The following is a 72,089-nucleotide window of genomic DNA, read 5'->3' as shown; positions in this document are numbered from 1 at the left end:
GTATTACCCTGTATTGAATAATTCATAATTGTGATGTAATTTCTTTAGGTAAAAAAAAAACCCATTAAAAATAATTAATTTAATGGAAGTATTTCAACATGTGAATTATAGAAAAATATACATTATATTACATAGGATAGACAGGGAATGTTCAGCTAGTATTTCTGTTATTCCACGAGTTGCTTACGGCTATTCTGAGTGACATTACCACAGAACTCCAAGAACATTCATGGAATATTCTTTTTTATAACAAATACAATGTATGGAGAAAGATGTTTTACCTAAATTAAACAGCTGAATTCGAAGAATTACTTAAAATCAAGCTCTGCATCTGCTTAGCATTGCAGCATAATTCACCCATTCATTCTGTATATGTATATGTGTGTGTATATATACAGCATATATATAAAATGTAACTTGCTGCTAGCTTACGTTTAAAAATGCACTAGAGGGGTCTCCCGAGTGGCGCATCCAGTAAAAGCACTCGCTAGAGTGCAGGATGTGCTCTATAGCCTGGACGTCGCCGGTTCGAGTCCAGGCTATTCCACAGCCGAACGTGGACGGGAGCTCCCAGGGGGCGGCGCTCAATTGGCCAAGCATCGTCCGTGGGGAGGGAGGGTTAGGTTGGCCAGGGTGTCCTCGGCTCACCGCGCACCAGCGACCCCTGTAGTCTGGCCGGGCGCCTGCAGGCTTGCCTGTAAGCTGCCCAGAGCTGCGTTGTCCTCCGACGCTGTAGCTCTGAGGCGGCTGCACGGTGAGTCTGCAGAGTGTAAAGAAGCGGGCGGCTGATGGCACACGCTTCGGAGGACAGCGTGTGTTCATCTTCGCCCCTCCTGAGTCAGCGCAGGGGTGGCAGCAGTGAGCTGAGCCTAAAAATAATTGGGCATTTCAAATTGGGGAGAAAATAATAAAAACTGATTGGCAACGACTAAATTAAAAAAAAAAAATGCACTAGATAGCATTTAGATTTCAAGACCACATCACTTTACATACTTTGCATTAAATATCTGATGTTGTTAAGGCAGGAGAAAGGCAGACAAAAATCAAGCACGTCCTATCAACTGAATTTGCTAAGTTTAAATATTTATATACTGTTCTGTGCATATGAAACGTATCTATTTAACTGATATACAGATGGCTTCCTACCTACATTCATGCATATCTGGTTATGGCTCAGCTGCTTAGCATAGCATAGGTCACTTGGAATTACAATTCAGGCATATCTGGGTTAATATAGATTTTACGCTGCATATTATTCACTTTTATTTCTCAGTAAAAATGCAGTTCTTGAAATGCAATGTGGCTGAAACAACAAAAAATAAAAATGCTAACAAACAAAAAACAAATGAAAGTCATTTTAATGTTAATGATACTTCCGAAAAATATGAATTACCAGTATCCTGTTTCTAAAAATCTTTTGTCCATTCATGAGTAAAAGAGCTGCAGGGCCTAGCTTTAGGATTCACGGAAGGAAGAGGCAGATGCCTTTGATGCCATTTTTAGATACAGAGGCAGACTGCAAGTATGCTTTTAAACAGCTACAAATTATAGTTTTGGTGGGCCCATTTGGGAGTGGAGGCAAACGCACTGCCTTGAGCTTTCTATCTTGAATTTGTGACTTCTGCCTTCTAACCATGAGCCTGACCATTGTACCTTGGTATGCAGTGTGCTTGTGTGCCTTAACATTTAGCCCTCAGCTTGAAGAGGCTGTATTATAGTTTTTAAACCACACCCAAAGCTCTGCCAGCCCTCTTTTTAAAAGTATACAATGGTGGTTGTTAAGTCCACACTCTTGTATTTTATGACAACAATGCTTGCCATTGCATTGGTCTGCACAGTACAATAATTCTATCTAGACATATTAAAGTATCTCACAAAGCATTTTCAACTTAAGATGAAAATATGACTTTGGTGTCAGTTTATTATATTCTTCCATAATTTAACCTTTTGTGCATTTTCTTCATCAGATAGCAAACCTTGCTATGTTTCAGTTTATTTTGAATGTTGGGAAACATCCTTGAAACTGACTTTCATGTTGTTCTTGAAGCCAAACAGTTACTTGACTGCTATGACAGCAATGTTTTTTTCCCTTGTTAAATTGTTGTTCTGCTAACATTGCACAGAAAAAAACAACGGTTCTCATAAACGGTTATTGGTACATAACCCTAGTATTGGTATCAGTTTTTCGACTACAGTAGAACACAACTACTTTTGTTGCAAAAGTGTGTTTGTTATAGAAGTGATGAAAGTATGAGATCACTGGCACTGGGAAACCTGAAGTCCTTTACTTATCCACACAGCCAGGACAGCACAAACAGAAGCAAAGCAAGCGTCTCAAATCTGCCCCAGCAATGTGCCTCAAAACTGCTTTGGGGGCCACCCTGTGAGGAATCCCCCTGAGAAAGCAGTTCAGGTTCCGTGAACGTAATATTGTTGGCCTCTCTGACAGACTGACAACCATTTATACTAATTGGGATGATGTTTTTTGTGATGTGAACAACATTCCTCTCAAACGGACTGAGACAGCCAGCCCTTTTGTTACATAACACATGTACATGCCGAACTTTGTGGAGTTTTGTAAAATTATCTATTAATCACAAATACAACCGCAATTTGCAGGATATTTAAATGCAATGGCGTACAAATGTGTTTGCTTGCGCTCTTTATTGTACTCAGTTCAAATGCATTTTCAATAACATACAGATGCTCCATTGAATTTATGAGAAACAAATATGTTTCCCACTAAAATTCGTTTTGCTCTGGTGCTATTGCTTTGCAGGTGTGCAGAGGAACGCTAAACAGTCAGCATGTTTGATTATATCCCCTAGTGAAGGAATGTTTAGAACCAGACTCTGGTGCAAAGTTGTTGCAGATTTTCTTTCTGTTACTCTGCCACTTATTTAAACTGATCTGGTCAATACTTTGTTCTGGTGACTAATGTCCTGTCAGGGAGGGTCGAGCATATTATACTGTCATGCAGTGCAGGTGGCTCTGCCTTCTATCTCAGAGTTCCCAGATTGCAAAATTTGCTTTAGGCAATGATTTCTAAAGGACTCCTCTGGGATTAAACCAGTCTTAATGCAAATTCAACTTGTTAAATGGCTAAACGTGTGCTCTTGTTAACATTTTCATTGCAGTGCTGGTATGCTTGGCTTAGCTTCTGCATATATCATCAGTGTGTGTGAAATACATAGACACAGTAAATTGTGCTACATGAAAAGGATCTTGCCAATAGATGTATTAACTTGCCAGTTACTGCCATGAAATTGTGTTATATGTACACAATAAAAGCTCTCTTAGCATAGCCAATTGGAAGTCAAAATAAATGGTTCAGTAAAACACATCATGCTCCATTGGACTTTTTCTGTAACTTTCTGGTTCTCCCTTGTCACGTGTATATAACATTTTATAAGGTGGCAAAGAAAAACAGCCATTATGGTACTTTCCAAACCCCTTGATGAAAATGTGTTTTTATTTATTACATTTTACAGGTACAAAGGGGTTCTTGTTTCTCTTCACCCAGCTCCCACACTCTCTCTAACAGGAAAACTGCGGAAATGTGTTTATTTCTGAAGCTCCCCACAACTGCCTTATTAACAAGTAATTTATGAGGGTCATTTACAGGTGCTTATTTATTCATTAACATGTTTAATTTTGGAGTCAAACTACTACAACTATAAAAACATCATTATAAGGCGTTTAAGGTTATTTTGTTGTATGTTTTTGCCGCAAAGTGCAGTTAAAGTATTCAGGTATTTCCTCTGCATCTGAAGCAATACATTAAGAACTGCTCTGTGACTTTTTCCAATCTCTGGCTGACACTAGTCTCAAGTGTCTGTTATTTTCTCAGCCATTGTCTGGCCACTTACAAAGGCCTTGTCTTGCAAAATGAGAAACAAGCAACAAAGCTGAATTGTTTTATATGTGTGAAATAAAATATTATTATTTATTGTGACCTACTGCTCACAATTCACATTACCATAATGCTTGTTGCCAGTGTTCCTGTCTTTTTCCTGTTCTATTCCTGGCATATATGTCTCTTGTGAGGTGCATTATGATAGACGTGTTTGAATTTTAGAGCTATCACTCAAATTTTTACTTTCTCACAGATATTACATTGTTCATTACACTCATGTAAATGGCATATTCAGAAATGTGAACAGTATTTGTAATATCAGTATTCCAAATAGTGCATATTCAATATTCCCCAACTATTCCAAATTAATATTAGAGCATTGGGTTCATTTACCATGTATACTTTTTGTGAATACTTGATTTTTCTGATCTCTGAGTTTTTGGAATACCTGCAAATAGAACAAGAAGAAAGCATCAAACAGTGGCTCTTTCACCTGTGTGTTTAAATGTGAGGTTACACCCTAAGTAATTGTCATTTAAAATTCTTCCGTCTTCATGTAAATGTGTGGAAAGTGTGAATTCTGTTGGAGATTCTCATGTGCACTAAAGCATTCCCCATGTAAACGAAGTAATGGAAAGGTATTGTCTGTTGATATTTTTTGACTACTGTACGAAACTATTGAATGCACATTTCCAAACCTAAATAATCCTGGAATATTTGTTTAGAGACATAAATAAAAGCAAAATTAATTGTGCGTGTTGGACTTTTCAATATTAAAAAAAAAAAAAAAGTTATAATGAAATCTTATAATGAAAATCCCACATAAACATAAGAAAATCATATTCTCCTCAATTTGCAAATTGCTCGATGTTGTTTTGTGGCTGCAATTTCTGTTACACTGAAAGATTCCGTAGATTTATTTTGAAAAAGTGTTCCAGTGCTCCCCTCTTGTAATGTACAGTTCTATTACCTGTGTGTATAGGTTGTCACTCATGTTAAAGTACCTCTGGCTTTTACAAGACTGAAAGAGACATGTGAAAGAAATTACCTGGAGGTGAAGCACAGCTTATTATGTTTAAGGGGTTTGCAATACTCATTAACAGCTTCCAACCACAACCTCTGGCAGCGCTGACCTGCCTCAGCGGTGACTGGCCACTCTTTCAATTGCATTTCTGTTTCCTCGTTTTGAATATAGGCCAACCTCGTAACCATAGCAGCATGAAAAGCTGAAATAATAATAATAAGAAGAAGAAAAGTATGTTTCTTTCCTTGAAAATTGGAACCTCCTATTTATTATTATTTTTTTTTTATTAAACAAAAAACTTTAACAGCTACATTGGGGCCGTATTGTATTTTCAAAGCATTCCAGTTTCTCTAAAAAGAAATAAAAACATGTGACAAAGCACAAAACAAATAAGTCAGGATGATGTTCATTTAAGAGGTCCTGCATACACCTGTAATTGTTTCTTGCTAGTTCAGTAGCATTACTACACCAGTAAACTCTATTGACAAACTTTTAAACTAGAAGGCTTTATAACCGTCTTCATATGAAATATGTCAAATAATTCTACTACTTCTTTTAATTATTCTACATATCTTACAATATGTGTTATAGTTATGAATTAAGTTTTGTAACCTTAGCTGTTGGCATTTGATTTGTGAATAATATGACTCATAATATATATATATCTTTTTTCTTGAAGCATGTGATTGTTCTTTAATCTGTACATTTAACAACAGTATAGAAGAAAAAGGTAAAGCCACTTGTGAGTAACAGCTGCTATGTGCTGACATTGTCCAGATCCCCACTGGCTACCCTTATTCCCTGAGAGTAGGTACTTCGAATTTGCACCACCTGGGCATGTTGCTTCTGCTTACTAAATAATTTAATGTATTACTTTTATGGACGATTTGTCATTGGACAGTCAGAATGCATATTAAATAAAAATGCCTCCAAACCAATCGAACAGGCTAAAAGCTGCTGGAAGACAGATTTAATGATTTTGTTGCTTCCATTATGGATATAAAATAATATGGAATTCACGGAACAGGAGCAGTAGGAATTATGTGCTTGTGACTTTAGGGAGATTACATGCTTTCCCCTTGGCTCGTGGAGAGCTGACCTCACAGAGGTGAAACTGAACTGATTGGCTTCCAAGGCTGGGAAGCAAGCATTACTGCCTCCAAGGGGAAAGGATAGAGGATATATTTGAGAAGACTAGAAGTTGTCCCGACTAACAAGGAATACCTACGCTTCGGGAGATCGGCACGGCTGACCTTCGAGACAGAGCCACATGGGGCGACAGGAATTCTGAAAGAGAAAATGAAATGAACATGCAAAGGGGACAGAGAGAACACTGGCATAGATGAAAGCAAGTTGTTAGTAAGGAATACAGGGTTTCCCCCTGGCTCAGGGAGAGCATGTATGCTGGCCCCAGGGGGAACAATTGACAGAAAATGGAGATTTGAGAAGAGTGCAGGGTTGTCCCCTGGCTCAGGGAGATGCCGCCCTCTCAGAGGTGAGACCGAACTGATCGGCCTCCAAAGAAGGGGAGCATATGCTTCCCCCAGGGGGAACCTGGAATGATAGAGAGATTGATAAGATAGATTTGGCCAGGGGTCCCCTCTGGGGAAAAAGCTCGGGTGGGCCTAAGGTTGGGAAATGATTGTCACTTGCCCCCAGAGGGAGACCGTTGCAAAGGTGGCAATGTGTTTTGGAGTAGGAGGGGAGGAAGGTGGAAAACAAAAAACAGACAGAGAATAAGTGTTAAATAGGGAGGTTAATTGATAGATTGCTTGATTAACTAGGGAGAAGCTCCTGCACCTGCTCCCTGTACAACACCCAATGGATACAATAAAATGGGCTTGGTATCTTGATTATCTCTCACCCAAAAAAATTAAAAATCTAACTTTTTTTTCTAAGATGTTGGTTAATTGTGGACCAAGCTTTTAGTAAGTGCATGAGCCTCCAGCCCTCTGCACAGCAGTCCATTTCCAGAATGGCTGAGAAACTCTTGTCCTTAATAACTTCTTATGTAAAATGAAATTTGTAATTCAGAAAGCAAAATTAACAAACTTTTTAGTTCTGTTAATTCAATGGTTATCATCTAATTTTCAAGTACAGGATTAACAATGTTTTTATCTACCACAATTTTTAGTGTATGAAACTGAGCAGTACCCCTTCTTTAAATATCATTACCTCCTCCCAGTGAGCATAAACTAGCCTGTCCCATGGTAACCCATGGCACCAAATCTTTTTTTTCTGTGTGGGTCCAGGGAGCAGACCCAAGTAATTGTAAGAAGTAGTTAAAACTATACATGTTTTATTCCTCTTAGGCTTGCCTTTGCACTTGCTTAAACAGAGAAAAGCCTAGGCACGTTGAGAATGAGTCATGGATTTTGTCAGAAAGTAGTCAGGTTTTGTTTTAATATTTCTATATTTTCTTTTTACCAATGCAAAGAAAAAAAAAATCTGAAAAAAGAAAATTCAGTATCCAATGCAAATTAAAATACAATACAATGCCACCAAGCCGAGCCAATGCAACAATCCCTGTGGAATCCCCAGCAAAGATTGGCTAATTCACACTGGTATGACTACTCTAATGACTGACTCTGCCCCCCACATGAGCATACTTTTACCAGGTGAGCCACTCGGGGACCCCTCGATAGTTGTACAATTAACAGGTGTTTTTCTCTTTTCGCTGATGACACTTTGGAGTAAAAGGCTTTGCAAATTTCCTCCAATAATTACTTTTCTTTAGTCTTGACGCAGACATAAAAGTGACATATGAGTTGGCTGTCGTGTTTTGTTTAAGTTGTAAGTATTGCTACCTGGCAAAACTGCTACATTGATGTTTGTCCTTGTTATTTTTATTGAACGTCTTTCTTCCTGTTGGCATTCATATCTAAGTATTTTCTTTTCTTGTCTTTCTCAGTTGCACAATACAGGCACAAATAATTTCTTAACTCTGTGTCCTGCTGGTGTTTTTCCCCCCAAGAGTGATCTATTGATCTATGTAGTATCATTATTAATAAATATAGAGAGAAATGAGGTCCTCAAAAAATCAACTTCATTCATTTTAGGACGGCATTAAAATCTGTCACTTTTTAGACCCAGTTTTACTATAAAACTGTGGGCTAGATTGTCAAAAATAAACAACTCAAACATTTAATGTAAGGGGTTTTTAAGTAGTATTGAGCTGTTTCTTGTATGTTTTAGAATTGCAGATGGTGTTTTTTCCTCATAAATAACTTTGAGTAAAACAACTTCGGTCTCCTCCACCTTTGTGGCATGACAGCACTCAAAACACATTCCTTGAGTGCAGTGTGAGCGTAAATGCACTTTTCATTTCTAATCTTCTTGAACATATCTTTCAACCCTCTTGCTAGCAAATGAGTAAAAGTACATTTAAGCGAATATTTCTAGGTGTGGAAGTTTAACAAATCAGATCTTACCTTCATTTGTTTAATATTCCCATTACTTTGAATAATTTCATTAGGCTCGTATATGCAATTTTAACACAACAATCATTTTAAGCATCTCTCCTCAGAAAATGTAAAATAAAATATCCCCATCAAGCATGGCTGTGCAGTGTTTCTTCCTGTGACGTCATGTTTGCCTGACCTCAAGCACAGCCATGGTGGTCACGTGCAAATGGAACTCTTAGCGATCAGGTGGGCATGCACAAAACCGAACGAATTCTGGAGTGTGCTACTTAATTGTTCAAATGTACTCCTAAATGTTATTAATTGCTGCAGTTTGATATGGTACAAACCTCCACAGTCCAACACTATCTCCACAGTCCAACAATGTTTTTCTTTCATTTTAAAGGTTATCGGTACATACTGATGGTATAATTTTAAGTGCCAATCACTAAAACTTTCAACTATAATTTAATGCACCCATTCTTTCACTGTCTGATATTTTTTTACTTTTTCTAAGTTCTCCATCTAGTACACACACTCTATACCTCTTTTTCAAAACAGCTATATATATATATATATATATATATATATATATATATATATATATATATATATATATATACACAATACATGATTCAATTTGAGAGGCGGCTCTTCCGCTTTATATACCAGTATGCTAGAACCTATATGAAATTGTATTTACATATGCATTTACATAACTTTTGTTTTATGATTCGGTCTGTACATGAAGAAAATTGATGACACTTCGTATCACAAAGACACGTTGTTCCTTCTATAAAGACTCGCAACAAGATTCAGATTTTAACTGGATGGAGTGAAAAATGTGAAGACCTAGTCATTCTGGTATTAGACTTATGCAAATACAAAGAATTAGATAGCTCCTATATTTCTGTATTTGTAAATTAGGCTAACTTCTTTGTGCATATGATACACAATAAATACCAGATTTCTTTATGTGCTGTAGGCTACAGACTAAGTGCAGTATAAAATGATGACATTGTATAATTACTGCACAGGCAAGTTGCTTAACATTAACATTTACCAAAGCCCTGGTAGGCCTCACCGTCAAATTATTTATTTAAACATCCCAAACAATTAAAAGTTGCACGCCACCTAATCGCTAAGGGGTCAATTTGCACATGACCACTGTGACTCTGCTTGAAGTCAGGAAAACATTAAGAAACATGCACAGCTATGTTTGATGGGGGTATTTTATTCACAATTGTCATGCTAAAATTGTATATACGAAGTGGCTCACCTGGTATGAGCACAGCCGCATGGTGCACCGGGTGAGTCATACAGTGCAGGTTCGTGTCTTGGCTGTGCCAATTTGCTGGTCTTCGCTGGGGACTCTGAAGGGAGCGTCTCATTGGCTGTGGCGCTCCCGTGGTTAGAAGATGAGTAACTGACTAAAATAAACATTAGGGATTAGTAGGTACAAGAGACTTTACAGAACATTGTTGTGTCATGTCTATTGGATTGAACTATATTTGTTACACTGTCCTGTGCTTATATCTTGAAAAAGACCTAGGAGTTTATGTTGACTCAGAAATGTCTTCATTTAGACTTCCCAATGTGGGGAAGCTATAAAAAAAAAGGCCAACAAAATGCTCGGATATATAGTGAAAAGTGTTGAATTTAAATCAAGGGAAGTAATGTTAAAACTTTACAATGCATTAGTAAGACCTCATCTAGAATATTGTGTTCAGTTCTGATCACCTTTTTACAAAAATGATATTGCTGCTCTAGAAAGAGTGCAAAGAAGAGCGACCAGAATTATCCTGGGTTTAAAGGCATGTTGTATGCAGACAGCCTAAAAGAATTTAATCTATTCAGTCTTGAACAAAGAACACTACGCGGTGATCTGATTCAACCATTCAAAATTCTAAAAGGTATTGACAGTGTTGACCCAGGGGACTTTTTCGACCTGAAAAAAGAAACAAGGACCAGGGGTCACAAATGGAGAATAGATAAAGGGGCATTCAGAACAGAAAATAGGAGGCACTTTTTTACACAGAGAATTGTGAGGGTCTGGAATCTACTCCTCAGTAAATGCTGTTGAAGCTGACACCCTGTGATCCTTCAAGAAGCTGCTTGATGAGATTCTGGGATCAATAAGCTACTAACAACCAAACGAGCAACATGGGCTGAATGGCCTCCTCTCGTTTGTAAACTTTCTTATGTTCTTATCTTCTGAGGACTTGTTTGTGCCTGAAATACACTCTCATATTTTTTCTGGAATAGATCATGGTAATTAATCTACACAATAAAAACAACAGAGTAGTGCCTGTTGCATTAAAAATCAGAGTGGTATTTTAGACGCTATTCTGCTTTGTTTGACTTATAATTCTTTGTGTCATTGTTTCATAGCACAGTTGGTTTTATTTATACTATTTTTATATAGCATCATCCTTTTTTTAGGACATCTTGAGACAAAACTCAAGCAGTTACTGCATAGTTTAATATACTAATTATTTAAGTTTTAACTTAAGTGTTATATTACAGAACATGAGTGATAGATGCAGCTTCTTTGTTTATGGTGCAGTGGTTATATTTTATCAGCAATTTGATAAGGCTTATTTTGTATTCATAAATGTATCATGTACCGATATCTATAAAATGTTTATTCATTGTCACTCAGATAGTCTAAATTTTGTAATGTTTACACCCAGCTGCGCATTTGAAAACCTGCACGTTTTTGGTTGAGAATTTCATACTGAATAGACTACAAAATAAATCAAGTCTGTAAATCTTGCTTTGGGTGCAATATTCAAATTCTTTGTAATGGGCGAATTATGCAAAAATGTTTCTTCCAGAATTTGCATCTTAATGTCAGTGGGTTAAAAGGAAATCATAAAAATCCACTACCTAATAAAAATGCTGATTAAAAATGTGAAAGCTGAGAGGTGTTAGTCAAGTCAAAAACAAAACAAGAAGTCTGCGTCTAATTAAGTTTTATGAGTTATAATATAATTGACTTGTTTAGTTTCTCAATTTATTCCAATATTAAGACTAGCGGGAGGAGTCGCCAAACAAAACTATTTGCTGATGGTAGCATTGCTCAATGGAGACATTGAGGATTGGAAACTTCACTCTGATTAAAAACCTTTTGTTTTGTCAATAATTGTAACTAGGATTTATAAAACAATTCTCACTTGGCAATGAGGGATTTATGAAGACTGTTAAACCTTATTAAAGTAAGTAAGTAAAAAGTATAGCAGGCTTATTGGATCTGCTAGCCCATTAAAAGGTAGTTTAATTTCCAATAATGCTTTTGCAATTTGTATACTGCATATATATATATATATATATATATATATATATATATATATATATATATATATATATATATATTGTAAAGTAGCGGGTTATGAGAAACAGCAGGGAGGGGGTTAAAACCTCCCTGCTATAGAAATGCACTGTTTTGATTTGTGTTGCTTTATTGTTTTGTTTAATTGTTTAATTGTTTTATTATTAATTATCATCCGCACCTGGGCGTTATTGGAAATTAGGCCCAGGTGCGGGGTTTAAAAGGAGAACAGGCAGTCTGCTCGAGGCTGCTGAATGGAAGGAGGCAGAAAGGAGTGCTCTGCTTCCTGGCAGTCCCGAGAAAAAGGTACAGTGCAAACCTGTGTGGTTAAGTTTTGTGGAACAGGGAAACGGCTTAGCCGTCCTGTGATAGTTAGGTTCCTGCGTGTGTAGTTAGTGCTCAGAAAGAGCTAGGTGTTTATTTTGTGTACTTTCTTGTGGGTCCGACTGAAGTGTATTTTCGGTCGTTATGATCCCACCGCTGCCACCATATGTAAAAGATTCACCCACTTGGGTTCGTTGCCCCTTTAAAAATACGACCCAGGACACTCAAATTGATTTTTTTCAGTGCGGTTGCGCTATTTTTTTAATAAACACAAAAGTAAAACAAAGTACACAAAATAAACACCTAGCTCTTTCTGAGCACTAACTACACACGCAGGAACCTAACTATCACAGGACGGCTAAGCCGTTTCCCTGTTCCACAAAACTTAACCACACAGGTTTGCACTGTACCTTTTTCTCGGGACTGCCAGGAAGCAGAGCACTCCTTTCTGCCTCCTTCCATTCAGCAGCCTCGAGCAGACTGCCTGTTCTCCTTTTAAACCCCGCACCTGGGCCTAATTTCCAATAACGCCCAGGTGCGGATGATAATTAATAATAAAACAATTAAACAATTAAACAAAACAATAAAGCAACACAAATCAAAACAGTGCATTTCTATAGCAGGGAGGTTTTAACCCCCTCCCTGCTGTTTCTCATAACCCGCTACTTTACACAATATATATATATATATATATATATATATATATATATATATATATATATATATGTGTGTGTGTGTGTGTGTGTGTGTGTGTGTAGTTGTAGTCAAAAGTTTACATACCCCAGTGGAAATTTATAATTTCTAGACATTTCGCAAACAAAGAATATTCGGAAAAATCTTTTGTAGCAAATGTTTTGCTTTTGTGAATGAGGAAAAAAAGTTACAAGAAATAGATGTCTACAATTATTTATTATAGCAATTGTTTTGCAAAACTCAAAAAATGCTAATTCAAAAGTATACTCTGACAAGGAAAATGAAATTAATAGCTAGTTGAGGCACCCTCTTTTAAACGATTAGGATATTTGTCAATGAGCTTTTAGAATGATTCTTTAGTGATTTTTGACCATTCTTCAACGCAAAATTTTTCCAGTTCATTCAAATTCCGAGGACTTCTCTTCTTCAACTCATACCAACGATTCTCAATTGGATTTAGATCGGGACTTTGACTAGGCCATTCCAGAACCTTGATTTTATTCTTCTTTAACCATTCTGAAGTAGATTTTCATGTGCTCTTTGGATCGTTGTTGTGTTGGAACGCCCAGTTCTGCTTTAAACCAAGATTTGTAGCGGGAGGGTTTCAGATGATTGGCCAATATCATTTGGTATGCTATGGAATGTATTTTACCATGTATTGGAACTAAATTTCCTGTGCCATTAGAGAAAAAAACAGAAGGTATGGTGTTCTTTTCTTTCTACGCCTCACCAGAATTTCTCCAAACAAAACGACAATCAGCGTGACCAAAATAGCTTGATTTTTGTTTCAACACTCCACAAAACCTTTGACCAGAACTCATATCCATCATTCAAATGCCGTTTTGCAAACTTTCCTAAGAATCACTTTTTCCTTGGCCTGCGACCATTGAGACCTTCACCATGCAATACTCGACCTATGGTTGAAATGGAAACCCCAGTCCCACTTGCAGCCAATTCACTTTGAATATCTTTGGCAGACAATCTCGGATTGTTATTAACCTTCCTCACAATTCTTCGACTTGTTCTTGGTGAAAGAACCTTCTTTCTTCCAGACCGAGGGAGCATTGTGACAGTACTTGTACTTCTTGATAATAGAAACAATAGTTGAAATTGGGATTTCCAGCTTTAACCCTTTGCAGTCCATTTATTAAGTGCGTGTCAGGCGCGTCAGGTCCAATTTATTTTCACACGCGCAGTTAATTTTAGACGCACTGTTTAAAAGTATTTTTTTTCCACAGTCAAACGGGTTTAAAAGGCCCTGCATATCAACAAAGCACTCACTAGGCATCTCCAGCCCCGCCCCACCCTTTCGTTCACTATAGCTTTCACATATGCTAAGAAATAAATAATAATAATAATAATAGTCGTACATACCGATCAATCATCTCCTGATCACTCGTTTTATCACCAAACGCCTCAATAATGCGATCCAAGTCATTATTTTATTACTATAACATCTGAAAAAAGCTCTGCAAATGTCCGTGATATTCTCTGAGCGCTGATGCAGTCACAGCCAGCTTGTTTCCTTATGGCCTCCATTATCAGATGCCAGGGGCAAGTATATTCATGAGATACGCACTTTTTTTCAGCTTGTCTCGGCTCCTGTCGCTCCCACTTGGCCATTGAATGGTTTTCTCGGCTTTTCCGGAGAAAAAACGACTAGAAACCCGTTTTTTGCGTCTTTTTGATGATGTCGGACAGGGTCCGACATTGGACCGGATAGGAATAATTGCAATGTCGGACCAGGTTAAGACAATAAATCATTTTCTGCCTAAGGTCTTCAGATAGCTCTTTACTTTTTCCCATATTGACTTATTGGTAATGACAGCAATCATCATATGCCCAACCCTTTTATACTCTCTAAGAATGTTCACCTACAATCCAGTATGTTCTAGACTTTTCTAGAATTAGGTTCTGCATTATTTCTATCACCTGAAATTTCTAGCACCTTGTAGACAGTACTATCATAGTATCAGAGGGTATGAATACTTTTGAATTAGTATTTTTGGAGTTTTGCAAAAAAGAAAATGCTGAAATAAATAATTGTAGACCTCTGTTTCTTCCACATCCACAAAAACAAAACTTTTGTTACAAAAGATTTTCCCTAAAATTCTTTGTTTTCAAAAAATCTCTAGAAATTATAAACTTTTGACTACAACTGTGTGTGGTTGTGTGTGTGTGTGTGTGTGTATATATATATATATATATATATATATATATATATATACACACACATACACATACATGTAGGGTTAGAAACTCACACTCGCCCATCACACTCGGCGAATTAAATCTGATGAGGACTAGTTGATGTCTGGGTCTCAGTAGTCCTCTGGGCGAGTACTTAAAAAAAATGCAGATATACTCTCACGTTCACAGGCTTGCTTTAAAAAATGCAGGAAAAGTCAATTTTCTAACAGAGTGTAGCAGTGGTGAATAACCCTGCAATGCTTAAAAAACAGTCACACTATGGTAATCAGAATGAATATTTCATTTGTATGGTAATGCATGATATAAATGAGGCACCCAGCTCTGAATAATGAGATGAGCTTTATTCACACCATATTTACTAAAGGGTGATAATCATAGTGTGCTCCTTAGTGAGCGATAATTAGTTCGTTTGGAAACCAGGCTTTAATCACTGATAATAATAGGTGCATAGGCAACAACTCCATGAGAGCTCAGGGCCTAAGCACCAAAGGGGGAAAATAAGGTCCTGCTCAGTGCAAATAAATCACCTGTTCTGTCAAATTGTAGTGTGGGTGCTTCTCAATCAGAACTTGTGGCAGGGCATTATTTTGTGTTAATTTGAAACAAGTGATTGTTGTTATTGTTTTACAGCATGGATGGAGTGAAAATTCCTCATCCAGCTAAAAGCGTGCATAATGTGGCCATCTGCAAATTATTTAAATGATTACCAATTTGGAGATGGCCACGAATATATAAAAAGCACATCAGCTGCTCATGAGTGAAAGGTATGAGAGTGGAAAGCAGGAACAAGAGAGCGGTGAGAAAGTAAGAGAGAGACAAAGTTTAAAAACAATTGCTATGTGTGCTGGGTTAAGACCAGCACAATACTTGTTTTGCTTTGGTTGAACTGTTATTTTGCTCTGTGAGCTTTCTTATTTTGTATAATTTTGTTTAATAAATAAAGAAAAGAGCGCATAGGCGACTCACCCAGAGTACTTGTGTGTGTCAACAACGACCGATCCGAACAAGCCATTTTCTATGACTGATGACACAGAAGCGTATCTTTTGGCATTCAAGAAGACGGCGGAATGAGAGTCCTGGCCACCAGCACAGTGGGCTGGTATTCTTACCCCATTTTCAAGTGGGGAAGCGCAAAAAGTGTATTTAGACCTGTAGCCAGCGGAAGCTGCAGATTACCTCCTGTTAATCGTGGAGATTTTGGTCTGCGCTGGCATGGCTGTCACGAGGGTACAACGGTTTCATGCCTGGAGGTATGAAGAGGGGAAAGTCCTCCACACCTACTAGGTAGTCAGCTGGATCGTTGGGAGGATTTACAAATATCCTACAGCAATCTATAGAAGAAACAGGTGGAGGACAGTAACCTCCAGTATGCAGGTTGTTGAGGTTGATGACGCATACTGAGACAATATGACTGGTCCCCATTTTATAACCAAGAAGGATTTGCTGTATTGGGTGGTTTGAACCAAAGGGGGAGAATGGGTAGAACAGCTATTGGTCCCAGGAAAATTAAAAAGGTGGTCTTACAGTAGGCACATAGCCATTTGCTGGGGGGCCATTTATGGGTGCACAAGAAGGCTGTTTTTTGGCCATGCGTGTATAAAGACGTGAAGCAGTTTTGTGCAGTCTGCCAGGGGTGCCAGCTGGTCTCTGGGCAGAAACCCCCACGAGAGCCTCTGGTTCCCTTACTGGTAATCGATAGGATAGGAATGGACTTAGTGGGACCCCTAGAGAAGTCTAAAACTGAATATCACTATATATTGGTCATAGTAGACTATGCCACGCAATATCCCAAAACCATAGCTTTAAGAAACACCAATGCAAAGATTATTGTGCAGGCACTAGTACAAGTGTTCACAAGGGTCGGATTCCCAAAGGAAATCCTTGCTTACCAAGGAACACCATTTATGTCCACAGTGATGAACCATTGGCCCAACTGTGTAAAATTAAGAGGATTAAAACTTTGGTTTATCACCCCCAAACAGATGGGCTAGTAGAGAGGTTCAACAAAATGCTGAAACATATGCTCAAGGTAATACAGGTTGATGGGAAGGATTGGGATAGTTTCCTACCTTACCTCATGTTTGCCATTAGGGAGGTTCCACAGGCCTCAACAGGGTTCTCCCAGTTCACACTATGTTATGGGAGAAAGTCGAGGGGAATCCTTCACATTGTTAAAGAGACATGGGGATAACATTATTGAATACATTTTAAAAATAAGAAATAGAATGGAGAAAGTTAATCGCCTGGTAAAAGAAAGCTTGTTGAAAAGCCGGGAACAGCAGAAGAAATGTGCTGGTGTTGCTTCCCTCCCACATGCACAAGTTTTTAACTAAATGACAGTGAAGTTAATTATGAAGTGTTTCAACCATGGAAAAGGAAGACATATCAGGTCTACCATATTAATCTTTTAAAACCCTGGTAAGAAAGGGAAACACTGGTGGCTGCAGTACAGCCGGAAGAATTGGATCAGGGTCCATAGGCTATGGAATATGAGAGTTCCGGGGCATTCAGCAGTCTTATGGCTACGTCCTTTCCCAAAGATGGCTGACTTCCAGTTCTGTCCTACCATCGAGTTGGCCCATCCCTGGGATGGTGTACCACCAACCCTACTTAGGACCCTTCCTGGTCGGGAGGTAGATTTTCAGCTTAGATTCCTTTTCTCCTGTTCACATATCCCACTCTCAGAGTGGAGCTAAAGGAACACTCGGCTAAGCCTAGCTCCCCAGATTGTCCCTGTCCCTGTCCACCCCCCCCCCCCCCCGAGAAAAAAAATCTGCATTTTGGTGCTCTTTGCCCGCATGATGCTTCACTCGGAATTTGAAGGGTCACAGCTCCAGATACCACAAAGTTATCCTGGTGTTCATGTCCCTCATTGTATTTAACCACTTATGAGGGGTGTGGTCTGTAACGAGGAGGAAGGAATGTCCCAATAAGTAATATCAAAGAGTGTGCGTAGCCCATTTAATGGCCAAACATTCTTTCTCGATGACGGAGTAGTTTCTCTCGATGGGAGCCATTTTCTTGCTCATATATAAAATGGGATGTTCTACTCCATCTACCTCTTGGGACAGGACAGTCCACAGACCAACGTCGGAGGCATCAGTCTGAAGGATGAACTCCTTGCTGAAATCTGGTGTAATAGGGCCTGGCATTGTCTCCTCTTTGTCATAACAAAGGCCCCCTGACATTCCCCTGTTCGCTTAATTAAATTTGGTGAGATCCTGGTGAGATCAACCAGGGGGTGCACTATGCTAGAATAAAGTGGCGGTAAATAGCCTGCTAACCCCAGTGGTGCTCTAACCTGAGACTTGGGTTTCAGGATCTCCGCCTTTACTAAAGCCTGGACCTTAGAGGCTACCAGCTTTACCCAACCATTACCCATGATATAGCACAGATTTTTGGGTCTCTTTCTTGCCAAATGCGCACTTACCCAGATTAGCTATTAGCCTTGCTTTCCTCAAAGACTGTAGGACGGCTGAAAGTCTAGCAAGATGCTCTTTCCAGGTAAAGCTAAAAACCACCACATCATCAATATATGCAGCTGGATATTTCCGATGGTGGTACAGGACCTGGCCCATCAGTCTCTGGAAGGTCGCTGGGGCTCCATGCAGTCTGAACAGCATGGTCTGGAAATGAAACAGCCCATCTGGGGTAGAGAAAGCAGTTTTCTCTCATGTGATATGAGTTAGTGGAATCTGCCAATATTCCCTTGTCAGATCCAAAGTTGAGATAAACCGAGCCTTCCCCAGTCTGTCGTGTTCATCCACTCTGGGTATTGGGTGTGCGTCGAACTTGGAGATTGCATTCACCTTGAGAAAATCCACACAGAAATGAGTGGTGCCATCCTTCTTAGGAACCATCACTATAGGACTGCACCACTTGCTCCGGAAAGGCTGGATGACTCCCAGCTCAAGCATTGCCCCACCTCCTTCCGGACTGCATCCCGGCAACTTTTCGGGATCTGGCATGGTCTCTCCCTGACCTTGAGACCTGGTGGAGTGAAATAGCATATTTGATAACATTAGTTCTACCGGGTACCAGAAAAAACATCACCAAACCCCTCTTGCAGCTCCTGTTTCTAACCAGGAAGTAACTATTCCCCCATCGCAATGTTACCTACCTTAAGTTGTAAGTTTGTATTAATTGTGACAATTTTAGAAAAGGGAGATCATTAAGGTTTTCTCTCTCTCTCTCTCTCTCTCTCTCTCTCTCTCTCTCTCTCTCTCTCTGTAATTTCAAACCCAGCAAAATGTGCCTGTTTATCTTGGGAGCAGGAGAAGATCTGGATCTTTTGTGGTTCAAAGGGGCCTTTTGATGTCAGGCGGATAACCCTTGTTTTCAAAGTGTTGTTAGCATAATGTGCTTAACAGGATCAATCTCAACAGAAACCTGTTCTCACACAGACAAGGTGTCGGCTGGGTGACTCCAAAGAAGGGGGGTGGGGTGGGGTGGGGGGGGGGTTTATCCTGTATATAAACTCTGTAGACCTGTATTTTGGTGCTCTATCAAACGCTCACTGATGCACACTCAATATTGTTCCACTGATAGAGCCCTGCAGGTTTCGAATTGCAGTATTGTTTTGTTTCAAGACTGTTCTGCAGTCTGCATGTAATCACGTTCTGTACTGTTTGTATGTGATTGTGCCTGCAGTTTGTATGTGATCATGTCGGAAATTGGGATGCTACGTCACATTCCATGGCTGCGGGGCAGTTCTCAGTGACATGGCCGGTCTCATGGCACTGGTAGCAGACTGGCAGCGGCGTGGGGATCCCTGTTCTCACCCAGTTGGAGGCCAACCTTGCTCTGCATTTTTGTGGAGGGAGGGGCCCTGGGTTGGGAGGAGGGAGAGGTAGAGGGTCCACAAATGCCTCGGCCAGGTGGATGGATGGCTTGTTCCAGCATGGTGGGGTTATGGCGGCTGACCCAGGCTTGTGTCTCTGCTCCCACCACGTGGTTGAACTGTTCAATGGCTACCAGTTCAACCACCTCATTGACACCACAGGTTGAGGTAGGGTGGCAGTGTAGATGATCAGAGTGCTGGAACAGGTTGAGGTGGTGTGGCAGTGCAGATGATCAGAGTGCTGGAACAGGTTGAGGTGGTGTGGCAGAGTAGATGATCAGAGTGCTGGAACAGGTTGAGGTGGGGTGGCAGTGCAGATGATCAGAGTGCTGGAACAGGTTGAGGTGGTGTGGCAGTGCAGATGATCAGAGTGCTGGAACAGGTTGAGGTGGTGTGGCAGAGTAGATGATCAGAGTGCTGGAACAGGTTGAGGTGGAGTGGCAGAGTAGATGATCAGAGTGCTGGAACAGGTTAGGTGGTGTGGCAGTGCAGATGATCAGAGTGCTGGAACAGGTTGAGGTGGTGTGGCAGAGTAGATGATCAGAGTGCTGGAACAGGTTGAGGTGGAGTGGCAGAGTAGATGATCAGAGTGCTGGAACAGGTTGAGGTGGTGTGGCAGTGCAGATGATCAGAGTGCTGGAACAGGTTGAGGTGGTGTGGCAGAGTAGATGATCAGAGTGCTGGAACAGGTTGAGGTGGAGTGGCAGAGTAGATGATCAGAGTGCTGGAACAGGTTGAGGTGGAGTGGCAGTGTAGATGATCAGAGTGCTGGAACAGGTTGAAGTGGGGTGGCAGTGTAGATGATCAGAGTGCTGGAACAGGTTGAGGTGGTGTGGCAGTGCAGATGATCAGAGTGCTGGAACAGGTTGAGGTGGAGTGGCAGTGTAGATGATCAGAGTGCTGGAACAGGTTGAAGTGGGGTGGCAGTGTAGATGATCAAAGTGCTGGAACAGGTTGAGGTGGGGTGGCAGTGTAGATTATCAGAGTGCTGGAACAGGTTGAGGTGGGGTGGCAGTGCAGATGATCAGAGTGCTGGAACAGGTTGAGGTGGGGTGGCAGTGCAGATGATCAGAGTGCTGGAACAGGTTGAAGTGGGGTGGCAGTGTAGATGATCAGAGTGCTGGAACAGGTTGAGGTGGAGTGGCAGTGTAGATGATCAGAGTGCTGGAACAGGTTGAAGTGGGGTGGCAGTGTAGATGATCAGAGTGCTGGAACAGGTTGAGGTGGGGTGGCAGTGTAGATGATCATAGTGCTGGAACAGGTTGAGGTGGGGTGGCAGTGCAGATGATCAGGTGGTAGTGTTGGCTTCATTGCTTCAGCTCTGTAGTACTCGTCTGCCAAACCAAAACAACAACAACAACAACAACAAGCAGTGCTCCGGCTTGTCAGCGTAAGGGACCGTACTCACGTATTGTCTTATATTATTATTAGCAGGTTAGTAGGGATCATACTTTGAGGTCACATATGGATGACTGTTTATGACATCATAACTAGGCTTGCTACTTTTCGATATTAATTGGTAAAGCTTGTTAAACGCTGAATTCCCCAAAAATATGAGTTAGACTGAAGTAAATTTGTATACGATAAACATTGGTAAAACCACTTGCTATTTTTTTATTTTTTTACTAAAAATAATCATTTAGAAATCCTCTTGTGTAGTTTTTATACTTGCTGTCTGTCCCATCTCTGTTCGGCTCTGAATGGCTGGGGGTTGCTGTCAGTCATCCCAGTGGTCCGTTAGTACTGTAGTTTCACCCTGCCCTGACAGATCTCGTTGACTGAAGCACTGCTAGAATGCTCTCATTTGTTTGAATGACTGCCAATCATAAAGACCTGCACCGACTGTGCACTTTCATTTGCCAGCTACAGCGCCTGTCATTCAAAGTGCCTACTTTGAAATTAGAGGGTTAAGGTGTACATAAGCTTTTGCTTTAGGTATACGGTGACAGTTTGATTTGAAAATGGGGCGCAAGAGAAAAACACTTGATGAATATTGTGCACAATACCCTGACCGACCGCTGAAGTCTCTGCAGCAGGACAAAGCGGGCCCGTCTGCCTTGTCTTCCAGTGACTCTGAGTCCAGCTGTGCTGAAGCAGGAGGGGGAGCTCAGACTCTGAACATTAAGTGCAAGTTAGTTCTTTTCAACTATTTAATGTTTTGATCTGTATATATTATTTTTATTCGTACATTTATGCTATAAAAGTCTGTGTAATACACTTTTATGTGCTATGTTTTCTACGGTTTATTTGAGACTTTGTGTAGGATCTTTCTCTTTACAAGATATAGTCCGCTGTGACCAAACGTTATTTCAGTTAGAATGTTGGTAACCATAGTTTTGTTTCATGTTGAATATGATAAAGGGGTTTCGCTAAAAGAGACGTGTTTCAATAGCATAAAAAGCCTGTTTTTTTAAAAAACATAAAGGTTGATTTCACCCATTCTCTGCTTGAATTGAAAAATAAAGATAAAAAACAAACCAGTAAATTCTTTCTAAAATAAACATCGATATTAATCGTCGATTTGGCAAAAAAATAAGAATCGAATAGTAGCAAGCCTAGTCATCACCAAGGAACACATGCACAGAGGTTGTTATTTTGCATAATTTTCAGTTCACCTGCTCACTTGTGTGAGTTGTCGATGTTGTCATTTTTCCAGTAGGATTCTGCACAGTAGAAGCAAGCTGCTTTTATTCATCGCAGGAAATTGGAACTCATTAGGGGTTGTACATGTGTATACTTGAACTGAAAATGCAAAAAGGATACCAAGCTTTATATAGTAATATTAAAAGAATCTCGCTAAAGAATGTTGATGTTTGACTAGTCTCAAAGGTTTCTAGTTGAAACATTCATCAAACAGTTTTATGAAGTTTCTTTAAACATTACTAAATATTCTCGGTTTTGAATTTAGGTGAGATAAATACGATTTGAAGGAAACGTCCCATTTAAGGAAAGTGTGTTATCTTTGAAAGAGGGTGTGTTGCATGTGTGCAGCTATAAGGACGTGGTTTGCATAGAAAAGCCTAGTAAACATGTTGAAAAGCTCAGCTTGAAGAATTGCAACTCCACAGGTTCTTTTTGGCTTCACAATCTGCTCCATTCTCCAGTGGCAGACTACTGGGCTACAGGCAGCCTTTTATTGAGTGTGTCTCGCTGAGAAGGAAAAAACTGGTTTGTGTAATAACTTTATGGTAAAAAAAATGTTGGCAGCAGTTTGCACTTCATACTAAAAAAGAGACATTTCTGACCACAACTCATAAACCACACTTTATTTACACTGGCACACTGCCACTATTTGTTCATAGGCTTTCTGTCTCTGCTAAATGTGTTCCAATATTTTGGGGATAAATTGTTGCCAATAGTTTCCATGGTATTTCTTTAGATGAAGCAATATTGCGCCCCATCAGTAGTCACATACCACTGGGGCACCATTCTGAATGTAGAACATTTGTAGATAATGTATGATTGCATGCTATTAGATAATGTGTGCTTGCATGCTATTAGGGTGTGCAGATGTTTTTTTTCTTTTTTTTGTCTTTGGGGGAGGGTGGAGGTGACTACAACATGATAGACAGCAGAAGAAAGGGATAAGAAAATTCTGATTATAGATTTAATCTGATAGATATGATTTACTGCTGACTCAACTGAAAATAATGTATACAACATCCCTATTAAATAAACAGTTGTTAAATAGTAAGTAGCAGGGTTCTGAAAAATATAGTGTTACACATCCCCACGTGTTGCTACAACTGAAATAATGTACCTGTATTTTTTTCTTTTCGTTGTTAACACCCTGACAACTTTTAACACTTTAAAGTCTGTTTCAAAACTCTTTTCAAAATGTCCCCTCTAATGCACTAGGGATTAACAAAACAAAACAAAAAAAAAATCATAACACGTGCTCTGACTTTTCTGTTCCGTACCACATCAAGGATCGTTATGCTGTGTTACCTGTTTGACGATGTGGGCAATAATCCATTTTAAAAATAGCTTTAAAACAGACTTTAAAGTGTAAAAAGTTGTCAGGATGTTAGCAATGAAAATAAAAAATACAGGTACATTACATTATTTAAACAGTTGTAGCAACACGTGGGGACGTATAACGCTATTTTTTTTTCAGAACTCCGCTACTTACCCTTTAATATCTCCTAACAACTGTTTAATTAATAGGAATGCTGTACACATTGTTTTCAATTGAGTCAGCAGTTAATCAGATGTTTGTTTCAATATTCTAAATAAACTCAACATCAGGAATAAGTTGATAATCTAAAGAGCAAAGACATTATTAATAAATGTAGACATTTGATAGATTTTTTATAAAAGTAAAATAACAATGTAATAAACAACTCGGGCACACCTGGAGGACTTAAAAATAGCAAATGAATGAACAAATCCACTCTGGTTGTGAGCTGAGGAAAGAACAGTGTTTGTTGTCCTCTTGTGTTCTATTCCTCACCAGAACCATTCCCGTTTTGCGTAGGCTATTTATTATTTCATTCTTTTTTTATGTTACTGTAATTATAGAAAACAATACCAACTCTGAAAAACATCCCTAAAAGTATTGTTCTGTATATTGAGGCAGCAAGAAATAAAACAGAATAGCATTTCATATATAATATAAATATTATTATTATTTATTATTATTATTATTATTATTATTATTATTATTATTATTTGGGCTGCAACATTTTAACTGGTGTATGTGTAGACTAGATATTATATTTTATATTTCTTTTTATTCTGGACTGTGGTCAGGACCTCGATTCTTGAAAATACAGCTCTTAAAAATGATTTGAACATTTTTAAACAAACATGATTATAGGTACTTATTGTATATTGTTACTTGTCATTTAAGGAAGGAAGAGCAGTATTTGAATGACAGGTTTATAGGACACCACTATTGTGGTGAGCAGGTACATTTTGATGCCTGCAGATTTTTGCAAGCCAGGAAGGTATGATTCCCACTGTTTTCAGATTACAAAACAGATGTAAGATGTTCTGTTTGCTGATTGTAAACAAATACAACAGTCCATCTGTGAATATAATTGTTAGAATCACTGCAACTAACTGTAAGTCATGACTCTCATGAAATGTAGGTGCTTAAATAAAGTAAAATATCTGACAACCGCAGAATTTCGTAACTTTGGAAGGTTCCAGTCAAAAGACTGTTTCTTGATGCACTGACCTACTTTGAAACACTTTTGCATTCATCTTTAATATAGTCATTATGGTTGCTTCTCAGTTAAGTTGTGCTTATAATGAATGGAAACAGTAACCTGAGATACCCATTGAAGCGCACAATCTGTGCATCAAAATAGCTTCTGGATGGCATTACCCTGCTTTTGGAAGATATATCTGCATTTCTGTGACATGATAAAAGTTTACATCTGTATGTTGCTTTGGGACTGAAGCAGGTGCTAGTCATTAAATTGGTTTGCAATCACAGAATTTGAATGCATCTCAGAAAACAAGAGTCTTTTTTTATGAAGATGCTTCTTTCTTTCCCAGGAATTGCAATGCTGCTAAGCTAGTTTTTGAAATACATCTGCTATTATAATAATGTATTTTGTATGCCTCAGTGGGAGGCAAACATAAAGGTAGTACCATACAGTAGTGTGCAACGCAGTAAAATGAACACAATCCATACATTAAGGTCGTTTGTTTTCAGCTAGCAAAACTCATTTCAATATAAATGGAACCAGAAAGTATGTCAACTTGCAAAGAACAAGAAAAACGTGCATGTCAGAGGAGAAGGAGGTCCCCTTCCGTCAGAGTGGCAACTCGACCCTCAGATAGTGGAGCGCATTTGGGAACAATTCGGGAAGGCGCAGGTCGATCTCTTCGCCTCAGCGGAGACAACACACTGCCCCCTGTGGTACTTCTTCCACCGCTTAGGCGGTCCACTCGGCGTCAACCCCCTAGCGCACAAATGACCCAAAGCATTTTTGTACGCTTTCCCGCCTATGCTGCTGCTGTCTGGTTAGAGAAGGTGTCAGTTCTTCTAGTGGCCCCCAGGTGGCCCAGGAGACTCTGGTTCTCAACCCTGTGCCAGCTGTTACACGGCCAGCCCTGGGTGATCCCACTTCACATGGATCTCCTCAGTCAGACGAGAGGCGCTCTTTGGCACCCGGAACCGGGCAGGTTCCAGCTATGGGTCTGGCCCCTGAAAGGGACTGCTGGTTAGCCCTAGGGCTATCAGATGCTGTTGTGGATACAGTGCAGAATGCTAGGGCAGACTCCACTAGGTCGTTGTACACCTACAAGTGGAAGTATTTTCAAGCTTGGTGTCTGGCTAGATGCCATGAACCAATCTCTTGCCCTATGCCAGTTATCTTACAGTTTCTGCAAGAACTGCTTGATGCTGGTAGGTCATCTTCCACTTTGAAGGTGTATTTAGCAGCTATTTCTGCATGCCATGCCCCCGTAGACTGGGTATCGCCGGGTGCGCATATTTTGGCTACCAGATTTCTTAAAGGCGCGTGTAACAGGGGAGATCTGTGCTGACTCTTCTGGCGTGTTCATAGTGCTGCAGGGAGAGGGCAGCAGCTCGTCAATATCTGCCTGTCAGTCATGGCAGTGACACGGAGAGGGGAAAGAGTGGGTGTGCGGACTTTCCTTCTCTCTGAGTGGCTGGGAGGCGGGTCTTGGGGGGATTGCTGACCCTATAAGTTTCATTCTGCTGTTCCCTCAGGTCTGCCCACGGAGACGTAAGCCGGCGTGCGGAAGCGCTGGAGAAAAATCAGCCCGGACGAAAAATCCCGGCGAGACAAACAAATAAGAAACCAAAAGAAAGAAAGATTTAGCAGTAGCGGGGGAAAAGAAAACTCTTGGGCAGCCCCCGACAAAGTGGATAGCAGGCTGAGGGAGCCGCTAGAGTAGGACGGAGACCCGGGCCGTACGGATAGCGACGGTTGGGGAGAAGCTGCCGAGTGCAGCACTTTTTATTTTGTAGTTTTGTTTACTGTGTTTTGTTTTCTCTGTTTCTTTTGCCTTTTGATTAGTGTTCTTTTTGTTCTCACTTCTGTACCCTGTACCGCTCCGGTATAGTTGTGGCTCTGTCGCTACCATAGTTGGTACGGCAGGCCACCGACAACAGCGCCCTCTGCGGGCTGAAACCAAAATAAGTTTCTAATAAAACTGGGCACCTGTGCGGTGTTTTCAGCCTCATTTCTGTCTCCTGTGTCAGTGAATTACCCACCACCCTTCCACACGTGGTGTCAGAAGTGGGATTCACTGGCACTGCCCCCTTCAAGCAGTGCACACCAGCATGGATGCTTCCCAGTTTGCGGAGATGATGAATCTCCTGCGCCAGACCCTGACGGCAGCGGTGCAAGGGCCGGCTAGACCGGCGGGACCTGACCCCCGGTTGATGAGACCAACCAAGATGACGGCAGAGGATCGACCCGAAGCCTACCTGGAGGTGTTCGAGGCGCTGGCGACCTCTGCCGGGTGGGATCAGGCCCAATGGGCCAGTTACCTCTTGCCCCAGTTAACGGGGGAGGCGCAAGCGGCAGCGAGGACGCTGTCTCCCGACCGGATGATGGACTACCCCACGCTAAAAGCTACCATCCTGAATCGCGTGGGGGCCACACCGGAGGGCTATCGGAGGAGGTTTCGGGAGGAGCGCTTCCCGCCCGAGGAGCACCCTAGAACCATAGCGCATCGTTTAAATGAGTATGCCATGGGGTGGTTGCGGCCAGATGCGACCACGAAAGCGAGGCTGGTGGAGGTGATTGTGGTGGAGCGCTTTCTGGAGTGTCTAGCTCCGGAACCACGGCTGTGGGTACAGCGGCAGGCACCCGCCACCATGGATCAGGCGGTCGCACTGGCAGAGCAGTACCGGGCAGCCGAACCAACGCCAGCCAGGCTGCCGGGGAGAAGCACTGCGGCATCATTGGCTCCACCGGCCCCGGATAGGGCGAAGGGACTGGGGGGAAGGGGTGTACAAGGTTTTGGGCGGGGGGGGGCTGTGCGAGCTCCCGGCCCGGGGACCGGGGCAGCGTGGGGTTCCCCGCGGGCTGCTGCGGGGTCAGACCGGGGTCTCGCACGGTTTCCTTACCGTCGAGCCCCTTTGATGGCTCCGGTGTTTCCACCTCTTGCCGAGGCTCCAGGGCGAGAAACTAGCCCACTGCGGTGTTGGACGTGCCGGGAGGTGGGACACCTCGCGCGGGATTGCCCCGTGATGGAGTGTGACCTCAGCCGACCAGGTAAGCCTGTTCAATTACCTCAGTCACTTCAGCAGACGGGTTTTGTTATTCCTGTGACAGTGGATGGTACAAAAACCCAGGCGCTCCTGGATTCAGGGTGTGGTCAGTCCCTAATACAGGATAGCCTAATCTCACTGGGGCATAAACGGTTATTGGGACAGGTGCATATCAAATGTATTCATGGGGATGTACGCTCCTACCCTAAGATAAGTGTGAATATAACGATTGGCCAGCAGGGGACGCAGGTGCATGTAGGGTTATGTCCTCAATTGCCAGTACCAGTAGTTCTGGGGCGGGACTGTGGGCAGTTTAAGGATTGGTTAGCTGCTCTGACAGCCCCGCCCACCCTATTGGCCAAGAAGGAGGAAGTAATTGGAGAGATCTTCCCCTTCTGTGACCCGAATTGGTTTTGCCAGAGATTTAGACCCCGAAAAACTAAACGGGAACGTCGGGCCGCTAAGAATGAGGGCTGGCGATGGAAGGAGTCCGAGAGGTTTCAGGTGGGGGCGGTTGGTGAAGAGTCGGGGGGGGAGGCTGCAGAGCCGGCACAAGCGTCCGGCTCGGCTGCCTCCGCTCCGGACCGACCCGACCCCGAGCTGGAAGCCATGGGAGCTGATTTTTTAGCTCGTTCCCGTGACTTCCGACTCGAGCAAGGGCGTGACGACGTGCTGGGCAGGCTCTTTGACCAGGCAGCGGTGGTTAATGGTCGGGTGGTCGAGCCCAGACGCGCCGCCACGTACCCTCACTTTGAGATTAATCGAGACCTGCTGTATCGTGTTGACAAATTACCCCAGACGGGGGAGGTGCGTCATCAGTTGCTCATCCCTCAGCCCTTTAAGGAGGATTTGCTGCAGCTTGCTCACGCTATTCCCCTGTCTGGTCACTTAGGAAGGGACAAAACCAAAGCGAGGCTTGTGACACGGTTCTATTGGCTGGGGCTGGATGGTGACGTCAGACGGTTTTGTGAACGCTGTGGGGAGTGTCAGAAAGCTAGCCCTAGAGCCGTCCCGCGAGCCCCACTGGTGCCATTGCCCCTAGTGGAAGCTCCGTTTGAGCGTATGGGGATGGACATAATCGGGCCATTGGAAAGGAGTGCGGCGGGATACACACACCTATTAGTCATTTTGGATTACGCGACGCGTTATCCAGAGGCTATACCCCTCCGATCTATGTCCGCTAAGTCTGTTGCCGACGAGCTCGTGAAGGTTTTCTCCCGGGTGGGGATCCCCAAGGAGATACTGACCGACCAAGGCACTAACTTTATGTCCCGGCTAATCCGCGGGACATGTAAACTTTTGGGGATTAAGACCATTAGGACATCGGTGTTTCATCCTCAGACCGATGGGCTTGTGGAGCGCTTTAATAAGACCCTTAAGAACATGTTGCGCAGATTTATTAGTAGTGATGTGCGTTACTGGGACCAGCTGATTCCTCCCCTTCTCTTTGCGATCAGAGAGGTACCCCAGGCTTCCACGGGGTTTTCTCCATTCGAGCTGCTGTATGGGCGAAGACCCCGGGGTGTGCTCGATCTGGTCAGAGAGATGTGGGAGGAACAGCAGGATAATTCGACGAATGCCGTCCGGTATGTGTTGGACCTGCGCAAACGTCTGGAGTCTGTTGGAAAATGGGCGCAGGATAATTTGCAGCAGGCACAACACAGACAGGAGACCCAATACAATAGAGGAGCCCGGTTGCGCACATTTCAGCCGGGGGATAAAGTGCTTCTATTATTACCCAGTTCCGAGTCAAAACTCCTGGCTAAGTGGCAAGGACCCTTCGAGGTTACACGCCGGGTTGGGGCGGTGGATTATGAGATCTGCCAGCCGGAGCGGCGGAGAGAGAAACACATTTATCATGTTAACCTCCTGAAGCCCTGGCTGCAACCGGAGGCATTGATAGTGGCGCAGGCAGATGACGTCACCGACCTGGGACCTGATCTTTCTGTGTTGGCGAAAACAGGGTCGGTACAGATTGCAGAGAATCTGACACCAACACAGAAATGTCAGGCTCGGGCGCTGGTGACGAAATTTCCTGATGTGTTTTCTCCCGTCCCGGGGCGGACTCGAGTAGCCCATCATCACATTGAAGTTGAGCCGGGGACGCTAGTTCGCCAGAGGCCATACCGTGTACCTGAACGTAAAAAACGGAAATTGATGAAATGCTGAGACTGGGGGTAATAGAAGAGTCCCAAAGTGACTGGAATAGTCCAATTGTTTTAGTGGATAAGCCGGACGGGTCAACTCGATTTTGCATTGACTTCAGGCGAGTTAATGAAAAATCGAGGTTTGACGCTTATCCCATGCCCCGGGTAGATGAATTGCTGGAGCGTCTTGGCACGGCTCATTTTATGACGACACTGGATTTAACGAAGGGGTACTGGCAGATACCCCTGACCCCGAAATCCAAAGAGAGGACGGCGTTTTCGACTCCCTTCGGATTATACCAATTTAGGACCATGCCCTTTGGGTTGCACGGAGCACCAGCCACTTTCCAGCGGATGATGGATCGCATTTTGCGGCCCCATCAGCAGTACGCCGCTGCTTACATAGATGACGTGGTTATCCACAGTGAGGATTGGCCGAGTCATCTGTGTAAGGTAGCGGCGGTATTGCAATCCTTGCGGGAGGCTGGGCTCACTGCTAACCCAAAGAAATGTGCCATTGGGAAGAGTGAGTCGGAGTATTTGGGGTATCGAGTAGGGGGTGGCCAGATCAGACCGCTGATTGCTAAGGTGAAAGCCTTGGCTGACTGGCCGGTCCCTACGACCAAAACCCAGGTGCGCTCTTTCTTGGGACTAGCGGGCTATTACAGGAAGTTCATTCCGGAATTCGCTACGCTCGCTGCTCCCTTGACAGACCTCACCCGGAAGGCTGCCCCAAATACGGTTCAGTGGACGGAGCCGTGCCAGAGGGCCTTTCTCGCTTTGAAGCGGAGATTGTGTAGTAAGCCAGTGCTATGCAGTCCGGATTTCGGTAAGAGGTTCACCCTGCAGACGGATGCGTCAGAGACAGGTCTCGGGGCAGTGTTGTCTCAGGAGGTGCGGGGAAGCGAGCACCCGGTCCTGTACATCAGCAGGAAGCTCCTTCCCCACGAGAAGAACTATAGTACCATCGAGAAGGAGTGTCTCGCAGTAAAATGGGCAGTCGAGTCACTCCGGTACTACCTCCTGGGGCGACACTTCACCCTGGTTACAGATCATGCCCCCTTGGCATGGCTTCACCGGATGAAGGATAACAACGCCAGAATCACGCGATGGTACTTGGCCCTGCAGCCCTTTGCCTTCAGGGTTGTCCACCGAGCAGGGAAACTGCATCAAAACGCAGATTTTTTCTCTCGGGAAGGCATGGGGTTGTAGGATTTTCGAATGGACCGGTGGTGCCATTCTAAGGGGGAGGATATGTAACAGGGGAGATCTGTGCTGACTCTTCTGGCGTGTTCATAGTGCTGCAGGGAGAGGGCAGCAGCTCGTCAATATCTGCCTGTCAGTCATGGCAGTGACACGGAGAGGGGAAAGAGTGGGTGTGCGGACTTTCCTTCTCTCTGAGTGGCTGGGAGGCGGGTCTTGGGGGGATTGCTGACCCTATAAGTTTCATTCTGCTGTTCCCTCAGGTCTGCCCACGGAGACGTAAGCCGGCGTGCGGAAGCGCTGGAGAAAAATCAGCCCGGACGAAAAATCCCGGCGAGACAAACAAATAAGAAACCAAAAGAAAGAAAGATTTAGCAGTAGCGGGGGAAAAGAAAACTCTTGGGCAGCCCCCGACAAAGTGGATAGCAGGCTGAGGGAGCCGCTAGAGTAGGACGGAGACCCGGGCCGTACGGATAGCGACGGTTGGGGAGAAGCTGCCGAGTGCAGCACTTTTTATTTTGTAGTTTTGTTTACTGTGTTTTGTTTTCTCTGTTTCTTTTGCCTTTTGATTAGTGTTCTTTTTGTTCTCACTTCTGTACCCTGTACCGCTCCGGTATAGTTGTGGCTCTGTCGCTACCATAGTTGGTACGGCAGGCCACCGACAACAGCGCCCTCTGCGGGCTGAAACCAAAATAAGTTTCTAATAAAACTGGGCACCTGTGCGGTGTTTTCAGCCTCATTTCTGTCTCCTGTGTCAGTGAATTACCCACCACCCTTCCACAGCGCGCTGCAATTACGCCCTCCCAGGAGGACTGTTCTCCCTCAATGGAGCCTTGATATTGTACTGAGGCTCTCACGAAGGCCCAGTTTGAGCCCATATACTCCATAGAGTTGAAGTACCTATCTATGAAGACAGCCTTCCTCGTGGCTATCACCTCCGCAAAGCGGGTCAGTGAACTGCAGGCGATGTTGGTGCACAGCTCCTGCATGCGTATTTGGGACAATGGCAGCAGGGTGTTACTGCGCAGTGCTCACCAACCCTGCTTTCCTCCCCAAGGTGATCACAGCATTCCACATCAAACAATCTGTGGAACTGGAGTCTGTCCATCCACCCCTGTTTTCTTCAAGGGAGGATGAGAGATTGAATTTCCTCTGCCCGGTGCGGGCATTGAGATGCTATGTGCATAGGACAAGAGCTCTACATCATTCTGACCAGCTCTAACACGGGACATGGATCCTAGAACAGCCCCTCTCTAAGCAGTGTCTGTCACGTTGGATTGTGGACATAGTCTTGACTGCGTAGGAAAAAAATCTAGCCTTAGGAGGCTGTGTGGTCCAGTGGTTAAAGAAACAGACTTGTAACCAGGAGGTCCCCGGTTTAAATCTCACCTCAGCCACTGACTCATTGTGTGACCCTGAACAAGTCACTTAACCTCCTTGTGCTCCGTCTTTCGGGTGAGACGTAGTTGTAAGTGACTCTGCAGCTGATGCATAGTTCACACACCCTAGTCTCTGTAAAGTGCCTTGTATAAAGGTGTCTGCTAAATAAACAAATAAATGGATGGTGCTGGCTTGCCCCCACCTGGAAGGGTAGCCGCACACTCCACTAGGGAGTTGGCTACATCTTGGGCCCTCTTCAGAGGGGCCTCACTGTCTGATATTTGTACTGTGGCTAGCTGGGCTACGCCGCATACTTTCTCCAGGTTCTACCGCCTTAATGTGGTAGATCCTACCCTGCCTTCATTAGGCACGAAGGTCCTTGAGGGTGTAAGCTCAAATTCTGATGCGTCCCTCATATGTTGTCGTTCCTTCTCCCTCGCAATGGCTCTGGTATACATTATTCCATACATAATATAATTGGTGGTTGTCTTCGAATTGAAAGGGAATGTTAGGTTACTTCCGTAACCCTGGTTCCCTGAAAGAGAAGATGACCACCAACTGCAAGGTTCGCATCAGTCACCCTCATGGGTTCGATGTAAAAAGAGAAATGGCTTCCTCAAGATGACTTTTAATCCCTCGGTGGGCGGGACCGAGTGCGTCACCCCAGGAAGGGGCTTATCGGCAGCTCTGATATAAAGAGCTCAGCAATACCTACCCAATGGGCAGGCATATCGCATACATAATGTCATTGGTGGTCGTCTTCTCTTTCAGGGAACCAGGGTTATGGTAAGTAACCTAACTTTTTTACAGGTCAGACATTGCTTTTATATGATGTTACTTGGAAAAGTACAAATTATACGCTTAAAATGTTTTGCATTCTGGAATTTAAAACATACCTGTATAGAGTCGAGTTAGACCTGAGAACACTGGATCTATATGTTGAAAGAAGAATACCCTTGGAATTCACCAGTTTTTATTCCTTCCTTACAATACCAAAAATAGTTGTAAAAAAATCTAGCCTCAAGAAACCTAAAATGTAATTTTAAAAAGACCCAAGCTAATTATTATGAGAGACCTCCACAGGGTATATTCAATTGATCTAGACAATGTTTAAATAAATAATAAAGGGCCCAAGGTTATGAAGATCAAATACCCAACAGTGCATGCTAGTCTCTTCAGTTTATTTATACAATATGAAAAAACTCGGGATCATATTTTCATGATTTAAATGATGGTGTTGTTTAGATCCACCACTGTTTAGATCAATTGAATAGACCCCTAAGATTTCCAATAGCTGTGTCTCCTATGAATTATGTGAGTATAATTTTAATCTTAAATTCATTTAAGAAGGTAGGACTTTTGACTGTTTGATGTATTTTCTGCTAAAAAATGTATGTGATTTCAAGTTTTTATCTAATTTGGAATACTGTATTTGTAAAGACATTTAATAAATAGAAGGCCAGATTTTCATTTACTTTAGTCTTTAATTACCATCTTTTTTAAAAAGGAGAATGCTCCCCATTAATGTTACAATATAGCGCTCTTCATAGTGGACTACCATCACAAAACACTTTACAGAGGTAGGCTTACAATAGGACATTGATTTAGGATGGAGCACAAGGAGGTTAAGTGACTTGCTCAGGGTCACACGGCAATAGTCAGTGGCAGAGGTTGGATTTGAACCGGTAACCTTCTGGTTATAAGCTTTGGACTTTGACCACTGGACCACACTGCCTCCTGAATGATAAATAAACACCTTCACAGTGCTTATGATACCTTGAATTTCATTTGTTAGATGATTGGTTTTAGTTTTGTACCACCAACAGGAGTTTTTCTTTTAAAAAAAATAGGAGTTAATTAAAAACTGGTAACTCTTTGAAAAAGACAAGCGCAAAAAAGCTATAGCTGGCAGTATTTGTATGATTGCTTGGTATTTACTATTCAACCTCCAAATCTATGTTACAGGGCAAACCAACAGAGAAAATTAAGGAGTCTTTTGTACTTTAGCAGAATTTTTACATAAGCAACCGAGTACACAACCTCAGTGTCCTCATAGCTAGTTATGGCCATGATTGCACCCCACAACTGCCAAATATCAGTTTGGTTCAGGGTGTATGAATGCATATTTAGAAATGTCATTTTACAGTTGTTATTTAAGAAAATGGAATGGAATCAGCATTGTGGTTTATTGTTGAATAACCTACATTTGAGTTTGGATGGCAATAAAATGCATACATAATACAGTAAAATACATGCATTTTCAAATCTTTACATATTCAGCTGACAAGAGATTGAAACAAAAAATCAGTTTAGATGTCCATTGACACATATATAAAAAAAAGGGCAACCAATTTCAAAGTAATGCAGCTAAAAAGAGTGTAATTTGATCCATTGGGACACATGTGGATCTAAAGCCATCCCTTGGAAAATTCAACATGATTGATCTTCCTGCGATGAAACACCTATTATTAGCACAAGTCTAATAGCACCAGGATGGCTCTGCGGGTTCTGAATGTGACTTCTCTGACCATCTTTCACTGCGGCTGTAGGAGAAAAAATTATTAAAGCACTGAATCAATAGATTGAATTGAAGTGTATTACATGACCTTTGTGTCTATTACTGCTTCAACAGCGACATGCTCTCCAACAGTTTATATATGTTTAATACGTTGGGATTTTTGTAGTTTGGTTTCTAGTTTACACCTTCTAAAACCAGTTAAATATTTCATTTCAATATTTGAGATGAAATAGCCTTTACTCTTCAAATACATACTGCAATTTGTGGAACACAGAAATTATTAAATTAAAAAATTGGTAAGTTACATGTTTCTTGTAAGAAGATGTTTTTACTTTTTTTTGGATGATATTTGTATATGTTAACTAATAGGTAAGAAACTATTGAGTCACTTGATAATATGATATTTAATTAAAATCATTTTGAATTGGTGTGTGTTTGTTTAAGAAAGCCACTGTTCTTTATTACAATTTTCTATATCCTCACATATGTTTAAGGAATTAAGGAATAGCCACAGTTTGTTTTGGTTTTGGCTGTTTGTGTATTCCTGAAACACCTTATTGCATTAACTTTAACAAGGATAGATAAACAGGAGTATGTAGGGAATATTGCCTGTTCTACAGAATACTGTAGTTATAGTGATTACACGGTCCATTTGGTCAAAATGGGTATTTTTAATAGTAAAAGAACAACTATTCTGCATGCAATCTACCCCAAGGATTAGGCTCCAGTTAATAACCTGGTCAAAGAAACACTGCTACCAAAGGAAAGATCCATGCAAAGGATTATTTCCACAGCACTTGCTATCTTCATGGTGATCTGATTTCTACTGTGATCACTTTTGGAGATCAAAGACAGATTACCAATATTCTGCATTTGTTAAATTGTACACATCAAAGCTCATGGGGCTGTAGGTAATTACATTCCTTTCCTATATGCAATAACACCATACGCAATATAAATATTATTGGGAAAAAAGGTTATACATTAGATCTATTATTATGGCAATATTTATGATGTTAACCCTTTAATGTACAACCCAGATGCTGCGTTTTGCAACAGTGCACCATAATTATTTTGTGCTAGTAATGTCTTGTTAAATTTCCATTCATGCTACAGCACTGCCATTAAGTTGCACAACCGTAGGAACACTCACTGACATAATGCATTTTATTTAAAGTCGCTCAAACAGAAAGCAAGTACATAGTTTACAAATGGTTTACAAAAATATAAATATAGCCAGTGTCTTAATGTATTCAGCAACTTTGAAGACACCAAAGTGTGAAAGACAACAAGATCAGATTTTTTGTTATGATGAAAACAGCTGCTATTTTACTGGTAAGAGAAAAAAACTATTATTAGTATTCATAATAATAATAACAAATTCAATGTTGTTAGCTTGTGAACTTTATAATAGTTTTACACCACAGGGATATTTTTGTATTTACATAATAATTATAAAAGGTTTTTAGCTAAAGGAGAAAACAGGGGTGTAACACTACATTTCTTTCCAGTATCCCAATTGCAACTGATTTCCAAGCCTATATGGTTGAAAATAGAGCGAACCATCAGGTGCAATACATAAATAAAGGAGGGCCTCCTGACTGTCATTAGAACAAACGATTTTCCAGGGGAACAGCTGGTGACATACTGTTAATGTTACCTACTGGTGAACTAAGTCTTACAAAAAGAATGTGGCGTACTGATTATTTGTATTTTTCAATAAATATGTACATTTCATTAATCTTGCAAAATACAATAGACCATACTAAAATAGTCTTAGTGTAGTAATATGTCATTTTCTGGTTTATATTTTAGGGGTAGCCTATTGAGGTAATTTCAAAATAGCCAAGGGTCTTTGAAGTCTCCCACAGTCCTCTTATTTCAAAGTGTTGATTACAAGCCATGGCATTCGGAAAGAAAAACAAAATTCTAAGAATAAAAATGAAAAAGGTGTATTATAAGAAAATCTGTTTAGTCCCCTTTGTTTACTGCTGGATTTTTTCATTTTACTAATTCTTTTGAATGGCTTTCAAACTGGAAAATGGAAATGTTGCTCTTGCCCTCTATTTCAGCAGCAGTGTCCTGGCAACAGAGCAATTTTCTATCATCAAGGATAAATGGCATCGAACAGAACTTTCTGGTAAAAAAAAAAAAAAGGTTTAGCCCAAGAAGCCCATGATTGCTGCCCTTCCTGTCTGTCACCTCTTTACAAAATACTCTCCTAAAAACCTGAGCTGCATGCTGTCAGAGCTAATTATGTCTTACAAAGTTAAGAAAAATAACTACAAAATCTGTTTTCATGTGTTCAACATGTTAGATGCAGCAAGCATTTACATTTTTAGTACAGCAAATATCTTAGTTTGGTTTATTAGAAATTAAAACCACAACCTATACTAAATAGCAATGCCATTTAGTGGACACCCCCTCACCCACCTCCATCAATAGAAACACCTCATTATCAACACACACACCTTAAAATATTGCTATTTTCAAGATTAAACCATAAGTCATGGGCCTATTGTCTGATTAAACCTGTCCAAACGGGCTAATAGTATTAGAACGTTACCATACTACACCCCTTTGTATCAGACAGGACACCTTACCATGCAATATATAAAAATAGAACTGAAACCACCACGTGTATGTACAGATCTCAGACACTTGTGCCACGCAATAACAATTGACAGTAAATAATAATAATAATAATAATAATAATAATAATAATAATAATAATAATACCATATATTGTGAACATAATGCACTTTTGTTTGATGCGTATATAATTAAACATATAAGGATTGCTTTTAAAAAATGTTAATTATGCCACATTTACCATATGTATGTCTATTCTTTTGGAGTGACAAAACAGAAAGAAATTATTTGAGTACTCATTCTACAAACGGTAAAAACAAACAAAAAAAAAACAATCCCAGACACCACCTCCAAAGGGCGCATAGGAAGATAAACCCAGAACTGGGATGAGGTACAAATATTGTATTATTTGCTAATTTAGCAGACGCCTTTATCCAAGGCGACTTACAAATATTCGACTCTGCACAGCTGTTAAGAAAATTGCTGCTCATTTAAAAAAGGGCAAAACTGACTAGAGCAATTCCACATAAGACAGTATTACAAGTATCAAAATAGTAAGACTTTTCCAACATTTCTGTACATAGCTTACCTCAGGCGACAACATGCATAGGGTTTTAAACACTGTATATTAATGATTAATATCTGCTAAATAATAATAATAATAATAATAATAAATAAGGTATATGTTTGATTTTCCTAACCATACACATTAAAGTTGTATTAATTAAAAGGTGTATTGCACATCAAAATGAAGCCTCTTGCTATTCTTCCATTATGTTGCTTCTATGGTTATTGTTGAACTGTCCTTGTACATCATAGTATATATTAATAAATAGCGATTATATATATATATATATATATATATATATATATATATATATATATATATATATATATATATATATCTCCGGTCAAGTTATTCAAGTGGCAGACTAGAAACTTGTTTTCAATCAGGGATTTGTGATCAAGTGTGCAACTCCAAAAAAAGAAAATCAGCATTTTAAATTATATCCAGTTTATGTAAACACTGTACACAAAATAATGACAAAAAGAAGCAATGTGTATCTTCCAGATCCAGATGCGTAACAAAAATGGCCAACACAACCCTTTACATAAATCATATACATTGGACCACCTATGTTTACTGGAGTAAAACGAACACATGAGAAGCAACTCATTTATGGTTAGAGACCATCTTACCTAGTCTAGTATACACTTTTAATTTGGATTTGAATGGCAAACCAAGCAAAAACATTAGAATAAACATATTGCACATGCACATTGAATTAAATTACATTGTCAAGCAAACGAACAAACAAAATAATGAAGTACGTCGCTTTTTTGTGCACAATTTGGCAACCCATAGGTAGGGATACCTGCAAGGACAGTGATGTCAACAATATTACAATCTAACAGTCATTACAAAAAACTATAATTGCAGATAATGATATTATTAAGTTGTATCACCATGGTTACAGTTTTTAGTGTAGGTCTGGAGCTTGTTTCTATGCATTGTGAGATCGTAAGTTCAAAAAGGTCTTTAGGCCTTTCAACCAGTTATCGACCTGCTATTTCAATCAGTTATATCTCATGTTTCCATATTCCAGTCGAATCGTAGTTGGTGTCGTGTTTCAATATGACAGGTAGGCTAGCAAATTTCACCGCCAAGTCTGAAAATACATGATGCAACACAAGGAATGTAATTTGAATGATCTTGGAAATTACATGTGCATAATGATTAGTTATATAGGAGACATCCTATATGTTTAAGTGTCCTAACACCCCATTTTCTATCTAATTTATGCTGTTGGGCTATGCAATTGTATATATTCCCATGTAATGTACACGTTGGAACTGCAGCATAAACACAGCATTGTGTTAGGTACTAACATACAGTGTATATATATATATATATATATATATATATATATATACACACACACACACACACACACACACACACACACACACGTATATATATATATATATAATGCGCCTACTTATTAAGGGAAATTGTGGGTTGTTAGGAGAAAGGACAGAATAATCAGCAACAAAAAGAAAACATTAGGCCTATACTAACAGAGCTAGCTTACATATACTGCAAAAGTACACATTAATAAGGACTTTAAAAAAAATTAACAACCGTGCAACGTTTTCCTCAAAGAATGAAAAAGACTGAACATTGCAAATAAAATACATGCTGCTAGCGAACATGGGATCAAGCTGCAAAAAAAAAAAAAAAAAAGCGGACACGTTATATTGCAGCTTGACACGCACCCCTCCAAAGATTTTTTTTTTTTAATTAATAAATAAAAGAAGGAGACGTGAGTGCGAAAAAACAGGCGGAGCCAACCTCAGCCTGGTACACACTCTCCGCAGAAGGAGGGGGTCGTTGGAACAGGGACGTTATATATTCTCCCTGTTCAAGCGGTTTACTATAATTTCTTGATCAGAAGCCATGTCAAACATACTGCGCACACATCTTCCGATACCTTCTGTTGCTGTAACTGTCTCAATCTTACAGTATAAAGCAGAGCAGCCATGTTTCTCAAAGTTCAGTGAGGGAAATGACTGTGGTCCTCCTGTCGTATTATATACGCCAGGTAAATTGGTGTCGGTGGAATATGACAGGTAATATGACCAAGTAGTTTGCGCAACGCTACTTCTATCATATATTCACCCAAATTCGTATTATATTTATACTACGTCGTATTGGTATATAGAAACGAACCCATGTTATTTTTGGGCCCAGTTTATGAATTCCATGATAACCATTGTGTTGCCCTTTCAAAAGCACTTCCATACATATCATATTGAAGATAAGACAAGTGGCTATCCTGAAACCCATTATATGTACAAGAACATTGGAATATTAGAGCTAAATTCATACAGTTCCTTTGGGAATAATTAAGAAACAACCAAACAACTGTTTATTGTTTTCTGTAAGGGCCAGATTTATAAAAGATCTGTAATAAACAACTTAGTCATAGGCCTACTCCTTAAATGAACCATATGAAATATTATACCAATCTCATTAATAGTTTGATTCTTGTTTCACAAACATCGGGCACATGTTAGTGTTAAGGCCTTAATAAATTGGAAGACAGTGAGACAGTCATAATATAAGTACAGTTTTAAAATATTTCGATATTTGTGCCAATGTATTATGTACTACGCAACTTTGATAACTAATGCTAAAAACAATGCATCTGCATCTGTACCCCAGTTTACAGCTATTTTATTTTTCGCAAAGCATATGTCTGCAATTTGCCCACTTCAAATTTAACGTAGCACACCGGGCCCCTGGACGTGCCATTTGAAACACAAGCAAGTGCCTGTTTGTCTTTTGTTTTCTATGGCATTCAAATATAAGCAATATTTTAAGTTAATGCGCTGAACCTTGCTATCTCACCAGAGAAAGGACTTGAAAGCCTTGTACACATCTCTGTTTTCAATCGGAAGTTTACAATTAACACTTGCTGCTGGGTGGGGCATTTGCATTAATACGCATGCAACGTTTTAATTACATCTGATAATCTTTATGATAGTGTCTAGCTCTCTGCGGATCTAATTCTGATATTTATTATGTTGGCCCATGTTACAATATTGAAAGCTGCGTGTGTGATCCAGCTGCAGTCATTTTTCTTGCCACTTCCTTCACACTGTCGGGTTGGGAAGCCATTGACGCCTGCAAGTCTGTCATAGAACTGGTGGGTTTGAACTCCAGTAAAAGCTACTTTTCACTTTTAGACCGGACTGCCAAGCTTTAAGCCCAAATAACTCCCAGAAATAGAGTTCCAGATTCAAGGAGGCGGTGTGGCTTCCCATACAATCCAACAAATGACTGCAGAGGGAATGACCACAGAATTTCAGACTCTTGGAAGAATGAATGTTATTTGCATAAAACATGTCAACTTTCAAATGTTATGACCAGATTTCAGGAAAGCCTGCAATATAAATGGCAAATGTATTGTGAACTATTTAGAATGTGTCAAAGTCTTGGGATTCAACTAGTGTTTATTAAATATTATTGTGCAAAATTATTAAAGTTTTAAACAAATATCAGATCATAACTTTTCCCTCGTCAAATTAAACTGACAAACCGGTGAGCCCTGAGTTGTACTTTTATCAAATATGGCTTGAAAATTTACATTTGAGATTTTTTTTTATTTGTTTTTTTTAAATGGTTCAAATAATTGGTTGTGTGTTTATGCTATAAACATATTAAATCAAGGACTGTGTGCGAATGCAGTCCTTTTAAAATATTTTGACTTTTCTTTTGGTGAGATAAACCAATTCACATATATTACATCAAGAAAGAAATAATTTAAAATTACAGTATTTAACATGAATAAAAAATAAATAGCTTCAAAATGTGTGTATATATATATATATATATATATATACATATATATATATATATATATATATATATATATGAATTATATGCCTCTCTAGTTCAATTGTGTATATCTTTGCATAGTCACACCATAGTAATTTAAACGTTTTATCACACATTTGTTTTCTTGACTGAAGATAAAGAACATATACAACAATGGAAGTCACTTTATAAATGCTATGGAATAAAATATAGTTAGGATATGCTAATGAAACGTTTGAAAAACGGCAAACGTTGGTCTGTTCATTACATAATAAAAAACAAAGCAACGTTATTATTCTGTTACAACACCTGTGGTTGGCGGTGTAATATTGTATTGGAGCAGGGTCGTTTGCATTTTCTATTGCACGTTAAACACATACTAGTCAGTCAGTCAGACAGACAGACGGGGGACAGACAGGGGGACATTCAAGAAAACACCTTATACAGTTATGTTTTATAAAATAATAATAATAATAATAATAATAATAATAATAATAATAATAATAATAATAATAATAATAATAATAATTTATTATTATTATTATTATTATTATTATTATTATTATTATTATTATTTATTTCTTAGCAGACGCCCTTATCCAGGGCGACTTACAATTGTTACAAGATAATAATAAAATACTAGGTTGACAGTATATAGCCTAATTGATTATATTATATTCCACTTTTTTTACAAAACGTATTTTAAGTATGTTATTTGTTTATGGATTATTTGCAACAGTATATATATATATAGAGAGAGAGAGAGAGTTTTACTGTGTATGACGTTCTTGAAAAGCAGGCAAAAGTATTATATGATTTTTTAATAAAACTATTTATTCATATATCGATGCTCTATTTATAATGCATTCGCAAAACATCAAAAAATAATAATAAAATAAAAATAAAATAAATTGAAGTCTGCATCTCCTAAACATAGATTGTGTTGTGTCTGTAGGTCTACTGATGTTATTTCATGTTTCAGATTAATCATATTTACAATTGGACTAAATCAGCGTCAGAGACAGGGTTTTAGTTTTGGAAAATTAAGGATTGTTTTGCTGTGCACTCGAGAACAATGCAAAAGATTCTGCTGGCTAATATTTATAGAATTTAGTTTAAATGATGCCGATCTGTGTTGGGGATTAAAAGAAAAAAAAATCAAATGACTGCGTGCACAAATCTTGACAACTTCATTTAAATACGCGCACACTTTATTGTATTAAACAGATTTCTTTCACCTGGAATCTGTTATCCCTCGTTTCGTCACCATTTCATTGGATTTGTGACATGTGTCTGATGTCTCTCCTGCAGTTGAAGTTTGATGAATTCCAGGGCATTTGTTTTTCTTTACTTTTAAGCAATAGTCATATCAAACATACAGACCATTTGCTAAAGAGAACATACTTTAGCCTAATCTGCAGAAATGAGTTTCGTCGTTTTTTTTTTTGTTTTTTTTGTTTTTTTTTAAAAAGCATACTTTAGCTAAACGAAAACTAATGACTGGACACTAATAGCCTGCTAATTTACACATTGCCGTTCATAATTAGTTTTCCCTCACGAGATTTATTCTATAAACAAAAAGCAAATTAAAAAAAGGTATGCCGATATCTTTATTTTCTTGAAAACACAGATCATTTGTAGCCTATGACAAGTCTCTTGCTTTATATATATATATAAATCATACGTACACCTCAGCGTGCTTGCAGTTTGTGCAATCACGCACCTGCCATTCTGTTTCCATATGCCAGTTTCCAGATACCTGCATGAAACCCATGTTTAGAATACTAAAAGTCAATCACGACCCATTGGTTTTCTAAGCGGGGAAAAAAACACCGCTCCACAAAATGTCTTTATTCCAACAATAGGTACCTTCTCATATTTACTCGAAAGTGCGAGATGGGCAGTCATTAACTACGGGATAGATACCTTCTGGCTAAAGAAAGCCCTACTTTAATTAAGAACACAAAACCTTGGGGTTATGTAAATGCACAAAATCCTTTGATTTACTTACTTATATAAATCTATCAAAAGGTATGATTTAAGAAAGACACTAGCTTTCTAACGAGAAGGGGGGGGGGGAGAGAGGTATATTGCTCTCTCTCTCTCTCTCTCTCTCTCTCTCTATAGATAGATAGATAGATAGATAGATAGATAGATAGATATCATGATGAGCAAACTATAAACTGAATCTTGTTAATCAAATAAATTAATTAAATGTTAATTATTACAATAAAAGATATCAGGCTCATGTTGATTTCAAAATGTTTACTATAATCAATGCTTAACCAAATGACAACCTAGTTTGACAAGAATATGTTAGAATCACATCTAAAATATTTGTATTAATGTACTACTGTTAAACATGTTTTTATCCACTTCTCTTAAGAAAGATAAGCGCGAGGACAATTCGCTTTCATGTTGCACTTTTCAGACCTCGTGTTCTCAATCCAAACCAGCGGTGTATATAATATGCTCAGTAGTTTAAAACAAACAAACAAGTAAATAGTTTAAAAAAAATAAAAATAGTGCTGCCAATGATTGCTCAGTCGGGCGAGTATTAAAATAAAAACAAACTGCAAAAGCTTTCTGTCTGTTTCATTCAATGTCGATTATATGGATCTGGTTTCTCTCTCGCGTGTTAAACTGGAACCCAAGTTAAAGAAAGGATAGCATGTCTGAGTCTTTAAACTCTATTCAGACTTACTGAACCGACTCAACAGGCTGTGCAGAAATCTTAACAAATGATCTCGTTGGATATTTCTTCCACACAAGAACAAAAGCCCAAAGTTTAGCCAACAATACACAGACCGGCAATGCATGCTATCGTCGACCGCATATTTACTTCAGAAGGTGTTATGTTTGTATAGGATTTGAAGAAATAAACACGATTGTAAAGAGGTAAGTATTATGTATGTTTGTTATTTATTTTAATATGGGCGAATAAAGAAATAACAAATAGATATTAAAAAATACTGTACCAAAACCTTTATAATCAGACCTACCTTATTTGGTAGCGTCCCAAACAGCTCCAAATGATACCCTATTTTTTCCGACTTTTGCTGGGAGATAACAAAAAGAAAACGTTTTCAAAATGAAGACTTAACGCTTTTCTGTTGTGCAGTGTAAATGTTTTCGCTTTAGTCCACCTTGGGAAATGGTTGTCCTGGCTAGCTGTGCAGTTTTAAATCCCTCAGTAAATAACCCCAATAATAATAGCAAGGATGAAGTTCTTTTAGAAAGGGAGAAAATTGAAACTAAACGCTGCATTTAGACAACCATTTTTGATAAGGGGATAATTGAAGCGACACTAGTGTATAATTAGAGGATAATTTATGCTATATCCACTTTTTATTCCACCTCCCAAAATAAACCCAGTCCATAATCATTACAGGCAAATTGTTCTGAATTTTATAGCAGCAATTTGAATAAAGTGCGGCAGTTAATCAGAGGAGATTTGTGTATCCCTAATTGCAACCATAATTACCTCTTCCCACCATTTAAAAATAAATGAAACCCGCATTATTATTTTTTTTAATAATTGTGTTGACAATAAAATAAAATCCTCTGAATTGTGAATTAAGAGACTATTAAATGGCTAAGGTACTTTGCATTGATCATTTATATTGTGATCAAGATTTGCCAAACCGCTAACCGCACATATGATTTACATATATTTTAAAGTTTAACAGACGCTTATGTTAAAGGGAAAAATGTGATGCTGACAGTTCTTCAAGGATCCACTCTGGTGACACGTGTTTGGTTTATTTAGACTTTCACATATGTTGAATGAATTAGCTTTATGAAGTTTTTAAATTTAATTTATTTTAGTCTGTTGTAGCCAAAAAATGTCATGATATATCCTACATATGTCTAAAAGTTTCTTGCAGATCACGCGCCATTTGCTCGGAGGATAAAAATAATACATTCTGACTGTATCTGAATACATTTTTATCAGTATGAGTTCTGTTGTTCAAATATATCAACACTATGCTGTTTTACGACATTGCCGTTAAGACAATTTTGTTGCATAATCGCGATGCAAAATAATATATATATATATATATATATATATATATATATATATATATATATATATATATATATATATATATATATATATAATTTTATTTTTTTTCTTAAAATCTAGCTTTAGTTAGCCTACGATGGGAGCTGGTTAGGTTAACACACTGTGGAGTCTCCGGTAGAAGCTTAGTGCTGATGACGTCGGGGTTGAATGACCAATCGGAAGGCGCTGCCCTTTGGAGACAAACCATTCGACTTGTGGTGTCTGCATCAAGTCTGAACGCAGAGGCTCAATTTTAGCAGAATCCACTTTAAAATCTCTGCCTTAACTCCAGCATACCTGCCAAAACAAGCTGGAATTTGAGAAGCAAAAGATCCATTGATTTTTGGAGTTAAAAAGGCTATAGTATATCTTCTCTGCAAAAAGACCAAACAAACAAACAAACAAAAAAAAAACTAAAATAAGGAAGAGAAACAGAGAAGCCATTTGGAATAGAGTGAGGATAAGTGCTCTCGAAGCAGAAACATTGATGATGACTATGACTACGATGGCTGACGGTCTGGAAGCCCAGGACTCGTCCAAGTCTGCTTTCATGGAGTTTGGTCAGCAGTCCCACTCACAGCAGAGCTCCCCGTCCATGGCAGCCAGCCACTACCCGCTTCACTGCCTGCACTCTGTGTCTCATTCTCACCACCAGCACGATAGCTCCCCGTATTCTGGTACGAATTCTTACAACAGATCGCTACCTTACCCCTACGTGAGTCATTCCCACCACAGCCCCTACATGCCATCTTACCACAATAACAGTACTGCCAGCCAGACACGGTTAGACGACACAGGTAAGATCAAATGTATTTGCATTGCTTCGCTTTTTCACTTCTCTTTAAAACGTAAACACCAGCATTTCAGTTGCCGGAAAAAAAAAAAGGTTTTTATTTAATAACGTCTGTTCTTGTATTGCGTTCCGTTTTAAACATATCAGCATTATGTATTAGGCTACCACTTTGAAATGTCGTATTGTAACATGTTAAATGGCCGTGCCTTATTATCCATTATTTGTAAAACTAAGATCTGTTACTATCACTATCACTTTTTTTAATTATTTTGTTTTACGTAGCTTATGGCTTATGTTGTTGTTATTGTTGTTGTTGTTGTTGTTGTTGTTGTTGTTAGTAGTCGTAGTAGTCGTAGTAGTATTATATCGATTTGTTCACTTACCTGTGTGAACAGTGACAGTTATGAATTATTACTATAACCCGTATCAGTTTTTTTTTAAAATATGCAATTAGCATTTAATTGACCTACTTACAGTTATGTCATTGCATGAGATTTTACAAGAAATGCAGTGCATGTCGTGGTACAATTAAATCCACGTTGACTTTGAATAGAGATAATATTATACTTCTGATTTATTGTGTAACTTCACTTACTTAAACCTACTTGGTAATCCCTAAATTATGGGACTGGCATCACATACGTCAACATCTTTGAGTCCGTTCCCATAGGTGCAGTGTTTTTACATGGAGTTATGGCTTTAGTAGTTATGATAAAAAAGACCACACACACAAATCTACTAATTAATAAACAACATACCAATCTTCCAATAATAAAACTTACAGAATGTTTTTTTTTTTTATGCATCTGGATACTATTTATTGAACATCTCTATATCTCGGTTATGTTTGGGTTGACAAGTCATTTTGCAATTTTAGAACAGCAGAAAACGACAGTGATTGAAAATGGAGAAATTCGTTTTAACGGAAAGGGAAAGAAGATCCGAAAACCGAGGACGATTTATTCGAGTCTTCAGCTTCAGGCTTTAAATCATCGCTTTCAACAAACCCAGTACCTGGCCTTGCCTGAAAGAGCGGAGCTAGCAGCTTCTCTTGGACTGACCCAGACACAGGTAAAGACACGCACCTATCTGTTACTACGACGACGACGACTACTACGACGACTACTACTACTACTACTACTACTACTACTACTACTACTACTACTACTACTAATAATAATAATAATAATAATAATAATAATAATAATAATTATTATTATTATTATTATTATTATTATTACATTTAACATGCAAAGTATCTTATCAAATTCCAATGTAAAAGTCATAAAACTCATATATAACAGGCAAACTACTGACTCGTGTGTTAATGAACAACTTCAGGCGCATATGTGTGGATCCATGTTTGACATTATATATATATATATAAGTTTCCACAAATATATTGATATATTTCATAAATATAATGTATATAAAGGGATATACGCATTATGAATATGGGTGTTATATTTCATGTGTTCTAATTGCAGGTGAAGATATGGTTCCAAAATAAGCGATCCAAATTTAAGAAGTTGCTGAAACAGGGTATTAATCCGCACGACAGCGACCCTTTGCCAGGATCCATGGCCCTTTCGCCCAGGTCACCTACCATCCCGCCTATCTGGGACGTTTCTGCTACCACTAAAGGAGTCAACATGCCCCCTAACAGTTACATGCCCGGTTATTCCCACTGGTACTCTTCGCAACACCAAGATACAATGCAGAGACAAATGATGTGATGTCTTTTGGATTAGTAACTTTAAAACACGTTTCATTTCGGACAATAGTCCTTCATATAGGAGAAATTACATGTACCATACCTGGCTAAAAGGATGTAAGACCCATAAACTAAAACACCTGAAGTACATGAATTTCTGACAGCTTCAACACAAGCAAGTCACATTGCCGCAACCTATACATTTGAACGGGTTTGAACGGGTTAGGTGGTGCACCTATGCGGCACTTCAATGGCAACTTCCCAATGGAACCAAATTTGAAAAATATGACATCTTGTTCCTCAGTGGGGAAACTTAAACTTACGTTTTCTTAAAGGAAGGTGCACCTCTCTAAATGCCAAATCGAATAAGACTTTGCTACAGTTGTATGCCTGAATGATGCGAACAATTTAAAGAAGATAGAGCCTGTCATGTGAAGTCACGATAATAAAGACCCTGAAAAACAGAAGGAAAAAAACTTGAAAGTGTATTGTTCGGAGATGAGCATGGCTGAATTAGTTATACACGGAAGCATTTTACAGACAGTGTGTATGTATATATTGTTGAATTTTAGTTGTATATAATTTATGTTTTATGTCATCTTTCATATATGCAGTAAAAAAAAAAAAAAATCACAAAACGTCCAAGTGTTTTATATTTTAGTATTACTTTACGATGCACTGTAGAATGTTATTTAATTTCTTTTTAATGTTGATTAAAAAATGGTTGAGTTAGGAACAATGGCTCCTACAACTCTTGAACAGTTGCATTATTTAAAATAAATATGGTATATTTGTTTATTTTTGGTTTAACTTAAAAGGTTACAGAACAAAGAAAACGGTGTTGAAAGTGGTGGTTGGTTAATTCATATCCAAAGGTTATAACAGAGAAGGACTTGTTATCAGTGTGTACAGGTTCTCAGTTACCAGTAGGCCTAACTTAAAAATAAATAAATAACTGTCGGCTGGTTTCACAGAATCAGATTAATAGAATAAGACAGTCTGACTAGGTAAAGGGGACATGTGAAACCAGTAATATAACTGATTTGCTTTTCTCTCTATACCAAAACATATAATAGCCTACTGTATAGCCTAACCGGACAATACTTAATTAAAACATATGCCGACCTAATGTTTAAATATAGCCTACTATATAATAAAATAAAATATTCTGGTTATATATGAAACCACTGTCACGTTCTCACTCTGAAGTGGACTTAACCGTGTTTCTGTGGTTGTGATTACAACAAAATGTATCGAATTTCGAGAAGAGTTGAGATTACTCACACTTACAGGGATCAACATCCTTCGCTGTCCAGTCCGAAAAGCGCAAAGGCGCTGTTATTTATGAGCTGTTATGAAGGCGTGCACAACAAAGCTTCTTAATACCATTGGCTCAAAGACCGTTTAAAGAATGACAATCGAACTAATTAGGGACAAAAGAAAGATTACTTACCCAACCTGGCTGATGTTCTCCTATCTATACTAATCTTGTGTTCGGTCTTTGGTGCTTCATGGCCAGTCAATCTTGTCATTTTCTAGCACACTCGTTGCAGTACAGTATTGACAAACTGTTTTTCTTTTCTCTTTTTTCCCCTCTCACTGTGAAATACTGAATGCCAGGCTCCACAGGATTAATTCCGAACAAAGCATCCAGCTGCAGCCCTGTCCATTCTGAAGCTGATATTTAGGACAATTTATGGTTTTTATCCACAAGAAGGTTTTTTCCCCTTTCTCGTAAATGTAGGCATAATTAGGGTAATTTTTGATGTAGCCCGCTGATTACAGCTTTTTTACCGTCAAAGATAATTACCTGTAATTTTCTTCCACTTTTAATACTAAAAGCCATCTTTATTTGGATCCGAGGTAGCAAAGACGAAACAAAAGAGACAAATTATTCAGTTATTCATACACAAATTGCAGAGACGAAGGTCTTATAATTGTAAAGGAAATTATCTGAAATTACAAGGCTGAAAGGGAAAATTGGAACAGCCTTGACAAATGGCAGCTGCTAGCTAATTTCAACTGCTTAACATTTTATTTATTAAATAACTTTTTTTTTTAAATGATACACAAAAATCTGCATTGTAGATTTAACATGATCTTGGTACATTCCATCACGAGGGCTACACCCAATATCTCGATTATCATCGTTTACATTTCGTTTTGACACATTAAGGCATCTTTTTGAACATAGGTCTACAGCCTTTTCATTTTTTGACAGATAGACAAAATACCGTCTTGTTCCTGTTTTCAATATGCTTCTGTGTTTATAATTTTCTTAAACTGCAACCTTCTCGTTGTGCAAATCACTCGATCATTTTTAAGGAATACATATACGTTTATTGTATCAGTTATGTTTAAAATATTACAATCTTTTTGTGTGTGTGTGTGCGTGTGTGAAAATATAGCAACCTTATTGCTAAAGCTGTCCAACGAACCTGTCAGCAGAAGGGTTATTTAAGTAACAACGTAATATGGATAGTCAAATATAACTTAGCAGTATTCTACGGTCGGCCGTCTTTGATACATAATGCAGTAATTGATGTTAAGACATACTGTAGTTTGAAATATTCTACATTGAATGTAACAGCAACTGTGTTCAGATGTTTAATACAAACATGTCACTATTATCTGCAATCAAAACAAATGCTATGTCAATTTTATACATCTATAGAATTAGAATGCATTCCACATACAACAATGTCACACAACATAACATTGGAAAATAAAAAACACGAAACCTTACTTCGCACAAACAATGACTATTCTTTACAAAACCAATCAGGTTTCTTATACAGAAAAAGAGTCACGTAACTCCTCATATGATTCATTCGTGTCCCTGCATACTTTGAAATACCTGTCGACTTCTGCAAGAATAACTTAATATTTCTCTATATGCTGAATTTATCAAATCCAACGACCCTATTTGGACCTACAAACCTATGAAGCGTGTATGTGTGTGTGTGTGTGTGTGTCTATGTGTATATATATATATATATATATATATATATATATATATATATATATATATATATATATATATATATATAATCATAATCATGTAACCGTTCAGTTTATTGTGAGTTGTCTAACCAACCGCTGCTCTAAGCTTATTGATTAGCGTGAGGAAAATGCTCACATATAATTAATACTCATTACAACATTCCAATATCATGTAGTAAAAAATACAGCAATAAAAATAGAAACACAATAGAATAAAATGTAAGAATATTTTAAACTTACCATATTTCCTTTAGGAGTCTTTTAAAGTATATGTATATTATTGAACATATCAATGGCTGAGAAATGTAAACAGGCGCAGATCTATCTTTCTCTGTACTCTTGGTTGAGTGAGCACATCCAGGTGTGAAACTGTTTGCACACCCCAGCACCTCTTATATTGCCAGCAAAATTAGCGGTTATTACTGTCACTGTTTTTATATATATAACATTCTGTAATCAAGTCCTGGCGCATCTTTGCAAATTACAGATAATTGTGAATGTCCAGATTATGATAATAGTCCTGATCCAGCTGGAAGTATAATTATAGTTGAGTGTTACAGCTGAAACTGTCCAGTGGGTCAGACATTATTTAGACCCTATTTTTCTCCGTACAGAAGGGCTTACTGAGTGGAATATGCACAATTGTAATTTAACGGGGCACTCAATAGGTAATGGTATACGAGGGGGGTAAATACAATAAAAAATAAAATAAAAAAAAACATCAAAAGTATAAATAGCAACATCGTGTCTCTGTCGCTTTCGCTTGTGAGATCCTAATATTGCAGCCTGGGTTGTTCTTTTGGGATGCCAACTACTGCAACATATTCCATGGCACATCCAGTTGTTAAAATGACCTAGTAGTCATGTTTAAACCAATCTAACAACCACTTCTTACTATAGAAAACCATGGTGCGACAGGAAGAGAGGTGATTTATTTTTGAGCAATGACATCGCCATAATGATATGACATTTAATTTTTCATAGGTGTTTTTAATTTGTGGGAGCCTGCGCCTGTGTTTATTTGCATAGCCTTCACATTTTACATAATTTATTTTAATTGTTTTACACTGCCTACTTTTTATATCAATAATTTAAACTAGTCTGAGCATACTGGTTAACTTTCCCTACTGTTTTAACGCCTGGCTTTGGCATAAAAACATAATTGTACAATAAAAAAATAACACATATTTCATTTATCATTTATCATAAAAATGCATCGTGAAGTATAATATACAGATGGTGGTTTTTTGTTTGGTTATGTGAAAATGATTGGTATTTTTAAGGCTAGCCTGCCTTGTTATTTCCACAGGTTTTGAAAGGGGCTCTTTTTTTATTGACGTTTATTAATATGCAAGAGACCGCGAGGTTCCTATTTTTTAAACAATAGACTTTCACAGGGAACATGTAAGATCTAGGAATACATTAAACATGGTTTATATATTTTTTCAGAAATACTTCTAGGCATATTCGCGGAGCAATCGTTTATAAAAATTGTTTAATTACGAAAACATACTCCCTCCTGGAAAAAAAAAAAAATATCCACTATAACTCCTACACTACAGTCCTAATTCCTTACATGACACGGCTGTTATTGTTATCATACATGTAGTTAATAACATATTCCTGTCTCACCCGAGGTAAAATAGCATGGACTTTGTTTTGAAGGTGGGGAACTTAAGGCGCATAATTTAAAGTGATCCTCAATCATAAAGGCGAAGAGATAAGGTGTCTAGCTAGTAGTACAGAGTCCCAGCAAGGAAGTTGTTTTTGGTTTTTTTAGACCTGCATTACATGACAATACAACTGGGATTTACACACCACTATTCTCTTTCTAGTTGTCTGGACATAAAAAAAAAATTGAAATTATTTTAGGGTCAAATGCTTTGGATGAATATATGCATTATGCAATATGATGAAGATCACGTTTTGTGTGTGTGTGTGTGTGTGGTGTGTGTGTCCACACACACACACACACACACACACACACACACACACACACACACACACACACCACACCACACACTTTTTGTGTGGGTATAGTTCTGGATATTTAATTTTAGAAGGCTATCCCAGTAGTCTGTGTGTTTGATTGGGGTGGGCTGTGGCCGGGAGTGGCGCAGCTCTGGAGCCGGTCTGCCCCCACAGGAATGCGGATTGCTTCAGATCTCTCTGCCGCCCCTTCGCCTTCTCTCTGCCACTCAAAGCTGCTAATTGTAGAGAACACAAAGACACGAGAAGAGAGTCTGCAACCAGTCTGCCAGACCGACACCACGAGGATTCATACAGAAAAAAATGACAAATACGCACTCCAGATGTAACGTAGCAAGCAGAATCAAGTCTCTTTGTCAGAAAATTATAAACCCCAGCCCCGAGCTACTGCATATAACTGACATATGAATACAAAGAACAAAACAACAACAACAAAAAAAACATTCAGAACACAATATATTCTCAGTGAGTCTGAATATGCTTGGCCCGTGCTTATTCCATATCCCCGTGCACAACTGGTGAAATAGACTGGAATATTCTTAAAATATTCATTTGGATTTGGAAATCCCACAAGCCGAAAGTAGTAGCCTAATAAAACATCCACCATGCCGCGTAAAAATCTGAAAAGCACAAATCCATCACTGCACTGAACATCAAAATAACTAGTAATTGGATAACCTCACTGTAGCCAACAGCAATCAAATCGAAAATGAAAGCCATAAATTCGATAAGTGACATGACTGGCAAAATCTTACTAAACCAAACTGTAAACCATGATAATGTAAAAGTAATGGATAACAGCTTGTAAATAAGTGCCACATAATGAAAGACTCGCTTTGTTTTGTGTTCAAAACCAAGGAACATCAATACACTATAAACTGAAGAAGAAAAATAGCTTATAAAATGTGTGTCCAACATATGCGAACAGAAATCCCACTATTCTAATTAGACACTGCTATGTGTATTTATTACCCATGGACTTGAATAATCAATGGAAACAGCAAAATAACAAAATAGAAATACAGCTAGCCTAAATGGAAACATCTTTATGACAACATTTCATATTAAGTTAAATCGTTGCAATAGATTTCTGTCAGAATGTTATTTGGCCTTGCAGTCCTACTTGTGTCAAAATGAAGGCAATAAAGGTTATAGAGAATACGTAGCCTTATTGGCCAGTACTGCATTTTAAATAAAAAAATACTCAAAAGCTAAAAGTCCACAACGAAATAAGAACGTTACTTCTGATAACTTTATGCAAACAGATTTTCCTTGGACTTTTTTTTTTGTGTGTGTGTGTTTAGCATCTTTCGTATTTATAATACATTTATATTTTCAAAATAGAAAATTACAGTCCTAAAATCTTAGAGTAAAATATGTATCATTATTCATATTTTGTTGTTATTGATTTCCCAAAATATCAAAACAGAAGTGCACGATAAGGTCTATTGTATATGTGTTATACCGATTGAGCGGAAAGATGGGATTTTGTGTGTGCTGTCTGTATTAAGATATTGGGTATTTCACAATGTATGTGGAGAATTGTACTATCACATTTGTTTAAGACGGACTGGGCATATTTGATATTTTTTATGAAATGTTTTGTTTTAATTTGAAAATGGCAATAATGTTTTATACTAGACAAACGTAATCTATTTGAATCTTTCTATTTGTAAACCCATGGATAAAGTGTGTGATAATCAGTTACACTTTGCTTTAAATTATAAGCAATGCGCCTTTGCTCCATTGCACAATAAATACATAAAAAATAAACTAAAAACCAAGTATAATTTCTAATGCCAAAACACCCTTTTTCAAATGATTTCCCTCTCATCAAAAACGCCCCGATGATCATGTTGTATTTCTCAACCAATTAAAATCCCATTGACGTGCAGTGTGTTAACTGATATATGAAGTATCTATTTCCACTAACCCATAAAACTAGTTCTGTTTGTTTTCAATAGACCGTCGATTTCTAAACTTAAAAAGCTCAAAACGCTCTACAGAATAGCAATCGTTGTATATAACGTTTTAAATGTATGCTTCCAGAACCCAAATTCCCTCAGGTTGGATTTCTTTTTTTACATACAATCCAACTGGGGTATAGGATGCCTATTCTGGGCAGAAACCAGACAGAAGTTAACATATTCACAATTAATTGTAAATGATTAAATGAGTGAAATCAAAAGCACCTCTTGGGTATATTTTCAGAATGTCTTCATTTTATTTAACCAGAATATACATTTATCTACATTTATTTACAACGTTATGGCATTGAAAAAAGAAAAGATCTGGTTTAACGCTGAGGTCATAAAATTCAAGGCACCATTGAAAGTGTCTAGAGTTGAATTGAAGTCCATTTTGTGAAAAATAGGTTTGTTTCTTTTCTTCCAAATTCAATAAATTACATGCACACGTTTTACACATTTTACACTCTTTTCTACCCCCTCCCCCAAATGAAATTGTCTTGCATATTCCTTAATATATAAACACAAGTCCAAAATAATTAAATATTTTAAATATTCTTTTAATTGTTTTTTATTTTATTTTATTTTAATATATTGTCCCAGAACCAAGAACCAACGGATGTTGTACTGAGTTGGGAGGCTGAAGATGAGAATTGATGCCGTTAGCTGAGGAATACCAGGAGCCAGTGTTTTCCAAAAAACTCGAAGCAGTTGCATTCGTATTCTGTGGATGGGAGTGCTGGTTGTGAGATCTTGAGAGGCCTTGTGAATCCCATACTGCGGGAGACTGGGGAGAATTACAAGCCATGGGGTCGCTAGAGCTTGGGCTGTGTTCTGAAGGGAGCTCGCCGCTCTTCATGATCTTCTTCAGCTTGGATCTCTTGTTTTGAAACCAAATTTTGACCTGTTGAAAAAGGTAAACATAACAATGAATGGAATGCTTTATGTTAAAAAAAAAGTAGTGCATAACAAAGCAAGTGCTTGGGATAAATGCAAGGACAGTTGTTATAGAAGAGAATAACGCACGAGGACAAGTGCCTGTGATTAAAATAAAAACTTAGTAGTCAGGAGAGAAAAAGATCTTATAATGCATGAAAATGGTATTACTTTATCACATTTTGTAATCTATTACTAGGACATTTGTTTTACAATTCAAGAGACACAGGCTCATTCACAAGACACTGCGGCGTAGTACGTTAAACAAACGTATTTAAAATAATTAACTGAATGAACTCTTATAAAATGATGACGGGGCTTGTAGGCCCATGTACAATTGTTAAACTTTAAAGATTACACAATGACTGTAGAACTGTTCTTCTCATCCATCCGTAAGGTAATTAAAAAAAAAAAACATCACTTGTATAGCCTAGTTTTTTTTTTTTTTAAATCTACTAATTTAGTTTTGTTTTAATTTGTTTGGGGAAAGGGAGGATTATTTAATAATATATTAATTTTCGTTCTGTGGCCAAAAAACCTAATTTGACCAGGTTTTTCATTCTTATAGATATCCTCATAGTCGTGAATGTCACCTGTGTCTGCGTGAGCCCAAGGGAAGCGGCGAGCTCAGCTCTCTCCGGCAAGGCGAGGTACTGAGTGTTCTGGAATCTCCGCTGCAAGGCAGCCAGTTGGAAACTGGAATAGATTGTCCTGGGTTTTCGAACTTTCTTAGGTTTTCCATTCACCATCCTCACTTCAGGTTCAGATATTTCCTTTTCTGGAACAACAAGAACAACATTTTTTTGTTGTTGTTTTTAAATAACTGCACATGTTCATAATTGAAATGTACAATATGGGTACAATATGGAAAATTGCAAGGTGGCTACTGTATGTTGGTAAGAATATAAATATAAATAATGATCACAATACAATGGAGATAATGAGATAAATAATTATGCTTAAGTACGTTTTTTTGATAAAAAAAATTTTAAAAACTAAAAACATAAATAATGACATGTCCATTTCATTCATATTGAAATTCAAACAATATAGAGTTGAGTGACTAATTTAACCAAACCAAAATAAAATACAACAATTACATACAGGTAACGATGATGCGCCTTATCCGAAATTATTAAAACACAAAGTAAACGTGTTTGATGCTGTGTGAATTCATTTATAACTAATAAAGTTAGAACTAATATAGGCAACTGTACTGTACCAAATGAAACATAAGACTTACAAACTTAAAGTAAACAAGAGATATTCGAAGAAATCAGTTTGTTCATTTTTTTCGGAACTGGTAAAAATTTTTAAATCCAAGAAGAAATTATAGATTATACATTGCAGCGTTTCTAAAATGTTCTGGCATGTTGCAGAATTTAAAAAAGCCAAATAGTATGCAATTAAAAACCATTAATAAATGTACGTTGTTCAATATAAAGTGTTTCACTATAAGCTTTGATAATCTGAATACATATTTGTATTGAATGGACATGTTTCTTGATTATATTTCGTTAAGACATATCTAAATAGTATTTAATATTTCACGTGTTTTGTAAGAGCTCGCAATGAAAGGTCTAAAAATCTATTAAATCATGACTGAGACCAACTGCTAGTGTTTTGCCAAGGTAGTAAATACATCTGTAATAAATTAGGATCTTATATATTGAATAGATTATTCTGATTAATATTATTTAGATCTTACCTGGTGGGCTCGTCTGTGCTTGGACCCTGCTGTAAGTACCAGCATACTGGTGATAAGCTGCACTGGTATAACTGTTATAATCTTGGTAGGTCTTTGCAGGGTAATTGCCAGCAGATCCATTCACCCCATGATACTGGTACTGGTAAGCATTTAGCGCTTTTCCATATGAAGCCGAACTGGGCGAACAATAGCCGTGGTGGACTCCACCAGCAGGGCTGAAGTAGCCCACATCCGTGGCTGAAGACTCTGGCAAAGTTGGAGACTCCTGAGATGGATGATGCATGGCTGGATGTTGAAAAGGACCCTGAAAATCTGTAGATCTTATACTTGGAACCCTTCTGTCAAATACTCCGGTCATAGTTTGAGGGGCGCAGTTGTTCTGACTGTGAAGTGTAGCTTGTATGAAGCGTTCTGAGGTCTAAGCTGACATATAGCTTGTGCTAGGGGAAGCTCTTTTACAAACTGCTGGCAGGAGCGCAGAAAATGGTTGGCTAAATCCTTAATTGCGCTCTTACGCACTGTAGGGTGGCTCTGGTTCCATTGGCCAGAGCAACCAGACAGGAGTTACACCCTAACCCGTCCAACCAGTTTAGCAAAACAAAGCTTTATTAAATCTACGGCATTTTTACCCTTAACTTACTCCAGCAAGACACATACAAACAACCCCAATCAAATTATGCGAGGTTGTATTTTTATAAAATTAGCACAACAAAGCGAAAGTAAATAATTTGCAGTCAAGAACTACACAAGCATTCACCAAATGCATATCAATTGCTCCTAAATAGCTACTGCATACTAAAACGAATACACTGATAGTTTTTGAAATCACATAATGGTATAAATAGATTACATTTAAATGGTTCCCTTGCCCCCTTAAGAGAAACCCTGGTGTTTTTTGTTTGTTTGTTTTATTTTTGTTTTGTTTTTGTTGTTGTTTTTTTCTGAAAAGAAAAATAAATAAATAAATCACAATAGGATTTAAAGTAGAGAAACAACATATTGAATAACTCCGGCCATTAAGAAAATGAACGCAGCGTTAGAGCTCACATGCTTCCACGTTCCAGGAGTTTTGTAATATTACTGACCATAAAAATAATGGCATATTGTTTTGTTACGCAGTATTTGTTAGGCTACATATTCTCAAAGAGAACACGTGAAAAGGGCAGGGCACCACCCTTTATTTCATATCAACGGAAATCGTACAACCCCGATCACCCTTAAAAATATGTACTACGAAACAAACATGAATCCCAATTTGTATGTATTACACATCTACTCCTTGAATACACACTTTATTTGGATAAAATATGTATATTTTAACAATTTTCAGGAGAGACTATCTTTATTTTTATGTATATCATATATAGCCTATTCGATTTTACTCTTTACCAGAAAGAACTCAACTAATATATTCTATATACAGGGCATACTGGAAGGCATATGAAGAATACAACCAAAATCATATAACATAACCAAATAAGGATACATCAGTTTGCACCGCAACATGGCGAAAACAAGTTTAGAAAAAAATACAATACAAAATAAAACACAAACAACACACAACCACTGTTTTTGCTATATAGAGTTCATAGAACAGGTTTGATATTATTTTCATACACCGACTTAATATTTATTTTCATGTTCTACACCCTCAACATAAATGCTTGCCTCCATAGCAATATAGGCTATAAACATTTGAATAACTTACAGGCGAATTGAAAATAAATAAATAAATAAGTATTATCAAGATCCTGTTCTTTACTATTGAATTTCATTTCAGCGTTAGACTAGACCACTTTTCTAGTTTGCTGAATTTAAGGCAACGTCTGCGTTGATAATCAGCAACCATACCATTATTTTTAATCCGTTGACCTTACCTGACCATCTGGTGGGCATATATATATATATATATATATATATATATATATATATATATATATATATATATATATATATATATATATATATTTAAACCTATGTTTTCTGTTTTAAAAAAATACTATCACATTTTATCATGACGTGGTTCAAGAAAGAGAAAGAAAACTAAATGTGCATTTGTGGTTTCATTATGGCATCATAGCGTTATTATTAATTTAATGTTTACAATTTATTTCAACAATTTCCACTGTGTTTGGATGAAGACGTCTTGTTTGTTGTATTCCTTATTGTAATAAAACAAACTTCACTATAACAGAACTTCACTATAACACGGCTGTTGCGCCACTTGGTGGTGAACGCCGTTTATGGCAAACTATTAGCTACAACTTTCGCTATACTTGATCCATATTGTAATTAAGTTGTAGATGTTGTTAAAAGTCACTCTGGCCTTATTTTAATGACTCAAACAAACACATCAGGCTAACTAATGAACCTCAACAGCGCATATCCTCTGCTGTTATAATATTGTCCAATTTGGGGACCTGAGTGTTAATTAAGAAGCAATTGTGACATTTTGGATGGATAATATAGACACATTAAAATGCCCTTTGATGGCCTATCAACTCAATAGTTTTAGAAACGTGTATTTAAAAAAAAAAATCTAGACACTGTTTATTATATACTATTATTTTTATTAAATGGAATAGTTTTAATCCATGATAATAATAATAAAAAAAATAAGTGTAATTTAATATGCAGGCATGCGTGGTTGAATAAGGTACTCATTTCATTTTCATTTTGTAAAAAAGAAAAAAAAGTACAGTAGTATTATCGAAACACAGCAATACGGCTGGGTCATGCAACAAAATACCAGTTACACTGTACCACTCCTGCAGATTACATCAGCGAGGAGAAGCTATATGAATTCTTGCAATGAGCTTTCTAACTCTTTGGTATACAAAATAGTTCAAACAACTTGAATCCCTCTCTCCCCACAATAAAGGAACCCTCCCGTGTAACACAATTGAAGGGCTAGACAAAGGTGTAAAATACTGTGTAAATGCACTTGCCTTGGACCTCTAAATGGCAGCATCAATCACCATGACTCCCTCTAGTGGATGCATGTCTGGCTCTTAAACCAAGGGGACACTAGTCTAAAAGTACAATGAAATTTGTTGCTTTTACATTGTTGCTTCAAATTTCAGGGGACACTATTTTACAGTATGTAGACATTGTAGACAAAATGTAGCTGAACAACACATAGATGATATTGCCTATCAAAAAGTGTATTAGTGGTTTTTAGTGTCCACATCATTTTCACCAATATTATATATATATATATATATATATATATATATATATATATATATATATATATATATATATATATATATATAATAAACGTCATGATTGTATATGATTGTTACACTAAGTGGAAATAGAGAGAAGTTGAAATGTGATTATTGTTATAGTTTTTTTTTTTTTATTGTGAACAGAATTGCTAATTATGAAAGGTGAGGATTTTTTCTCTTTCAACAAATCTGATATCGGTAACTGTGTAACAATATGCAAGTTGTGTCTTCTGAACTGTAATGTTCAAAGGCTTTTTAACAAAAAGTAGAATTTACTTTATTCAATACTATTGAGTTGTATCAATTGAACGCCTTTAGGCTATTTGAGATAAAATGACCACTGAACACAACTTGAGAACTTAAGGTAGCGTTACAGTTAAAGCTGCTTGATGAGATTCTGGGGTCAATAAGATACTAACCAAAAGTGCAAGATGGGTCGAATGGCCTCCTCTAATTTGTAAACTTTCTTATGTTCTTTCTTATGCTCAAATGCTTCAGGAAAGCGTCTTTTTTGTAATTTCTAATAGACTATAAATGCCAACACAACAGTATGTTTAATAAGTCTCCCTCACAATATCCCACACCGCCTTTGCATTTATTTTCTCAGCCATTTTTCTTAGTTTTTTTGCCGGCGAAGAAGCTAGTCACATGACTTTTTACATCACAATTTCATTGGCTGATTTGTTCTATGATGTAATGTTGCTTGTACAAAATCAACAATCCTGTGATACAGTTGCTTGCAACAAACATGGGGATTCTATACCAAGCAATTTACACGTGAAATGACAATGCGTGTGCACTTTTGAGAGAATTACTCGTGTAAATCAGGTTTGTGTGGCCGAAAGAAAACGGCAAAGAGAAGGATTGGATAAAACGCATTTACTCGTGTAAATGACGAAAAATACGTTAAAATCCACGCCCAGTTTCGCATATACCTCCCAGTTTATTTTTAATGAATGAGTCGTAAGATAAATTAGTTGAAACCGAATTGAGTACTAGCCATGCCACCCCGTCAATGACATTTAAAAAAACAATGTGGGTATTTTGCTTTATTACAGCAGCTTAGATTCACTCGTGTAACAGTTATCTGCGAATGGAAACCACATTTTCACAAAATTTCACTAGTAATCTTCAAAAACAGCACAAGCATTTTACGTATAGCTAATTTACATATCAACCCCCACCTTTCCATTCATTTGCATGACGTCGGGTGAAAAGCCCGGTTTACTCGAGTAAATTAAACTGAGCGAATGGAAACCCAATCCAAATGTCTTGAGCTAAAAAGAAACACGCAAGGAAACTCCACCAAAGTTGCCTGAAACCTGTAGCTTGAACGTGAGTTTCTACAACAAAAGTATCACTTTCTCATTTTTTAGCAACATGTAACTACTGTATCCTCGGCTTAAGAAATAATTAAAGGCATTCATGTTTACCTTATCTTTGTAATACAGTGCAATTACTTCAGGCTTTCTACAAATCTTCTGCAAAACTTTTCTTTTACAAATGTAGCCTTTTAAAAGTTCATTTCATAGTATTTCAACAACAGTGCATTTACTGTGCAATATTTGTTTTTGTTTAAAGTTTTAGGTAAATGCCATTTCACCCCATTCCTTCCGTCAATCCAGGTCTTCTGTAGTATTTTTTACCTGGTTGCTAGGCAACTGCCTGATCTCCGTGTAATAGGAAAGCTTGTAGTCACATTCAATAAATACTTAAAAGGTCAAGGTGTCTATAAGAAGGTAATTGTGGTTACATTTGGCAGCCAAAAATTAATATTTACTACCTTTAATAGAACTACCACAGTGTAATAATAGGATTGTTTTCTTCAGGTAATCTTCAGTCTAAAGAGTTTTATTCAGGAACAAAGTAAATCCACAGACAGTACAGAATGCAGTCACAGCAATACTGTAAGCCCAGTTACAGGTCTCAATATATGGAATCTTGAGCTGCAGGTAAAAACCTACAGGTCTCAATAAATGGAATCTTGAGCTGCAGGTAAAAACCTACAGGTCTCGATAGATGGAATTTTGAGCAATGAAAATACTTTTTTTATATATAAATTTAGTCGTTGCCAATTATTTTTTATTATTTTCTCCCCAATTTAGAAATGGCCAATTATTTTTTAGGCTTAGCTCACCGCTACCACCCCTGCGCTGACTTGGGACGAACACACGCTGTCCTCCGAAGCATGTGCCATCAGCCGACCGCTTTTTTTCACACTGCGGACTCACCATGCAGCCACCCAAGAGCTACAGCGTCGTAGGACAATGCAGCTTTCGGGCAGCTTACAGGCAAGACCGCAGGCGCCCGGCCAGACTACAGGGGTCGCTGATGCGCGGTGAGCCGAGGACACCCTGGACGACCTAACCCTCCCTCCCCCCTGGTGGCGCTCGACCAATTGGTCGCTTCCCCCTGGAAGCTCCCGTCCTCGGTCGGCAAAGGAATAGCCTGGACTCAAACTCGCGACGTCCAGACTATAGAGCGCATCCTCCACTCCACGTGGAGCGCCTTTACTGGATGCGCCACTCGGGAGCCACCATGAAAATACCTTTGACAAGCATTATTATACTTGCTCTTAATTGTATTAATACTTGTACTGTGATTCTTTGAAATGTATTTTTGTTTACGACTGTAAGTCGCCCTGGATAAGAGTGTCTGCTAAGAAATAAATAATAGTAATAATAATTTAGGCAAGGCAGTCTGAGACTCGGCACCAAAGGCACAGCGCGCCACTCCTAGAACAAGTTTGTGGATTAGAACCAGCTTTAGCTGGGTTGATTGTGGGCCACACCTATGAAACAATTCATGCATAAACAAGGGTCATGCGCCCAAGGTCACAACTGCTATTTGAGTCATGAAAACCCAGTTTCTTACCATGATTTTCAGACGTGGAGACACCTCGGGCTGGGTGAAAATTTACATAGCTACAAGGACAGGACAGCGCTAGGCAGTAGATTAAAAAAACCTTACATTAAACACAGCAAAATCACACAATGTTCAGAGACAGAGTTCCTCACTTCTTTACCATTTAAAGGGGCACATAAAACTCTTTCAAAATAATCAGCTATTTCTACTTTAATGCCTTACAAAACAGATGTATTTAGTTTCCAAAACTGGAGAGTTCGGATATATTTTGTAGTTATTCCAAAACCGTTGTCAGTTTCCTGGATACATTTTTAAGTTATGTATGCACAACGTCTAAGTGTTTTGGCACACTCATTCAGGTTTTCCTTTTATATTTAAAAAGAACTGCAAATTATGATTCACTTTGACTACACTAATTTCCTGATTTTGCATGAAGCTGTTTGACACAGTTTTGATTCGGTTGTAACATCATTTGTCATGCATTTCAGCCTGATTACTGTAGTTGCATCTATTCAATTACACGGTGATAATATTACAATTTGTTACCATTTTTCAACACTTTCAATAGTGAAGTTGGGACATCTTAATCGTAGATGATTTAACCTGTGTAGGGAGTAGTCCTTCCTCCTAAAGTTACAAACTTTCATTTATTTATGAATATTCCATCAGTCCCACTGGGTTAAAACAAACAAACAAACAAACAAACAAACAAACACATAGAGAGAAGACAAAACAAACTTCCCAGGGTTGACCAGCTGATGAGTGGGGAAGCACATGATCTCCCAAAATTGAGGTAGCAAGAATGTAATGGGAATATAATGTGATCCCCTCTCTACTGTCCAAATATGTAGCATTGCTAGTTCTCTAGCACCACCTACTGGACAGTAGAATCTGCAAGAATCTCCTTTTTACAGAGAGAAAAAATAGGTGGAGAGCTGCACAAACAAGTTCTGGGGTTATCCAGAATAGTTGTAGTTTAGATGATTAAACTTGGCTAGGTTTGGTCTGCAGCAATGGGCTTTCAAAATAAATGTGCCCTTATTGTACCCTCAACCCAGGCCATGACCTTCTCTGCTACCTCTTGGACAGAACATCATATCGCCCTGTTCCAAACTGTCCTTTGTATTCTTTTGGTTGTCTGGGTTCTATTGGTTTCTGATTAGTTGGAGCATGCAGATGCTATTACTGTTTGTGTAGTGATCAAGCAATATGGAGAGTCAGACCCAACTGCCGTTCACAGGTAAACTTGAAAGATTAAATGAATTATTTCAAACTGTCAAAGCATTTTGGGTTAAAAAGCCACACTGATAACTACCAAAACTAAAAATCAGCAAATAAATTGAAAAAGATGTTTCAATACAATTGCCTTTGCATTCTTTTCAAAACGTATCTCCTTAAATGATACACTTCATCACTAAATCAAGAGCTCAATGATCCATATAGCTCAAGGACATCTGTATGGTCCAAAGTCTAAACTTGGATAAAGAGCAAGTGGAAACCCACAGGGTCAAGAGAAACTTGTACAGGAAGATATCCAAGCAATGACCTGGACGACTGAAAATGGAACCATGTGGTTGCAGTGCTGCTAGTCCAGGAGATGTTAGAACACAGAGCACATGTTTAGACTGTGTAGCCTGCCTGCTTGCAAGTATTAAAGTGGTGTAGTGGACCTTACCTGACAGCCTTCCATCAGGGCTGTGAAAAACACACACCTGCCTTCAATAGAGGGAATGAGCACTGTTATGCGTTGTTGACTAGACTTTAAAAAGATCCTGCTTTCAGTGACCAGGAATAGCTCTGTGGAGGAGAGCTGGACAAAGAGATTGCTCTGTATAAACATTCACAGGCACTGTATTATTCTGAGAGGGACTGACATGGAGTCATAAAACCAAGGGAAATCAATGCATATTGCTGAACCTGTGTACGTGGATCTGTAAGGGACAGACACTACTCATTAATCTGTGGTGGAGGGTTATCTTGCATGCTTGAAGTTGTGTTGATTTGTATGTTATTCACATTAGTATTTTATGTTGATTATTACTTTGTTTGATTATTAAGAGCATGTGTGTAGGATTTGGATTTGTGGTTATTTTTTTTTATTTGCTACATCACTTGTAAGGGGTTTGGTGTGAGTGTGTCTGACCCTTCTGACATCCTTTACACTGCGTTTTGATAACAATTGAATCAGCCTGATTGTCTTTTCTACCCGTGTGGTTCAGAGATCGCTAACCCCCCCTGTTTTAACTAATGCTTGTTAATAAACTATTTGCCCTGAGTTGATGGTCCTGGTGTCTTTGTGGTATGATTATTGCACATTCTCCCATCCTTTTTTAGATACATTTTAGAGAGGGCAGCAGTGTGGAGTAGTGGTTAGGGCTCTGGACTGTTGACCGGAGGGTTGTGGGTTCAATCCCAGGTGAGGGACACTGCTGCTGTACTGCTCCAGTAAAAACCCAACTGTATAAATGGGTATTTGTATGTACAAATGTGTAAAAATAAATAAATAAAAAAAGTTGTATGTAAAAATAATGTGATATCTTGTAAGGGCATCTGCTAAGAAATAAATAATAATAATAATAAATTAATATTTGTAAATTCCGGACCTTCTGTTAGAAAAAAAGGTGGTGGCAGCGTACAGGAACGTCCTGTCTGTCTTGAAAATAAATTATGCAGAAGACAATGCACACTGATGAATACATGCTGAAAACAAGACATGGGATTAAAAAGGCTTCTCTCCTCATCTCATTGTCTTACAAAGCAGGTCTGGAATTTGTCTGACAAGTTATTGATCAAGTTATTACATTAATTTGTGATAGATACTACTATCAATTATTGTAATATACAGTACATGGTACAGTGTTTGATTGTCAGAATGCCTAACATAGCAATTTATTCAGGAGTGTCAAATATAAATGTACACTTCTACTGAACATTTAGCCATTCACTAAACCTCTAAATTAAGGTGGCCAATTGCAACAAATGTAGTCCTTAGTTCTGAACGAAGTGTCTGTGGCTCAAACTGTCCTATCTTAGTACCAGCTGCAAAGAAAAAGTACACAGAACATACTTCAGGATGAGCTGACTTTAGTACAGACATCCAGGTTAATCTGTTATTTAAATGTTTTACTTTTTTTATTTTATAAACCAGAGAATTATTGTTCTATACTTCATGTGAAGTAAAATAGATGTTTAATTCATACAAAATGTTTTACTGTAAACTTTAAGTTTTTTTGTATTTCTTTGCTTGTTCTTTATTTAGTTTGTTTAAAAGCAATCCAGCACTGTACACTGTAGGAAGTGTGCACCCTTTGATATAATACATAGTAATTCTTAACAATATACCTATTGAAAGGATTTGCTTTGGGGATCACATTATGGAGCAAGTGTGATTTTGGGGGAAAAAAGGGACAGATCGTTCTGTCACAGATCTAATGGTGTGTGTGTGTGTGTTTTAAATGCTTGCCATGTGCATACAAACAGAGCGTGAACTTAATTTCAGAATAAGGTAAATCGGAAGTTCTGAGTATTTGTTTCAACAGTTGTTTTTTTTTTGTTTGTTTTTTGGTAAATTTCATTTTCATAATTAAAATGCCACCTCCAAGTCACGATGACTGCAGAATTAAATGAGATGGGATGAGCTTGCCAATCATACAAAGGTTAAACATTTTGGCAAGACCCAAACTTTTTTGCTTACGAAACATACTTGTTTTGAACACCTATATTATTATCAGGATGGTGGGCGTGTGTTTTTAATTAAATGTGTTACATTGAGAATACATATGTCACAATTATGACATCCTGTTACTAGAAGGCTCAAACACAGTAAAATCCTTGGCAAGAATCTCCAATGGCTTAGCTGCAAAATACATCTAATTTGTGTAACAATCCATGGCTGAACGACTTTATGCATCACACTTCTCTCATATTTCTTACATCATCTTTCAATATCCAGACACATCCCTGGTCAGTAATATCTACATCACACTAAACTGGCTGTTCTCTCTACCCACTGATATTGCTACACATATTCTTTGCGCATTCAAGAGTTCATTGAAGAGTCCAGAAAACAAAAATAAATCAAATAGAAAGACCAGAATATTGCCACTGGAGTCTCTTCTGAACGCAAGTAGGGAGTCTCGAGGGATGCTTCAGAAGATATTTTGGCAAAAATGCTTTAAGGGATCAAGACACTACTGCTACAGAGTAGCCTACAATCTTTGCATCATTTCTCTAAACTGCATCAACCTTTTCTGATTCAGACATTGTCACTACTGCCCCCCTCCAATCACACTCCAAAGCAACACATGGAATTATTGTATAGAGCTGTGTACTATTTACCCAAAGAGAACATGCGAACAATAGAACAATATCTTTCTTTCATAATAAGTAATAAACTGGCTATTATTGTTTCCATTGCCTGGTCTTTGAAGTGTGTCACATCTGTGTTTAATGCAAGGGTTACTGCTAAACTTTTATTGATCAGCTCTAATTTGCAGTACAAGTTTTACATTATATAAGTTATCTGGCCTTTAGAAATCAAAGATGTTTTGTTCATCTCTTGCTTTGAATTTTTGATTTTAAGGTAAATAAATACATAACCTGATGATTTAAGTAAACGCAACCACGGAAACAAAGCAAAAACTGAAAAGTTAACCAAAAGATCATCATATGGTTTCGATTCATGACTAACAATTATCCATTTTACTCATTATGATAACCTATAACTAGAACATGATATGGCGGTGGTCACAAACCCAAATGTGACCACGGACCACCACGGTAGCTCGCCAAAGGGAGCATGGGCCGCCAACAGAATTGTGCTTTTGTTAACCTTAATATATATATGTAGTATGAATAAACACACCCTCCCTAGACAGATGTATTAGGACCTAGTCTGTCCCCAAAACACTGTAAAACTGATCTCTACTGGGGGTTGAGCTTTTTCAAAATGCAAAGCTCTTTTTTACTATAAATGATCTACTAGTTGATGCTGGCCCTGATATTCGCAGGTTGTGTGAAATATAATAATAATAAAAATAAAAAAACAGTCATGGTGGACATTACACTACCCAACCCTGTCGCCCTTGAATTTTCAGTTAGAGAACTGGACATACTGAGCGGAAGAGAAAATTCAAAATTCAAAACACATGTGATAAAGCAGCAGCAGGAATCCTACAGGTTAAATGTCCACTTTGTATGAACCCCTATACAGTGCTCTGTCTTTATAACGATGTGGTCGGAAGCCATCGTTATGAGACCGTGGTATGTTTGTTCTGCTATACAACGAGAATGCAATAGTGGAATGGCATTGTTTGTAAGGCAAGCAGGAGCCATGAACATGCCGTGTTCTAACCTGTTCCACAGTATAAAATGGCCGCCTTTTAAGGGGAAACATTCTATGAGTTTTTCAGAATTTGGTACGTCGCACAAGACCTACGTTTATAACATGAACGATTTAAAACCAACCACAAGTGGGAGACAAAGGGTTGCTTTTTAAAATTAACCACCATTGCTTTGTGAACTCTGCAATGTATTTTAAAGAGGGTATATACTGCACTGTTATTTATGAGCAAAATAAAATATTTTCGAAATGTTTCAACCGACTCAACCCAATTCTGATTGTAAAATCATCAAACATCAAAACAAAAATCTAAATCTATGAAGCTCATTACATTTACTGGTACAGCATATCGTATTGGTTTCTGCATTTTCTGATATACTGCTTCCAGGGATAATCCTAATAATAATAATAAATTATTAAAAAAACATGACATTCTTATGCACATCTAACAGTTGTTATTCGACTGAACTAAACCTGACGTTTAGACCTCCTTTTCAAGACAGGTCTTATATATTTAAACAAGTAACTAGTTTGTAAAACATAACAAATCATTTTAGTTATCTTAAAGCCAATCTGAGAGGCATAAAAAAGAAAGATAATGCGGTGAAAAGACACAACTGTTTCTTTTCTCCCGTGGGCTCAGGTTAATCAAAACCTTGCTTTCCAAACAAAAGGTTAAAAACTTCAAAAGGTTTTTATGGGGGGGGGGGGGGGGGGGTCGGACGGACACATAAAACTACACAAAACACCTCCCCCCCCCGTGTGTGCACTCAAGCTACTTTGCATGTTATCTTAAATATAACTAGATGCTTCTTTTAGTCTTGCTCAATGCTCTTGCAGCCAATAATCTATTGTAACTATATCAATTATAAGTAATTTGAACTCTGCAACTGTTTAAGAGCTGAAAACAATTTAAAAGTTTTTTAGCATCTATCAGTTTTGAAAGAAGAATGACCCTAGGACAGAGCACACAGTGGTCCATTCAGTTTTAGCATCTATCCACTGGTTACTAGTTAAATATAGAATTCACTTTAATATCTTGTTGCTGACCTTCAAGGCCTTGAATAGCCTTGGTCCATCTTACATCAAGGATCTGCTTTGCTGCTACATTCACTTCATAGTTTTCGGAACTGGTGAACCGATTGATCTGAAACTTTGCATATGTCATCAGCAACCAAACCTGCTTCAAGTTTGCGAAGCAGAAGTTTCTGCGATAAATTTTACTATCAAACTGGCTGCCACCAGATTCACCAAAACGTGCCCAAATATCAAACTGCTTCTGTTTGCAAACTGTTTAACCAACTAACTCCTAACTTGCTAGGCATCATCCTGGGGACAAAGGAATTCAAATATGGTAAAATAGTATTATTTTGTAAAACAAGATGACGGCCAGACCTACATTTTGTTCTTAAATTTAAAATCGCTTCAGTTGAGTACGGTTTAGTTGATTAACTCCAAAGTTGACAAGCATCATCCCTGTTTCAATACAAATGCCTTTTTCAAAAATTGTGTTTGTGTGGAAACCAAGATGGCCGCCTGACGCATTTCTTTAAAAACCTTTCAAAATCTTCGGTGAAAGATAGCTTATAACTCCTTACAAAGTGCAGATAGGTTAATGGTTACTATGGAACACATATAAGAAACCATATGTGACCTTTGACCTCTCCTTAAGTTAAAATGTAAAACTAGCTTATAACTCCTTACAGAGTGTATTGTCAGTGTATTGTTTCCCAGCTACCATAAACTGCAATGACTGCCGTTCAATACTGAAAGTACTGTACTCTATAAATAAACACTTTCTATCTATCACAGAAATTAATTAGAACCTGGCAAGAAGAAATGGGAACGAAGAGCATAGGACGATTTTACTGAATTAAGCTAAAGATTGGTTTAAAATAATGAGTATTCGAAAATGCTTACAGTAGTGTCTCATATTAATCAACACTAATACTGGCAAAAGGAGAGGTTGTCTTAAAACCTGCTTCAACTGGATTTTGTATAAACAGAGAAAAAGGTCAGACTTAGTTCAGTCACTGTAAAACTATCACATTCTAATATGTTAACAGTGGCTTGAATTTAGATGAAAATAACTGGACCTTCCATTGAAAGCTTAAATGACTTCATAACAGATCAATAGAGTAAAATAAAATTACAAAGACTGCTATACTGAAGTAACTGAATTAGCAATACATCTTATAATGCCATTTAAAGTTAAACCGTTGAAAGAACATATTGAGAGTTAATTCTAACAGTGACATTGACAATGTTGTGAACAAACTGTTAAAACACATTTGAGATGGTATTCATTTAATTGAATCTGTTTCCAACTAAACAAAAAGTATTTTAGACATTATAATATCAATTAAACCAAATAAT

At 38.4% G+C, this 72,089-nt stretch overlaps 2 protein-coding genes and 2 long non-coding RNA genes across 5 annotated transcripts in view; 1 reads left to right on the top strand and 3 right to left on the bottom strand.

The window, feature by feature from the left end:
• LOC131709545 (uncharacterized) overlaps nucleotides 1–11,560 on the bottom strand; it is a 16,887-nt gene extending 5,327 nt beyond the window's left edge. Inside the window, exons 1-2 of one of the 2 annotated variants that reach the window (XR_009311561.1) lie at nucleotides 9,561–11,560; nucleotides 1–5,082 (exon numbers count right to left, since the gene is read on the bottom strand). The exon at nucleotides 1–5,082 is cut by the window's left edge and continues 5,327 nt beyond it. This is a non-coding gene — a long non-coding RNA (uncharacterized LOC131709545). Of the gene's footprint in view, nucleotides 5,083–6,108; nucleotides 8,810–9,560 lie in introns of those variants that run through there. The other variant, XR_009311560.1, reaches the window with a different exon arrangement.
• A 23,217-nt stretch (nucleotides 11,561–34,777) lies between these two features.
• LOC117394869 (uncharacterized) lies at nucleotides 34,778–52,031 on the bottom strand. The gene is made up of 3 exons (XR_009311559.1): nucleotides 51,918–52,031; nucleotides 50,128–50,520; nucleotides 34,778–35,153 (listed from the first exon to the last, which is right to left on the bottom strand). It is a non-coding gene; the product is annotated as an uncharacterized LOC117394869 (long non-coding RNA).
• Nucleotides 46,364–49,696, top strand: dlx6a (distal-less homeobox 6a). The gene is made up of 3 exons (XM_033993528.3): nucleotides 46,364–46,964; nucleotides 47,838–48,031; nucleotides 48,448–49,696. The coding sequence occupies exons 1-3, from the start codon at nucleotides 46,655–46,657 to the stop codon at nucleotides 48,694–48,696; spliced, it is 753 nt and encodes a 250-aa protein (XP_033849419.2). The 5' UTR covers nucleotides 46,364–46,654; the 3' UTR covers nucleotides 48,697–49,696.
• Nucleotides 52,032–55,866: 3,835 nt separating the features above from the next.
• On the bottom strand, nucleotides 55,867–58,761 carry LOC117394322 (homeobox protein DLX-5-like). Its single transcript, XM_033992460.3, has 3 exons — nucleotides 58,278–58,761; nucleotides 57,163–57,347; nucleotides 55,867–56,537 (listed from the first exon to the last, which is right to left on the bottom strand). Exons 1-3 carry the CDS (start codon nucleotides 58,633–58,635, stop codon nucleotides 56,220–56,222), a joined length of 861 nt encoding a protein of 286 aa, XP_033848351.1. The 5' UTR covers nucleotides 58,636–58,761; the 3' UTR covers nucleotides 55,867–56,219.
• Between the last annotated feature and the right edge of the window lie 13,328 nt (nucleotides 58,762–72,089).

Source organism: Acipenser ruthenus, chromosome 3 (assembly GCF_902713425.1).
Source record: "Acipenser ruthenus chromosome 3, fAciRut3.2 maternal haplotype, whole genome shotgun sequence".
In the NCBI taxonomy this organism is placed as follows: domain Eukaryota; kingdom Metazoa; phylum Chordata; class Actinopteri; order Acipenseriformes; family Acipenseridae; genus Acipenser; species Acipenser ruthenus.
This window is presented reverse-complemented; position numbering and strand designations above follow the sequence as displayed.

Bases quoted from the DNA above. Each gene is read 5' to 3' on its own strand.
- dlx6a (XM_033993528.3), top strand. From the start codon at position 46,655: ATGATGACTATGACTACGATGGCTGACGGTCTGGAAGCCCAGGACTCG. The intron at 46,965-47,837 runs GTAAGATCAAAT...TTGCAATTTTAG, and splicing joins GACACGGTTAGACGACACAG to AACAGCAGAAAACGACAGTG. The intron at 48,032-48,447 runs GTAAAGACACGC...TTCTAATTGCAG, and splicing joins TTGGACTGACCCAGACACAG to GTGAAGATATGGTTCCAAAA.
- LOC117394322 (XM_033992460.3), bottom strand. From the start codon at position 58,635: ATGACCGGAGTATTTGACAGAAGGGTTCCAAGTATAAGATCTACAGAT. The intron at 57,348-58,277 runs GTAAGATCTAAA...TTGTTGTTCCAG, and splicing joins AGCACAGACGAGCCCACCAG to AAAAGGAAATATCTGAACCT. The intron at 56,538-57,162 runs GTGACATTCACG...CTTTTTCAACAG, and splicing joins TTGGGCTCACGCAGACACAG to GTCAAAATTTGGTTTCAAAA.